General features: G+C 43.7%; 1 pseudogene; it reads left to right on the top strand.

The window, feature by feature from the left end:
* The first annotated feature begins 52,269 nt into the window (after positions 1-52,269).
* On the top strand, positions 52,270-58,089 carry LOC123093364 (serine carboxypeptidase-like 51; annotated as a pseudogene).
* The last annotated feature ends 14,000 nt before the right edge of the window (positions 58,090-72,089 follow it).

Raw genomic sequence — 72,089 nt, 5'->3', positions numbered from 1 at the left:
CCGGCAGCGGCCACCAGGCCAGTTTGTTCCAGAGGCTTCCTTTCTTAATTGCTCAACAATGAGGTTTGTTGGAGATAGGGATGAACGAGGGAAGGCCTTGTCTGCAAATGTGGAGAGGGGTGCGGGTATCTTTTAGTTTAATTTCCATCCGTCAGATATAGATCGGACGGTCTATATTGCAAGATGGCACACGTACCATCATCACCAACTCGGTTTTTTATAAGAGAAGAAATATAAGTATGGAGATACAAACGTATTATCGATACTTGCTTCCGTAAACTAGCATCTACATTCTATTCAACGCCTCGGCATGTGGGGCCTTAGCACAATGACTTCTCGACTGTGTAAAACAAAGATTTTCCCGTCGCCGACAAGGAGGGGGTGACGGCGGCGCGCTTTTTGGCTTGCTCTAGTCCTAGTAGTCATACTAGGTGGTCTAAGCACGTGTAGATTTATTCTTTTTCATGTCTCGTGTTCGCCGTACTGCCACGACTGTTGATGAATAGACGGTAAGTTATTCACGGGGAAACCCTTGATGAGCGTGTTTGCGAGAGAGAGAGAGAGAGAGAGAGAGACAGTGTGCGTGTGTGATATGTTAGAGACTGAGGCAATGATAACAGATTCTTTGTGTCTATGTGTGTGGAGGATAGAGAGAGACATGTACATGGGGCTTTGTGTTGTGTAACGTGGAGACACATATACATAATTAGAGAGTGAGTGTGTGAGATACACATGCGGACATGGGGAGAGATGAGGATCCAGATAAATGGGTGTTTGTGCGTGTTTGTGTGTGTTTGTGCACGCGTTTGTGTGTGAGAGGGAGAGAGTGTACGTGGAGTAGAGAGACCACTGATGATGTAAACCTAGTATAAGGGAAGGGGGAATGGTGTGACATGTGTAGTAGTGGGATAGCACGGGTGCGGGCTGGGGGAGCAGACTATTTGGAAGAGACATCGAGTGTGTGTGTGGGAGAGGGGTGTGAGAGCGAGAGAAAGAGAGAGCTAGCGACGGAGAGAGAGAGAGAGGAAGAGAGGGGGCGAGAGGGGTCGTTTGTGTCCATAAATGGCGTATAGATAGGGAGACAATGTTGATGTTGTCCGAAATTGGCCTATGAACGGAGACGCAAGGGAAGCGAGTCATCGTGTGTGTGATAGGGACTTCATGAGAGATCTAGAATAGATGGTGTAGAGAACAATGTGCGAAATCGAGAACGATTATACATTAGGGAGCTATGCAAAGAGTCACGACATATATGTATGCAGGGAAGGAGCTGGGGCGGGTCCGCATGTGGGAGAGATAGAAAGAGGAGAGTGGTGCACAAGGAGACAAAGTGTGCTTGTTTGCAGTGGGGGTGGTGTGTGAGGTGAGTGCGCGAGAACCACATAACTAGGGAGATAGACGTTTGGGGGCGACGTTTTGTGTGTATGGGAAATATACACTCTACATAGTGCGTGTGCTTGGGTAAGAGAGATAGCGGGAGACCTAGAGAGTGAGGGAAGAGATGTGTGCATGCCCGAGAGACAAAGTGATAGAGACCTATGTTGGGGTCCGGACTTTACAAGAGAGAGGGGTGTTAATGTGCTCGTGTGTTGGTGTTTGGGGGAGAGAACGACTTCTCTATGTGTGTGTGTGTGTGGTGGTGGTGGGGGGGGGTTGACTTCAGATAAAGAGTGAGGTGTCTATATTTGAGGGACTTTAGCGTAATTGAGATATTGTGCACTCATGGTTGATCCATTTGTTTCACAGTTTGTACTATGAGATAACGATACTTTTGAACATGCGTGATATACCTTGATGTACCAGAATTACAAACCTAAGATTGGAATTTTGGAATTCGACTCCATCATTAGCTTTTGTAATTCATTTAAACGGAGGTACATTTTTTAAGCCGGGATTTCGTGATTTCAAATTCATATATCAAACCTAGAGATATACACATACGGGCATGTTCAAACTTTATAATCATCCACTTTATTCATACACATACACATTTTTGCTTTTGTCATCATATTTAGGATAAACACATTTGGAATTTCATTTGAATTGGACCGTATGATGGTATTTGCTTGTAGTAGCTCAATGATCCATATTTGAATTGAATGGACAATCTAAGTTTCGAGTTGGAGACATTGATTTTCAAAACTTGCACATTTTTTTGCGTGCAAAACAAACAAATTGTCGGCCATGATATCATAGTCGGCCGTACGAGAGCAGAATACTTATAATTTTAGGCGCCAAAAGCTTTCAAACTTCCCGCTCACATCGAAATATCACGCGCCCGAAAGTTTAGCCCTGCGATATTCCTGTTTTACCCCTGCCACATGAACGGAAAAGGGCTGCTTTGGTAACTCCATTGTTTTCCCCTCTTTGCCCCCAACATTCTTCCCCAGAGCCCCTCCCCTTCCCCTCCCCGACCCCCCCAACCACGGCAAGCCGCCGAATCTAGTCCTCCGCCGCAGCGGTGGACCTCACACCCCGCCGGATCTACCTTCCGCACCTTGGAACCCCCAACTGCCAACTCACCACTTCACCGGAGCCGCTTCAGCGACTGGCTTGTCCACCGCTCCAGATCTCCTTGACCGCCATCATGGTCCACCGCACCGGATCTGCTTAACCGGCGCCCTCCACCACAGCGTAGGCCCTTCACTGACTCCCTCGTCCGCCCCTTCGCTGGCCCTTCATACAAGCCCTCGTCCGACGCAACAGATCCGCCTCACCGAAAGCACTATACAACGCGCCCGCCGAAGCCTTCGTCCACTGCACCGGACCCGCTCCACGGACGCCATATTCAACTCCACCGGCCCTGCTTTACCGACGCCGCAGCCTCATCAGGTTATTTCGATTTGTACTCCTTCGGTTTTTCTCTTTATCGTGCAACTGTTCACTTACCACAGATGAGCTTTCTTGTATGTCGACAGGCGCCGCAACCGTAGCACCGGAGCAGCTTCAGCGACGGCGACAGCCGGCCCAAACTCAACCGCAACACGAGCACCATCGACGATCCTTAGCTATCAAGTATGACAACGATACCCATACGCCGCCGAGAATCAGGTACTATTATCCAACGGCCGGCGCCTACGTTCACTTTCCTAGCATAAGCACCGCACCTTTGAATTTCTTCAGGGCATCATTCAGTTTTTCATGAGACGCGTTATTCTGCTTGCACCTGTAGGGCCATACTTCTGGCAGTGAACATGTTACATGTGTTAAATTACATACCAGTGCACATATAGTTAATATGCTTTAGTTTTGTTCTGATGCCACCTGTTGGTTCCATCAGACTGCTTAATGTTCTCTATGCTTAATTACACATCAGCAAACTAGCATGTGGTTCCGCTGCTTTTTGTTCGTTTTACCCTACATTTTCTGATGCTAGCTATTACATCACTGCTCCGAGCCTCTGTTCATTACTTGTTTGTGTGTTCTTGATCTTCCCAAGTTGCATGACTAATTTGATGCTTCTATTAATTATGGAGCTGCCAACCCCATCAAGCAAAATATTTGTTCTTTTGGTGCTGGCACCTCGAACAAGCATAAAAATAGAGGGAAGCAGATATATTGTCGTGTATGCACACACCCTTCTTTCATTAGTTTAGATGAACCATTGATGATCAATTCGGACCAGTGCATGCGATTAAAATTAATTTTACCTAAATAGATGGTGCAGAATAAACTACAACAACTAGATTTGCAACCACGGGATGCTGACGATATCTTCAAAGAACATTGCAACAGCAGCTAGGCTTCACAGCAACATATGGTAAGCCAGTGTGTTTTAGTACATGTTAAATGTAATGCGAGTGGGCTGCTTTCTTGGCTTGTGCCCTCAACGTGTAATCCTACCGAATTACAAATAGTTCAGTTGTCTGCTTTGCTGTATTGCTTGATTCGAATGCTTGTTTGTTGTTACGTTATACCTGAGTTGGCCAATATGTCAGCAGTGCCTGCTGTACTATCGTAAAGAAATGCATGCCTATTTCATTTGAGTCCTTAACTTTTCCTCTCAACTTCATCACAAGACTGTCTTCGTAGTTTATATGAGGCCACACTGTTAAGTGCTTTCTCAGATTATTTCAACTGCTTAGATGCCTTGGCAACTTAAATATAGCGGTTGTACACTCCCTTTCAACTTTCATCTTACCATTTTAATTTCTTTTCGGCTGATGCTGCTTCGAACCATTTAAATATAGTTTGCCATGCTCGGCAATAATTCGTCCGTCGTTTACCATGTAAGCTTACTGCCTGGATCATACGATAACTATCTCTTACTTATGTCCAGCGGAAACCTTTCAGGATGCCGTTCACACTAGGACACAATGTACAACCCCAGAATCTATTTGTGGAAGCAGTGCGCCATCCATGTTACCAGATGGTAGCAGTTCAGAGGCAACACCGCCGGAGAGCAGTCTGAGCACAGATATTATAGTGCTTGAGGCTCTACTAGAGGCAGAAAGAGATGGTGTGGCTGCCATGAATGAGGTAATCTTTATCTTGAGGCTGGAAATTACGGAATTAGCGGCACGCATTATGCAAGCAACCCAAGAATTGGAGGAAGTAAGAATGTTGCATTTGAAGACGGAGGAGGTCCTGCTGTTTCTGCTATCTGAAGCCCAAGGTAATCCCGGTTCTTCTTTAGATACCAGTTGAAATTGTCATTAGATTATTGTACTTGCATGTTGTGTCATGTCTCTGAATGGATTATGTTGCAAGACCCCCTATGTTGTCCGGAATTCCATGTTGTCCATGTGTTGTAATGATCCGAATTTTTTAGGCGAGGTAATCCTCAGTACTTGTATGATTGACATAAGGTGAACTGTTTTTCGTGTGAGCATATTGTATTGGATGAAATAACTGTTTGAATCAGAGTGTATCCAACCTACTGAATTCGAAGATCACGGCATTTCTAAATCATAATCATATATAAAGGTGGAATAAATCTTTGTTGTGGTTTTGAAGAAATAAATAACAAAACGTATAATTATCTGTGGATATTCGTAATCGAATACAAACTGGATTTGAATTTAGTTTGCCAGGTCCCAGGGCAAACGTGAATGCTAATTCTCCCAAGTTTTGAACGAAGCGGCTAAACACCCACTATAATTTGTGGGCTGCCCGAAGCAAGTGTTTGCGAGATGGAAATTACTGTCTACCCCTGACACTTGACATCCTTATCGACCGGATTTACACTGCTGTCGATAGGGGTAGACTAGTAACTTCAATCAGACGTGACACGACGGCCTCTGAGCCCATTCAGACACGGTGGGCGCCAAACGTGGGCGGCAAAACACATTTGATTCAAGCTCGTCCGAAAGACATGTGTCTCTTCCTCCATTTCCCCATTCATACACGGTGGGCGGCAAAACAAACTCTCCTCGTCCGAAATCGATGTAGGCTAATATTTTAAATAGGGGCAGATGTGTAACTTCCATCAGACGTGACACAACCGCCCTACCTGTCAGCCCCGTTCATACACCGTGGGCGCCAACCGTGGGCGGCAAAACACCCTCTCCTCGCCCGAAATAGTTACCGGCAAATATTTGGGAGATGCGAGATTACCGTCCTATCCCCAACCGACGCGATGTCCGAAATTTTAAACGGGGGATAAGTTCGTAACTTTCCCCCATTTCAGAGAAGCGCGTCCCAAAGTTTGAGATCCCCCCCTCCCCTCCATTTCCCCATTCATACACCGTCGGCGGCACGACAACCTCCGCACTGCGGCCAGCCTCCTCCGTCCGCCACCCCATCCTCCACCTTGCCGGAGCCGCTACCCCTACCCCGTCGTCCACTGCAAGAGATGGACGTCTCTCATCCACGGCGCTGGACCAGGATCCTTTCATCGCCTCCTCTCGCTTCATCGGCGCCGTCGTCCACCTTGCCGTTGCCGCTCCTACGACCGCCTCGTCCACGGCAACAGGATATATCCCCCGACCCGGCCGTCTGCCGTCTAAAGTCTTCTTCCCCGCCGCCGACAGCCATCGCACCCGCAGCACCCTCAACGTATCAGCATAGGCCTACACGGCGTCGCAAGAGAGGTGGTACTCTTCCATATGTGCTTAAGTTATTGATCTCACCCAGAAAATAGATCGTAATTTGTTTACTGTACTTTTCTTGTCCGTACCAAATCGTAGTGGCTAGTTGAAAGCAAACATTGGTTGCGAAGTAGCTTTGTCCGGTTTGCACCTTCAGATCCGCCATGGCACGGGCACTATACTCGTAAAGCTTATGGTTTCCCCCCTTTATATTCACTACCATCATCGTAGGTGCTTCGTGTCGTGCTAGCACTGCTCCTCAAGACCTCAACCCAAAGCTTACGTGTTCAAATACGAATCTGATATGATGCTCATATCACTAAAACAGAGAACGTTTAATTGGTCACCTAATGTTCCTATATTCGTTTCGAAAAGCATGTGCGCCACCCACTGTTCCAGCTAGTTCCACTTTCCTGATTTTTCTCTTGATGCTTAGGGTTTTCCCCTTTTATCTACTCTACTATGATCTCCGTAGGTGCTTTCTGTCGTACTAGCATTACTCCACCCTTCAAGCTAAACAACACAACACTCAGAATTCGAAAGCTTAGTTGTTCAAATATGATTGTGATATGATACTGATATTAGTTAACCGACACATTTAATTGGTTAGCTAAAGGTCCCACTTGAGTTTCCAAATGCATGTCGCGACATATAGAGAGACAGCATAATTGCATTTCTTTGTCACTTGTTGACCGTACTTTCTTGTCCATACCAAATCTTAGTTGTTATTTCAAAGCAAACATCGGTTGCTAACTACCCTTTGCGCGGTTTGCAGCTTCAGATCTGCCATCCCACTGCCACGGTCAACACTGTACTGATCATGCTTATGTTTTCCCCATTTTATGATGACCACAATCAGCCTACGTGGTTCGTGTCGTAATAGCACTGCTCCACCCATCGAGCTAAACAAGCTTAGTTGTACAAATTCATATCTGATATTATTGCTGATATTAGTAAAACTGAGAGATGTTTAATTGGTTAGCTAAATGTTCCTACTTTAGTTTCGAAATGCATGTGAGCCACATATGGAGAGACCGGAAAGAATAGTATTTCTCTGTGCGCTCTGGTTCATCATGGGTGGCCAACCGACATTGTATTGAAACACTTGTAATATCTTCAATCTGCTTGCTCTTCTGCTCTTCTTTAAGATGATACTCTTCTCTTGCGGTCGACTGGTCAGGTCGAGTTGTTCTCCCTTAGTATATTTTGAATCTGTCAGGTCAGGTCGACTTGTTCTTCTTTACTATATGTTGAAGCTATCATCTGCGAAGTGTCATCACTTCTGGAGCTCTCATATTTTGAGTAGTAGGCCACATTATATTAATGCACACAACAAATTACAGCATGCATGGCATCTTTTAAAAGAATTGCAGAGATAGCACAAAGGGGTTTACAGGGAGGCAGTATTGGATTAGAATCACTTCTGCATTACAAAGAAAATCTCACTTGTTTTTATGTTTTCATGCATGTCAGATATTGAACATTATCAAAATGAATATGAGAATGGGCGCACGAGAGGAATATTGCGGAACGATCCACTGGCTAACAAACTTGGCATGGTGGAGGATGGCCTATCTTATTCACCCATCAAGGTGCTTGCTCTAACTTTGCAAAGTTGTATTGGTCGCACATATTTTGCATCTGACCTCTTGCATTTCTTCTACTTTGTTACACCATCTGCTTAGTTTAAGCATCATATATGAGTATATGCCATAACTATCCATTTTCTGTACCTATTCCATGTGTCGTCACACTATGTTTTTCCAGTCAAATGTTGTTCTTTCGTGATAGATGTCCAAAAGGAAGAGGGTGAGTGCAGATCCTCAAGGAGTACAAACTAGGTATTTGGAAAAGGTAGTGGTACCTGTTAAATCAGATAGATCAGCAGCCACAGAAAACACAGGCCCAACTGTACCACACTTTACCCCTACTCCAGTGGCCAAACCCCTATTAGAACTGCTGGGAGCCCAGCGTCAGGTACTGTCTATGATATCAATTCAAAATTTGAACTCCTAAATTTCTGCTTGTGCCTTACCTTCTCTCTTGTATGAAAACTAATTTCAGATGAATCTCCTTGCTCAAAGGATCATACGATCTCAAAACAATAATGGGCTCTGCATTGCTCTTGTCAGTACCTCTCTCCCTTTTGCCTTGTAACGTTGTACTTAATTAATTGCTATTTGATTATGTATCATCAGTCTGCACCTGAGCTTCATTATCCTCTGTTTCTTCCAATATTATTTGATCTATATTTACTCTTTGCAAAATGTAGAATAATGGCAACGCTTATAAAGAATTTTCTTTGGGGAATTTATTGAATTATCCTTCCATCAACATGGAGAAGGGCTTTGTCCAGCCCGTGTTAACATGTAATGTAAGTTCATCCTTCTCAAGCCTTCAAACTTTGTTCTAGTATAGATTTGGATAGGCATCATTGCCTCCACTGCTGTTTGCTTTGCTGTTTACATCTGATTGGATGTTTGCAACAACTACCAGTTTCAAATTGTAGTTGTAAAAACATGTTCCTTATGCAGAACAGATCCATTTATTTGCTTATATAATTGTGAAACCTGTTACGTGTCTCCTTGTTTCTCTTTCAGAGTCGTATCTCTTACGCCAGGCAGAACTTTAGGGAAGATAGTGAGCCAAACCATCTTGAGGACAGCGAGATGACCCCAAGGTCCTGTCTTGATGAAGACAGTGAGTTGAAGCTACTCACCAGCAGGTGTGAGACAACCTCTGTGCAGTCGCTGCCTCAATCAGTTCGACTTCTTCAGTCTCAACTTAAAGCGGAAAGGCTTGCTTCAGCTCAGCTCCGACTTGAAGTCAAAGATGCAATGAAGATGTCAGAGGACTGCCGTGCGCACCATCATGCCTTAAATCTAGTGTTGATGCATCTATCGTTGACACAACTGAGGTCTACTCAGCTTCTTCAGCTGTTTGGGGGGCCCGACCTGGCCAGGCCTAGTGCCTTCTGAAGTGCTCTCAGTTTTGTATATTCTTTTGTCGGCGCGTTTATTTGCACTGGTGGCGAACTTTGATGCCCAGTGGATGTAATATGTGTGATAGCCGTGATAGCCTAGCGTAAGTTGCTTGCTTATTTATTTCCTTGTTGTCTTGTTTATTTGTTTGCTTGTAGTCATTGCAGTTCTTTTTCCGCGGTTTGCTAGTGGCTGCAATAACCTATTTTTTAAAACTAGGCCACAATAACCATGGGCTAATATTTACTGTAGTGACACTGGGCCTCCTACGGGCCGTAGAAACAGTGGGCCTTCTACGGGCCGTAGAAACAATGGGCCTTCTACGGGCCGTATCATCAATGGGCCTTATACGGGCAGTATGATCGATTGGCCAAACATGGGCCAATAACAGGCCACATTATGGCCGTAAACGGGCTAGAGTTGGAATCATCCGTTCATGGGCCGACCATAACGGGCCATCGTTAATAGGCCGTATTTCATGACGCTATGAAAACGGCCCAACGTGTTAACGGACCACAAACGGGCCGACTGTAACCACGGGCTGAATTTGGCCCATAAGCAGAAAATGACAGTAACGGGCCGTAAGTAAACGAATGCTGGAAATGAGCCCAAGAATAAATGGGCTCTGAGAAGGCCGAAAGATAACATGGGCTGGAAACGGCCCAACGGAATAACGGGCCCTTAATGGGTATAAAGTGATACACTGTTCATTACGGGCCAGTTTCACCACGGGCTGTTAATGGGTGTAAAGTGATACACTGTTCATTACGGGCCAGTTTCACCACGGGCCGTTAATAGGCCAAGAGTTACATAGGGCCTCATATGGGCCAAAAGACATCATGGGCCATACATGGGCCAGAAGTGAAAACAGGCTGGAATCATATTGGGTGGCCCAGATGACGCTACTGGGCCTAATTCGGATAGGGCGTAACGGGCCTTGGGTTAGCGGGCTGTAAATGGGCTATATGCGAACAGGCCGTTAACAGGCTTTACATGGGCCGGCCCGCCACCTTTTGACCAAGTCAAACGGGCCGGCCTTTTCACAAGAATGGGCCTCTGTTGGGCCATGCCACGTGTCGACGTATCATAGGCGCCTTCTGTCCAATGAGTGGTTGACATTTGTCCCACCGGTGAGCCGACACGTGTTTCCTCCAGCCAATGATGATTTTACACGTGGAAAATCCCCATTGGTCGGGGCTGTTAACGGGTTATCGGATCCAAAACCTGACCCGATAGCTTAACGGCATTCCGTTACGGTGGATGCCACATGTCGGTCACCCTTGACGAAAGCACTTCTGTGACGCGTGATTTATCATCATGGAAGTGGACACTTCCGTAATGATAATTTTGGTAATGTCATGGAACACTTCTATGACAGCACAGGTATGACTATCTTGATTCTGTCATAAATTTGTCATGGATGTACATGCATGACAAAAAACGCGACCTACTATGACAAACACGTATCATCACGGAAGTGTATTTTTTTGTAGTGTATGGTGGCGTCGCCCCTTTTTGCGTGTATGATTGGGTAGTGAAAAATATTCCAGTGGCGCTTTTGATTTACCCACAGAATGGTTGAATTGCTTGTTTCTATGAACTGAGTTCGCCAATAATGTGAAGGATGCCAGTCTTTTCATCCTATTGTAGATTTCTTAGATCTCGATATGCCAAAAGTAATTGCATGAAATATACAGTAAAAGTCAGTGTGATGTGTGTGGCTACAACTAGTCTGACTACATGTCCTCATATAACATATCAAGGACGTACCATCTTACCAGATTAACCATTCAACTTACCAATGCAGTGTGGAAGAAAGAAGTATTGGGACTGCGTATCGAAGCAATTGATGCCATGGACTCCTTCGTACAACCTTGTAAGCGAAAAAGAAGTTGCAGTGTGCCTGTACAAAGAACTAGTGTAAGTTCAGTTACCTGCTTCTCGGAATTTTAGTTAGCCACTTATTGTAAAATTGTTCAATTACATTGCTTGGCTTAATTTAGTTTGCTATTGATTACATAATGCCACAACCAGTTAATCCTATTGTAGACTGCGCCTATCTATGTGTTTGATACTTACTGTTAAGAATTACATGTTTGCCTTAACTTAAATATCTACTTGTTTGTTTAACTGCTTTGCTGCTGCAACAGCGGGTTACAATGATGTTAATAACTAATTTTCAGCATCCAATTAAAACTCTTTAATTCCTTGTTTGTTTAGCTGGTTTGCTGTTACAACTCCCAGTGGAGATGTTTTGCTAACTTCAACTTTTCTGAATCCAATCGGAACTTTAATGGCAAAACAGGTTAGCCCAAGATCAAAGAGCGAGGTCCTCATGGATGTTGCATCATCCAACAGCAGTGGCACCGGCCCAATCATGCATTATGAATTGCCAACTGCTGATGCTCTAGAGGCTAAACTAGTGGTAGAAAGAGATTCTGCTTCTGCACTTAGAGATGAAGTTGACATGTTGAGGAAGTAAACAGCACAATCACAAGTAGTACTCAAGACAACCATTAAATATTTGGTGGATTTCAAAATGAAGCAAGCTGAGCCTAACCACATTGTTAAGGTCCTGAAGGAAAAAAGGAAATTAAATTGCCACTTGGTAAATAATAGGTGAAATGTTCTTTCCATCGTTGAATAACCTTTGTGTTGTTTGTTCATGTAGTCAATCAAACCATTTGTTTTAGAGATCATGTAATAATTGTTTTCTGTTTTTTGGTTTGTAATTTTATTTGAGCACAAGTTTGTATTAATTGATAAGACTCGGAGACATTTCATTTGGATTGATGTGGCAGACCTACAAATATGCCAATCGGGCTGAATGTGCATTCAGCACTAATAGAAGTATAGATGGACCATAAGTGGCACGCATCGGAAAGGGCCAAGATGCTGGCTAAAAAAAGGATGTTGTTGTAGCAAAAAAAAGTACAGCGGCTTGGCTTATGTATGTTAGTTGATATTATTGATCCATATACTCTATAAGTGTTTATATGTCTGTTAGTTCTGTACATTCTTGGTTGATTGACTCGGTATTTGAATCTTGATACATCGCTTGTGTACATATCTAAATGGGAGTACACATTATGCTGCGTATGACATTTGAGTTGGACATGAAGTGTTCCAAATATTCGAATTCACCTTAAACTTGATTCTAGCTTCTGAATTTGAGTATCGGCATTTGTAAACCATACTCATATATGACAGTGGAATACATCTTTGTCGTTCTTTTGAAGATATATAAAAACACATAGAATGATTTATAAAGATTCATATAGGAATACAAAATGGATTCGAATTTAGTTGCTAGGGTAAACATGGATGCTTATTGTCCCAAAATTCGAAAGAAGCGGCAAAATGTCCACTCCCACGTCGGCTGCCCGAAGCCAAGTGTTTGGTAGATGAAAATTATTGTCTACCCATTACGCGGACAATCCATCGGCCCGATTTCCACTGCTCTAAATAGGGGTAGGTTAGTAACTTCAATTAGACGTGACACGACCGCCTCTGAGCCCATTCCGACACGGTGGGCGTCAAACATGGGCGGCAAAACACATTTGATTCAAGCTCGTCCGAAAGACCTCTGTTTCTCCCTCGATTCCCCATTAATACATGATGGGCGGCAAAACAAACTCAACTCGGCCGAAATCGATGTAGGCAAATATTTTCAATAGGGGCAGGTTTGTAACTTCACTCAGACGTGACACAACCGCCCTACCTATTAGCCCCGTTCATACACCATGGGCACCAACCATGGGCGCCAACCTCCCTCTCCTCCCTCAAAATCGCTCTGAGCAAATATTGGTGAGATGCGAGATTACCGTCCTATCCCCAACCGACGAGACGTCCAAATTATAAACGGGGGCTAAGTTCGTAACTTTCCCATATTTCAGACAGGCGCGTCCCAAAAACATGGTTCCCCGTACCTCTCCCTCCATTTTCCCATTCATACACCGTCCGCGCTAGAACACCCCATCCCCACACCAGCCTCCATCCTCCACCCCATCCATCGCCGCCGTCCTCCACCACATCCATCGCCACCGTCCTCCACCATGCCGGAGCGCCTACCAAGACCATGTCATCCACTGCTAGAGATGGACGTTTCTCATCCACGGTGACGGACCAATAGCCTTGCATCGCGTCCTCTCGCTTCATCGGCGCCGTCGTCCTCTTTGCCGGGGCCGCTCACACGACCTTCTCTTCCACCGCAATGGGACTTATCCCCCGATGCACCCGTCTACCATCACAGATCTGCTTCAATGCCACCGACAGCCATCGCAGCCCCGATGCCTACACGGCACCGCAAGAGAGGTGGTACTTCATATCTCCTCAACTTTTTGATCTCAACCAGAAAATAGATCTTAACTTGGTTACTCTACTTTCTTTTCAGCTCTTAGAATTTACTCCCTCTGTTCCTAAATATTTGTCTTTTTAGAGATTTCAAATGAACTACCACATATGGATGTATATAGACATATTTTAGAGTGTAGATTCACTCATTTTCTCCGTATGTAGTCACTTGTTAAAATCTCTAGAAAGACAAATATTTAGGAACGGAGGGAGTAGTTCTTAGTTCGAAGAAAACAATGGATGCTAAATATCATTTCTCCGGTTTGCAGCTTCAAATCTTCCATGGCACAACCATAATACGGTTTAATTGATCATGCTTAGGGTTTAATTGATCATGTTGGTTCCGTGGTGTTTTCTTTAATAGAAATCGGAGGGGAAACCCTCTTTTGCTAAAAAAATATGCTTAGAGTTTCCCTCTTTTATGATCACTATACGATCAGAATACGTGCTTCGTGTCATAATAACACTGCTCCACCCATCAAGCTAAACAAGCTTAGTTGTTCAAATACGAATCTGATATTATTGAAACAGAGTTGTTTAATTGGTCAGCTAAATGTTCCTAAATTTGTTTTGAAAATGCATGTTCGCCGCTCGGGTGTGTATCTCTACAGGGTGCCCACGGTGGGCCGGCCCACCCTAGGATTTTGGGTCGTCCCAGGCCCCGATTCCCCTCTGTTTTGCTGCGCGCTTCTGATCTCTACTCGCCCCCAGCCGCTTGCCTCGCTAGCGACTTGCCATCCCCGGACGGCATGACTGTAGGAGGAGACGCCAGACTAATAGGAGGCCAGGAGCCGCTCGCCCAACAGCGTCACCGCTGCCCGGGCGCGCCGCCATGCCTACCTTCCCAGTCCGTTCAGGGCTCAGGCGTGCAGCACCCACCAAGCCAACCCGATTTATCCTGAGATATGTCCTCAACACTTAGCAACCACTCCTCATCACCCATTTTCTAATTGATTCATTACTCATTAGGCAGGACTGTCATTAGGGTTTGTTGTGTGCTAAGTGCTACCTATACTTAACGGTTCAGATGTATTTTGGTAATCTTTAGTACCTCTAAAGTTCATAGGGTTTTCAAAATTCTGGCCCTCGGAACAGACACTAGTCATTTTGGATTGTTGGTCGTAGTGACATTGACCCAGATTACTACTGCAAGCCAGGTTTGTTGACAATTTTACTTGTCTTTCTTACTCATTCGATATAATATCCAATTATTCACGTTGATTAGTTGCAATCAATAAGTGCTAGACAAACTTCTTCATTCAGATTTTGGACGGTCTCTTACTGCAGTTACAATTCTGCATACTTGTCCTAGTAAGCTCACAAGTAAATGATTGATTCACTACATCTATGCTTGCCTTATCATATTTGTTGTCAATATTCTTTTTGGGTGGATCACCCTGTTTCTAAATACTAGAACCGTAGACATGAGTGAATAGTATTTCTCTATGTGATCTCTTCCATCATGTGTGGGCAACGAACACTGCATTGTATAGAAAGAAAGTGTCATTTCCAGCTTTTACATAGGTTTCGATCTTTTACATGGAATACAATCTGCCTACTTGCTTTGTGTCGCACTACCAACACTCCACCCTTGAAGCTAAACATTATGCCACTCATAATTGCTTAGTTTATTTGTTCAAATACGAATTTAATATGATTCTAATGTTCCTACTTCAGTTTTGAAATGTGTGCCTGCCTGTTATAGAGACATAAGGGGTTTGTATTTCTGTGTGTGGTCTGGTTAGCATGGTTGGGGGGTGAACTTTGCATATGCAGGGGTTTATAGGGAGACACTCTTCGAGTTGAATCCGCAATGCATTCCATAGATAATCTGACTACTTTTTATGTTTTCATGAATCTCAGATTCTGGACAGCATCATAATGATTATGAGCTTGCGCGCATGAAAAGAATAAAGCAGAACAATGTCATGGCTGTCAAACTTGGCATTAAGGGACTGAAATCAAGTCTGGATGCAATGCAATGCAAACGCTCTCCACCTACAGATTCATGCTCAGAATATGATCCTAACAGTGATTCTGAGCTAGAGGGAGACCTAAGTCAATGTAGCTCCCTAGTGGAGGAGTCAGAGGAAGATGCCCTATCTTATTCACCCATCAAGGTACTTGCTCTAACTTTCCAAGGTTACATTGCTCGCACATATCTTGCAACTGATGCTTTGCGCATCTTTCCTTCATGGAAAGATTATACCGCAGACACAGAACAATTTCCAGTCTTCCTCCGCAACTTACACGTAAGTAATGTACTAATGTTATTCATGGTCATTACTGCATATGTTTCTGCTGACAGAAGACACAAGATTTCATTCTTTTAAATAGACAAGGAGCAAACTGGATTGTGATGACGAGCAAGGGTTGGTTGCGCTTTTCAAGCACTCATTGATGAAGTATCGTTCCTACCTGAGGCAAGCGCACTTCGATGGCAAGGCTGTGAACAAAATTTCTGTAAAGTCTCTGGTGCTACATTTATCCGACGGTGACTCGAATAATCTTGTTACACATTGGTCTCGGCTGCAGTGTAAGGTACTGTCTATGATATCACATCACAATTTGAACTACATTTCTGCATTTGCCTTAATGTCTCACTTGTACAAAAACTGTTAGCAGAAGAACATTCGTTCTCAAGGGACCAAAGAATCTCGCAACTATAGTGCGCACCACATTGCTCTTGTGAGTACCTCTTGCCCTGTATGACCATACTTACTTCCATAGTTGTTTGATTATGTAGCATCACTGCACATGTTAGCCTCGTAATCGTCCATTTGGTGGACATTATAAGATCCGTATGGACTCTTACATAAATTTAGAATCAACCCAATACTTTAGAAGAGGTTTAGCTCTGCAGTCCTCTTGTAAGGACTGAACGTGGTCTATCACTGTACTTACATTAACAGCTACTCCCTCCGTCCCATAATATAAGAACATTTTGTATGGTACACCAGTGTTCAAAACACTCTTGTATTATGGGAAGAGGGATTGGTTCATTTTGTAGCATTCTGCACCTTATCTCCCTCGCCCACCATTTACTAAAAAAGATCAGATCTATATTTAACCTTACCAACAAGTAGAATACACAGACAATGTCAGTGCAGAAGTGTAGCCCATTGCTCTTGTCAATACATTTTGTCATGTAACGCTTGTACTTCCAGGGATTAGTAGTTGATTATGTAGCATCAATATGGATCTTATCTTCATTATCCTCTATCCCTTCCAGTATTATCATATCTATAATTACTCTCTACAAAATGTAGAGCACAGGCAATGCTTATGAAGAAGATTCTGTGCTGAAATTCTTGAGTTATCCTTCCCTTGACATGGAGAAGGGCATTATAAAGCCGGTGTTAACTGTTAATGTAAGTCAGTCCTTCTAAAGCCTTTATCCTCAACTGTTGTTTAATTTGCTCATACTCCCTATCGTTTACTGCTGTTTTGTTTGCTGTTTCAACTAAAATGCATGTTCGCAAGAACCGTAAGTTCTAAGTTTTACTTGTAAAACCGAATTCCTTATTCATACCATGCACATTACTTAATACTCCCTATATTTATGCTTGTTTTGTGGATCTATAATCCAGTGTGTGGTGAAGCAGCCCATGTTTGCACCTTGTCATCTCCTGTTTTATCTTACTGATGTGGCTAATGATATGAACAACATGCCATGCACATTATCCAAAATAGATACAATGATTTTCTTTGCCCTTCATCTATGCTTGTTATGTTGACATGGTAATCCAGTAGTGTGGTGAAGCTCCCCGCATTATGAACAATGCCAAATTATGCTATTGATATTTTGAACTTACTCTTTATTTTCTAATTTGAAATTGGATGGAATTGACAGCACAGTTATCATCTTTGTTTATACACATGCAAAACCTATCATCTCTCTACTTTGTTTCAGGGTGATATGCCTGATGGCATGCACAAGTCTGCTGAAGGCTGTGAGACAAACCCAACATATATTGCAGCAAAGAAGGCAAAACATCTTGAAGATAGCGAGACAACCCCAAAGTCTTGTCTTGATGCAGTGTTCAAGTTACTTGAGACTAACAGTCAGACAAGCTCACAGAATTTGTTGTCTGAATCAGTTCGACTTCTTCAGTCCCAAGTTCTAGTAGAAAGGCATTCTGCAACTCAACTTTGACTTGGAGTCCTATCTCTAAGAAATATTGCGGAGAACACCAATGAGAACCTCATCGCTAAACAGCTACACCTAGAAGCTATGACCGACATGCTAGGCCGGTCTCATAGCCTTGCTCAGCAGCTTAGGCAGCAGTTCCCCCGCAAGGCTAACCTTTCTTGAACTGTCTTGGAAGTGGTCTCGGCTCAATATTATTTTTGTTACTTTGCAATGGTGCCCAGTTTTTGTAATTTGCTTCTTCGTTGCGCTTTATGATCACTGGTGGCGAACTTCGATGCCCAGTGGATGTAATATACCTTAAATCCAATATTGTATAGTGTAGGTTTATTCTTTGTTACTATGCCGTAATTTCTTTATTGTATAGAGTAGGTTTGTTCTTAATTCCTACTAGTTACTGCCATCATTCGCTATCTGAAAAAAATTAGATGTAGTCGACCGGGCCAAAACATTTGACTCTAACGGGCCTGGTTTTTAGCGGGCCACAATTGGGCCGGCCTGTGTCTTTCTTGGGCCCGAATGATTGGGGCCTTCACACATTGCGCCAGGCCCAAGCTTACACCGGCCTATATTTTAGTTGGGCCTTTTTGTCGACCCAATGCTTAGTTTGGCCCAGGTAGCGTTGGGCCATTAACACGCTGAATATTGTACTGGCCTATTACGGCCGAGATGAAACCACGGGCCTTTAGTAGGCCAAAATGCATGTTGGGCCTCAATTTTCACTAGTCGTCGACGGGCCTTCAGCAGGCCAAAATGTAGACTGGGCCTTTTTGGGCCCAGTTAGCTCACGGGCCATTACCAGGCTGAAACATATCTCGGGCCTTAGTTGGCCCACTGAGATCATGTGCCTTTAAGAGGCCGAAAGCTTAGTATAGGCATCACCGGGCCGAATTACGCGACAGGCCTTTAACAGGCCCAAAGTCACGTTGGACTTAACTGTTGCCACCTTTAGCACGAGCCGTTAGTGGGCCCGATGTCCTGTCAGACCATATATGGCCCATGGGCAGCATGGGCCATTACCAGGCCGAAAGTCACACCGGGTTGAAATGGGCCCATGTCTACATCAGGCCTCTAACAGGCCGAAAGTCACTGGGCTGTAGTTGGGCCCAAATATTCGGTGAACAATTAACGGACCAGATCTGTCTTCGGGCCGCAAATGGGCCCAAATATTGGGCGAACAATTAACGGGCCAGATCTGGCTTCGGGCCGTAAATGGGCCCAAATATTGGGCGAACAATTAACGGGCCAGATCTGGCTTCGGGTCATAAATGGGCCTTTATTAAGCAGGCCGTTATTGGGCTGGCCCACTAGTACCTGATTAAGTACTACGGGCCTTTGACTGGGCCGGCCTTTTTAACCTATATGGGCCTCTGTTGGGCCCAACCACGTGTCGACGTATCATAGGCATGTCTCCTCCAATGGACGGGCGACATCTGGTCCACTAACGAGCCGACAGGTGTTCCCTTCAGCCAATCAGAATTTTACACGTGGAAATTTCCCATTGGTCCGAGCTGTTAACGGGTTATCGGATCCAAAATCCAACCCGATAGCTTAACGGCGTTCCGTTACGGTGGATGTCATGTGTCGGTCAACCTTGACGAAAGCACTTCTGTGACGCGCGATTTATCGTCAAGGAAGTGCATGCACACTTCCGTGATGATAATTTTGGTAATTTCATGGAACACTTCTACGATAGCACAAGTATGACTATCTTGATTCTGTCATAAAATCGTCATGGATGTACATGCATGACAAAAAAAACGCGACCTACTATGACAAACACGTATCATCACGGAAGTGTATTTTTTAGTGTTGGTTATTGACCGGAGACGTGTCTCAGTCATGTCTACATAGTTCCCGAACCCATAGGGTCTGCACGCTTAAAGTACGGTGACGATCGGTATTATGAGTTTTTGTGTTTTGATGTACCGAAGTTAGTTCGGAGTCCCGGATATGATCATAGACAAGATGAGGATTCTCGAAATGGTCGAGACGTAAAGATCGATATATTGGACGACTATGTTCGGACATCGTAAGTGTTTCGGGAGGTTTCGGACATTTACCGGAGTACTGGGGGGTTACCGGAACCCCCCGGGGAGTATATTGGGACTAACGGGCCTTAGTGGGAGAAGAGGAGGGGAGGCTAGGGCAGCCGCGCACCCCCTCCCCCTCTAGTCCAAATTGGACAAGGAGGGGGCGGCGTCCCCCCTTTTTCCTTCTCCTCCTCTCTCCCTTCCTTCCCTTCTCCTACTCCTACAAGGAAAAGGAGGAGTCCTACTCCCGGTGGGAGTAGGACTCCCCCTTGGCGCGCCCTCCTTGGCCGACTGCCTCTCCCCCCTTGCTCCTTTATATACGGGGGCAGGGGCACCTCTAGACACACAAGTTGATCTATTGATCTCTCCCAACCATGTGTGGTGCCCCCCTCCACCATATTCCACCTCGGTAATATCGTAGCGGTGCTTAGGCGAAGCCCTGCGTCGATAGCATCATCAACACCGTCATCATGCCGTCGTGCTAACGGAACTCTCCCGCAAAGCTCTACTGGATCGGAGTTCGTGGGACGTCATCGAGCTGAACGTGTGGTGAACTCGGAGGTGCCGTACGTTCGGTACTTGGATCGGTCGTATCGTGAAGACGTTTGACTACATCAACCGCGTTGTCATAACGCTTCCGCTTTCAGTCTACGAGGGCACGTGGACACACTCTCCCCTCTCGTTGCTATGCATCACCATGATCTTGCGTGTGCATAGGAAATTTTTTGAAATTACTACGTTCCCCAACAGTGGCATCCAAGCCAGGTCTATGCGTAGATGTTATATGCACGAGTAGAACACAAGTGAGTTGTGGGTGATACAAGTCATACTGCTTACCAGCATGTCATACTTTGGTTTGGCGATGTTGTTGGATGAAGCGGCCGGGACCAACATTATGCATACGCTTACGCGAGACTGGTTCTACCGACGTGCTTTTGCACACAGGTGGCTGGCGGGTCTGTTTCTCCAACTTTAGTTGAACCAGTGTGGCTACGCCCGGTCCTTGTGAAGGTTAAAACAGCACTAACTTGACGAAATATCGTTGTGGTTTTGATGCGTAGGTAAGAACGGTTCTTGCTAAGCCCGTAGCAGCCATGTAAAACTTGCAAAAACAAAGTAGAGGACGTCTAACTTGTTTTTGCAGGGCATGCTGTGATGTGATATGGTCAAGACATGATGCTAAATTTTATTGTATGAGATGATCATGTTTTGTAACCGAGTTATCGGCAACTGGCAGGAGCCATATGGTTGTCGCTTTATTGTATGCAATGCAATCGCCCTGTAATTGCTTTACTTTATCACTAAGCGGTAGCGATAGTCGTAGAAGCAATAGTTGGCAAGACGACAACGATGCTACGATGGAGAGCAAGGTGACGCGCCGGTGACGATGGTGATCATGACGGTGCTTTGGAGATGGAGATCAAAGGCACAAGATGATGATGGCCATATCATATCACTTATATTGATTGCATGTGATGTTTACCTTTTATGCATCTTATTTTGCTTAGATCGGTGGTAGCATTATAAGATGATCTCTCACTAAATTTCAAGGTATAAGTGTTCTCCCTGAGTATGCACTGTTGCTACAGTTCTTCGTGCTGAGACACCACGTGATGATCGGGTGTGATAAGCTCTACGTTCACATACAACGGGTGCAAGCCAGTTTTGCACACGCAGAATACTCGGGTTAAACTTGACGAGCCTAGCATATGCAGATATGGCCTCGGAACAATGGAGACCGAAAGGTCGAGCGTGAATCATATAGTAGATATGATCAACATAGTGATGTTCACCATTGAAAACTACTCCATCTCACGTGATGATCGGACATGGTTTAGTTGATGTGGATCATGTGATCACTTAGATAATCAGAGGGATGTCTATCTAAGTGGGAGTTCTTAAGTAATATGATTAATTGAACTTTAATTTATCATGAACTTAGTACCTGATAGTATTTTGCATGTCTATGTTGTTGTAGATAGATGGCCCGTGTTGTTGTTCCGTTGAATTTTAATGCGTTCCTTGAGAAAGCAAAGTTGAAAGATGATGGTATTAATTACACGGACTGGGTCCATAACTTGAGGATTATCCTCATTGCTGCACAGAAGAATTACGTCCTGGAAGCACCGCTAGGTGTACCACCCGCGCCGGCAACTGCAGACATTGTGAATGCCTGGCAGTCGCGTGTTGATCACTACTCGATAGTTCAGTGTGCCATGCTTTACGGCTTAGAACCGGGACTTGAACGATGTTTTGAACGTCATGGAGCATATGAGATGTTCCAGGAGTTGAAGTTAATATTTCAAGCCAATGCCCGGATTGAGAGATATGAAGTCTCCAATAAGTTCTATAGGTGCAAGATGGAGGAGAATAGTTTTGTCAATGAACATATACTCAGAATGCCTGGGTACTACAATCACTTGATTCAACTGGGAGTTAATCTTCCTGATGATAGTGTCATTGACATAATTCTTCAATCACTGCCACCAAGCTACAAGAGCTTCGTGATGAACTATATATTACAAGGGATGAACAAGACAATTCCCAAGCTCTTCGCAATGCTAAAGGCAGCCAGGGTAGAAATCAAGAAGCAGCATCAAGTATTGATGGTCAACAAGACCACCAGTTTCAAGAAAAAGGGTAAAGGGAAGAAGAAGGGGAACTTCAAGAAGAATGGCAATCAAGTTGCTGCTCAAGAGAAGAAACCTAAATCTGGACCTAAGCCTGAGACTGAGTGCTTCTACTGCAAAGGGACTGGTGACTAGAAGCATAACTGCCTCAAGTATCCAGCGGATAAGAAGGATGGCAAGGTGAACAAAGGTATATGTGATATACATGTTATTATGTGTACCTTACTAATGCTCGTAGTAGCACTTGTGTATTTGATATTGGTTATGTTGCTAATATTTGCAACTCAAAACAGGGGCTACAGATTAAGCGAAGATTGGCTAAGGACGAGGTGACAATGCGTGTGGGAAATGGTTCCAGAGTCTATGTGATCGCCGTCGGCATGCTACCTCTACATCTACCTTTGGGATTAGTTTTAGACCTAAATAATTGTTATTTGGTGCCATCGTTAAGCCTGATCATTATATATGGATCTTGTTTGATGCGAGACGGTTATTCATTTAAATCAGAGAATAATGATTGTTCTATTTATATGAGTAATATCTTTTATGGTCATGCACCCTTGAAGAGTGGTCTATTTATATTGAATCTCAATAGTAGTGATACACATAATCATAATATTGAAGCCAAAAGATGCAGAGTTGATAATGATAGTGTAACTTATTTGTGGCACTGCCGTTTAGGTCATAATGGTGTAAAGCGCATGAAGAAACTCCATACTGATGGACTTTTGGAATCACTTGATTATGAATCACTTGGTACTTGCGAACCATGCCTCCTGGGCAAGATGACTAAAATGCCGTTCTCCGGAACAATGGAGCGAGCAACAAATTTGTTGGAGATCATACATACTGATGTATGTGGTCCGATGAATGTTGAAGCTCGCGGTGGGTATCGTTATTTTCTAACCTTCACACATGATTTGAGCCGATATGGGTATATCTACTTAATGAAACATAAGTCTGAAACATTTGAAAAGTTCAAAGAATTTCAGAGTGAAGTGGAAAATCATCGTAACAAGAAAATAAAGTTTCTACGATCTGATCGTGGAGGAGAATATTTGAGTTACGAGTTTGGTCTTCATTTGAAACAATGCGGAATAGTTTCAAAACTCACGCCACCCGGAACACCACAGCGTAATGGTGTGTCCGAAGGTTGTAATCGTACTTTACTAGATATGGTGCGATCTATGATGTCTCTTACTGATTTACCGCTATCGCTTTGGGGTTATGCTTTGGAGACGGTTGCATTCACGTTCAATAGGGCACCATCGAAATCCATTGAGACGACGCCTTATGAACTATGGTTTGGCAAGAAACCAAAGTTGTCATTTCTTAAAGTTTTGGGCTGTGATGCTTATGTGAATAAGCTTCAACCTGATAAGCTCGAACCCAAATCGGATAAATGTGTCTTCATAGGATACCCAAAGGAAGCTGTTGGGTACGCCTTCTATCACAGATCCGAAGGCAAGACATTTGTTGCTAAGAATGGATCCTTTCTAGAGAAGGAGTTTATCTCTAAAGAAGTGTGTGGGAGGAAGGTAGAACTTGATGAGGTAACTATACCTGCTCCCTTATTGGAAAGTAGTTCATCACAGAAACCGGTTCCTGTGACACCTACAGCAATTAGTAAGGAAGCTAATGATGTTGATCATGAAACTTCAGATCAAGTTACTACCGAACCTCGTAGGTCAAATAGAGTAAGATCCGCACCAGAGTGGTACGGTAATCCTATTCTGGAGGTCATGTTACTTGACCAAGGCGAACCTACGAACTATGAAGAAGCGATGGTGAGCCCAGATTCCGCAAAATGGCTTGAGGCCATGAAATCTGAGATGGGATCCATGTATGAGAACAAAGTGTGGACTTTGGTTGACTTGCCCGATGATCGGCAAACCATAGATAATAAATGGATCTTCAAGAAGAAGACTGACGCTGACGGTAATTGTACTGTCTATAAAGCTCGACTTGTTGCGAAAGGTTTTCGACAAGTTCAAGGGGTTGACTACGATGAGACTTTCTTACCCGTAGCGATGCTTAAGTCTGTCCGAATCATGTTAGCAATTGCCGCATTTTATGATTATGAAATTTGGCAAATGGATGTCAAAACTGCATTCCTGAATGGATTTCTGGAAGAAGAATTGCATATGATGCAACTAGAAGGTTTTGTCGATCCAAAGGGAGCTAACAAAGTGTGAAAGCTCCAGCGATCCATTTATGGACTGGTGCAAGCCTCTCGGAGTTGGAATAAATGTTTTGATAGTGTGATCAAAGCATATGGTTTTATACAGACTTTTGGAGAAGCCTGTATTTACAAGAAAGTGAGTGGGAGTTCTGTAGCATTTCTAATATTATATGTGGATGACATATTGCTGATTGGAAATGATATAGAATTTCTGGATAGCATAAAAGGATATTTGAACAAGAGTTTTTCAATGAAAGACCTCGGTGAAGCTGCTTATATATTGGGCATTAAGATCTATAGAGATAGATCAAGACGCTTAATTGGACTTTCACAAAGCACATATACCTTGACAAAGTTTTGAAGAAATTCAAAATGGATCAAGCAAAGAAAGGGTTCTTGCCTGTGTTACAAGGTGTGAAGTCGAGTCAGACTCAATGCTCGACCACTGCAGAAGATAGAGAGAAAATGAAAGATGTTCCCTATGCTTCAGCCATAGGCTCTATCATGTATGCAATGCTATGTACCAGACCTGATGTGTGCCTTGCTATTAGTTTAGTAGGGAGGTACCAAAGTAATCCAGGAGTGGATCACTAGACAGCGGTCAAGAACATCCTGAAATACCTGAAAAGGACTAAGGATATGTTTCTCGTTTATGGAGGTGACAAAGAGCTCGTCGTAAATGGTTACATCGATGCAAGCTTTGACACTGATTCGGATGATTCAAAATTGCAAAGCAGATACATGTTTATATTGAACAGTGGAGCTGTCAGTTGGTGCAGTTCTAAACAAAGCGTCGTGGCGGGATCTACGTGTGAAGCGGAGTACATAGTTGCTTCGGAAGCAGCAAATGAAGGAGTCTGGATGAAGGAGTTCATATCCGATCTAGGTGTCATACCTAGTGCATCGGATCCAATGAAAATCTTTTGTGACAATACTGGTGCAATTGCCATGGCAAAGGAATCCAGATTTCACAAGAGAACCAAGCACATCAAAAGACGCTTCAACTCCATCCGGGATCAAGTCCAGGTGGGAGACATAGAGATTTGCAAGATACATACGGATCTGAATGTTGCAGACCCGTTGACTAAGCCTCTTCCACGAGCAAAACATGATCAACACCAAGACTCCATGGGTGTTAGAATCATTACTGTGTAATCTAGAAGTGCAAGTGGGAGACTGAAGGAAATATGCCCTAGAGGCAATAATAAAGTTATTATTTATTTCCTCATGTCATGATAAATGTTTATTATTCATGCTAGAATTGTATTAACCAGAAACATAATACATGTGTGAATACATAGACAAACATAGTGTCACTAGTATGCCTCTACTTGACTAGCTCGTTGATCAAAGATGGTTGAGTTTCCTAACCATAGACATGAGTTGTCATTTGATTAACGGGGTCACATCATTAGGAGAATGATGTGATTGACTTGACCCATTCCGTTAGCTTAGCACTTGATCATTTCAGTTTACTGCTATTGCTTTCTTCATGACGTATACATGTTCCTATGACAATGAGATTATGCAACTCCCGATTACCGGAGGAACACTTTGTGTGCTAACAAACGTCACAACGTAACTGGGTGATTATAAAGGTGCTCTACAGGTGTCTCCAATGGTACTTGTTGGCTTGGCATAGATCAAGATTAGGATTTGTCACTCCGATTGTCGGAGAGGTATCTCTGGGCCCTCTCGGTAATGCACATCACTATAAGCCTTGAAAGCAATGTGACTAATGAGTTAGTTGTGGGACGATACATTACGGAACGAGTAAAGAGACTTGCCGATAACGAGATTGAGCTAGGAATTGAGATACCGACGATCGAATCTCGGGCAAGTAACATACCGATGACAAAGGGAACAACGTATGTTGTTATGCAGTTTGACCGATAAAGATCTTCGTAGAATATGTAGGAGCCAATATGAGCATCCAGGTTCCGCTATTGGTTATTGACCAGAGACGTGTCTCGGTCATGTCTACATAGTTGTCGAACCCGTAGGGTCCGCACGCTTAAAGTTCAGTGACGATCGGTATTATGAGTTTTTGTGTTTTCATGTACCGAAGGTAGTTCGGAGTCCCGGATATGATCATGGACATGACGAGGAGTCTTGACATGGTAAAGACGTAAAGATCAATATATTGGGCGACTATGTTCGGACACTAGAAGTGTTTTGGGAGGTTTCGAACATTTACCGGAGTGCCGGGGGGTTACCGGAACCCCCCGGGGAGTATATTGGGCCTAATGGGCCTTAGTGGTAGAAGAGGAGGGGCGGCTACGGCAGCCGCGCGCCCCCTCCCCCTCTAGTCCGAATTGGACAAGGAGGGGGTGCGACGCCCCCCTTTTTCCTTCTCCTCCTCTCTCCCTTCCTTCCCTTCTCCTACTCCTACAAGGAAAAGGAGGAGTCCTACTCCCGGTGGGAGTAGGACTCCCCCCTTGGCGCGCCCTCCTTGGTCGGCCGCCTCTCCCCCCTTGCTCCTTTATATATGGGGGCAGGGGCACCTCTAGACACACAAGTTGATCTGTTGATCTCTCCCAGCCATGTGTGGTGCCCCCTTGTCAGTGGGAAACGACACCTATGGGATCACAAGAATCCCTACTACGGTTGCGGGGCGCGGGGTTGTGAGAAGAGCAGGACCAATAGTCGGCACAAGGATCGTTTACAGAGGTTCGGGCCGCGGGATTGCGTAAAACCCTAGTCCTACTTGGTGGATGTATTGGGTGTTCTTGAGCTCTTGAACTAGCTATGGGCGCTGCGTGGTTCGAAAGAGCCGAATCCTTTTCTAGTACGCCATGGGCCTCCTTTTATAGGCGAAAGGGGCTGCCACAGTGGCACACAGGAGGTGGAAAGGCCTACAATGCTGCGAGTTTATTGCTCGTGTTACAGGACAAGATGCATTTAATGCGCGGCTTAGGTGTCCCCTCGCTTTATCGGGGACGGGAGCGAGGCTCGTCCCGTCCATCGCCGCTCCTCCTCGCTTCGACACGCGCCCTAGCCAGCGATGCATGCGGTGCCATGTAGGCAGGCAAGCAGCTGAGGTGGTGTGGTGCTGGAGCCTCCATGAAGATCTACATGCCGCCACGCAGGTGTGTGCTGAGTTGGCCTGGAAGCCGCATGTTGCCACGCAGGTGCCGACCCAGCTGGTTGGGCTGGCAGTTGTATGTGAACGGCGGTGGAGACTTGGTTGGTGCGGGACTGGCAGTGTCCCCGCTGATGCCCCTAGCAAGGGTCTTGTCGGGTGGCCCGGCAAGGGTCTTGCCGTGGCGCGCTGTCATCCCCGGCAAGGATCTTGCCGGGGGTCTTGTGGATTTTCCTCGGTAAGGATTTTGGCGAGGATTGTTGCCATCCAATCCTTCACGAAGATCTGCATGCCACCATGGAGGTGCCTCCCGAGCCCTGGCCCAACGTAGTTGATGGTGTTGGAGACCGTGGGTTCGAGGGTGGCTCACTCCGCTGGTGTGGGCGATCCGCCCCAGCGAGGGCCTTGTCGGGGCTGCTAAGGCTGCCCCGGCAAGGGTCTTGCCATGGAAACCTGCTTCGTCCATCTGATCTTGGTGGCCTTGGTCCTTGATGTTGCCTTGTTTGTCTCGTGCTCTCGGCTTCTCTCCAGCTCCCCTCCTTTGCCCTGCTATGTGCGGTCATGGCGCGTGGCTCCGACTCCCCGTGCACAAGTAAAGCGGTCAAAAGGAGAGCCCCTACTTTTGTACACCAACAGGAGCCCCTGGGCCTGGGCCACACATAAGCGCAAAACGTTGTTGGGCCAGGCCCAGAACGGTGCGCGGGCAGGCGGGGCGGATCTTACCATGATAACTGTTCCGTCCGATGCACTTCTCCATGACCCGCGTTAAACGCGCGTCGTGGAGGAGCGTGCGTGACATGGGAGGCATGCATGGGACGACTCCCGCACGCATGCATCGTATCGCAGTTAATGGGAAAGGAGGCGGCCCGCGCCTTCCCCATAAAAAGGAATAACCGCGGGCGTGCTGCTCACTTTACCCCCTCCTTGCGCCTTCTCCAATCTTAGAACCGCCGCCCCCTTTCTTCCTCCTGCTCAAGCCCCCTGTCCCCGTCCACCGTCACTGTCCCTTCGACATCCTCTGCTCTCTCACCTCTCACAATTGCCATGGCGCCCGAATCCACCAAAAGCAAGGGAGTGGCCAAAGATGCTGGGGCGATGGAGCAGCCGGAGGGCAAGCTGGTGGCGCGACGGGCGCAGTTCGCCTACTTCCCCTTGACGGTTGACGTGTCCGAGCTCTGGGAGTTTTTCAAAGCTCTATGGGGGGTGAAGATGGGAGGAGAGAAGATGGGGCATCCAGCCACGCGCGTCATCCTTGCCAGCGCCGGGGCCGCCCCGAATCGGTACCCCTTCTTTGTCGACTACTTCTCTTGCGGGCTCTGTCCCCCCTTCTCCGATTTCTTCAAGGACATCATGCACACCTACGGCTTCTGCCTTCTGGATTTCACTCTGAATGTCGTGGCATGCATGGCTCTCTTCGCACACCTTTGCGAGGGCTTCGCCGGGGTGCACCCCAACACGGCGCTCTTCCGCTAGTACTTCTCCCCTCGGATCCAAAAAGGGGGTGCCATCTCTGGCTGCGTCGCCTGGATTCCGAGGGCCAAGGGGGCGTACCCGGAGGGCACCACGAAGGAAAGGTGGGAAGAGTGGCGGGGTCGGTGGTGCTGGATCAAGGAGAAGAACCCACCAGCATTCTGCGAGGTTCGCCAGGAGCCGCTGGTCCGTGGAAACGACTGGGGCGACGTCGATGCCAATGACACAAAGCTCACGGTTGCCACCACCAGGATCCTTCGGCTCACCCAGGCCGGGCTCACCCTCGAAATGATTGGGGCAGACTTCATCCGCCGCCGAATCGCTCCTCTACACGACAAGGGGAGGCCGGCCTAGCTCTTCGTGAATGCTGCTGACATCATGAGGCTCCGCCCCAGCCTCAACCACAACCTGACGGTGCTGAGGCACGCCCATCTCTGCCAGCGGATTCTCGCTGTGCAACAATTCTCACTGGTCCGAGATTATCACCATGATGCCGCTCTTCAATGCGCACGGCCTTGACCCGAGCTAGGTCGAGCCGGACAAGCTCAAAGTGCAGGAATTCTTCGACACCTTGCACGAGGGGTATGTCACTGCCGAGCCACGGCTCTTTCAGGACACCTCTCCGGTGGAGCTGGACTACATTGCTGCCAGGGTGGCAGAGGCGAAGCTTGCCGAGGAGGAGGCAAAGCTCGCCAAGGAGGCCGGCAGCACCGGCGGCGTGGAGGACAAAGCCGCGGCGGAAGCGGAGGAAGAAGAGCTCTCCTAGTGGGCAGCAGCTGCTGGGGAGGCCAGCAGCACCGGCATTGGGGCTCCCCTCATCGAGGACGTGGTCGACGAGTCGTCGGAAGAGGAGGGCGAAGGGGAGGAGACCGCGACCGCCGACCCTCCAATCGCCGGAAGAGGGCGAGTCCTGCGGCGGGCCACCTCCGGCGAGCCGGTCCGCCCCGACCGGGTCACGCAGCTGCGGCAGACCCAGGAGGCGCATGGGCGCCAGACGAGGGCTGCGGCGACAAAGAGGGCGGCGAAGGCCGTGGCGGCAAAGAAGAAGGCATCCGCTTCTTCGTCGTCCAAGCGCGTCCGGACGCCATCACCTCCCCCTTCGCCGGCAAACATTGGCACGGGGATCGCGTTTGACTTTGGACCCCTCAGCCCGGCGAGGAAGAGGAAAGCAGCAGAGGAAGAGGAGGAGGAAGAGTAAGCTCTTCTTTCCCCCTGCTCTTCTTTTTTTTCCTTTTCCTCTATTTCCTCAAATGGTGTCGCCTATTCTGAATCATCTTCATTTCGCAGGGACGTGGAGACGCTGGCCCAAAGAGCGAAGAGGGACAGGATTTCGTCGAGTGGCCAGCCCCCAGCAGGCACCTCCAGCATGCCACTGGTGGTGTTGAGTAGCCCGAACAGCAGCCCCCGGCCCAGCCCCCGGCGTGATTCCATCACCCGTCCTTCATCGACGTGTGCCAGGGGCTCGATACTTTGGTACTGACCGTGTCGTGGATGTAGGAGGGGAGCAGCATCAAGAGGAGCTGCAGAGGGCTTCTCCCAGCGTGCCGCCCCCGTCGACCACGCCGCCCCGAGGGGCGTCCCCAGCAAGGGCACCAAGCGCCGAGCCCATGCACACGGAGGAGGAGGAGGAGAACGCGGGCGTCGGTGGCTTCGCCTCGACGCCGAACCTTGGCGGAGAAAGGACTTCCGCTTCCTGGCCTAGCATGGGTAAGCCACTCACTTTTTGTCTCTGCTTGCGTTCTTTCTTTCTTCTTTGCTGGCTCTTGATCTTGGCTCCGCCATGTCCCCTTCTTGGCATTCAGACTTCTCCTCGATGGACCCAGAGGATGTCGACACCGTCATCAAGGACGTCGCCGAGGATGCCACGGTGCAAGCCGAGAAGATCACCGTCGAGGAGAGCGCCAAGGGCGCTACTGAGGACGCTGCCAAGGGACCCGCCGAGGAACCCGGTAAGGGGCCTGCCGGGGAGGTCGGCAAGGCCGCTGCCAAGGAGGTGGTGTTTGACGACCAGCCCTCCTCCTCCATTGCCTCCGGCTCTAGCAGGTATCTGAGGGTGAGCGATGATCTCTTTATCCATCTCCCAGGCGCGTCGAGCACCATGGCTCCCATCGAGAGGGAGGTTTTCGACGACGAGGTGCTTGCCGCTGCTGGGCTCGAGGTCGTCGACGAGCCGAGCATTGGTGGTGACGGCTCCCAGGAGGAGCGGCTGCTCCAGGCCATGGGCACCAGCTTCCGAAAGTTCCGGGCGCTCCACCGCGCTCGGTTGGACAAGGCCAAGTCTAGGACGGCGGTGGTGGAGAAGACGGAGGCGAACTTCGAGGGGCGCGTCACCGAGGCGCAGGAGTGGTTCCGACAGGCTCAAGATGAGCTGAGGGCCGCCCAAGGCGATCTGGCCAAGCATGGTGTGGAGCTCACCATGAAGCTGGCCGATGTCGAGAAGGCCCAAGAGACGGCAAAGAACTTGGTCGCGAAGCCGTCCGGACCCAACGCGAGGCCGCACTGAACTCCAAGGAGGAGGATCTTGCCGCGCGCGAGGAGAAGCTTGCCGCCATGCTCCGCGGCAAGGATGAAGAGGTGGACAAGCTTGTCGTACAGCGGACCCAAGAGCTGGAGCAGAGGCATTAGGAGGCACTCGATGCCTAGGCTTTGGTTCACGCCGGCAAGGTGAAGGAGCTGGAGGCGGAGCGGGATGAGCTCTGAAGCTGTCCAAGGAGAAGGACACGCTCAACGGCGCCCTGGCGGAGGCACATGATGCGGCCATCAGCAGGGTCGGGGATCTCTCCGAGGCCAACAACTCCATCAGAGACCTCAAGCTGAAGTTGGAGGATCTCGAGAAGATGCTGTCGGAGGACAAGGCCCGGGAGGGGATCCTGACCAAGGACTTGGAGATCGAGAAGCAGCTATGGCGGAACGAGGCCGCCAACCTTAACGACCATGTGGAGGTCGAGAAGCGTTGGCCCGAACACCTTGCCGTCATTGCAAACTCGGCCGCCATGCAGCTGGCCACCATGGGCATGCCGAACATGGGGTACGCCCCAGAGGTGAGCCTGAGCCCCAACGCCAACCTGACCCTATACTTTGAGAGGGTCATCGGCGCCCTGGAGCGGCTTCACTCCGACCGGGCGGCCTCCCTGGCCGAGGAGTCCCGGGATGCTCTACCGGGGTGCCATGACCAGGGTGCTTGCCAAGATAGCGCACTGGCATCCTAACCTCGACTTCGAAGCTGCACTGAAGAGCTTGCCGGAGGATGCTAACATTGCGGCTCTCAAGGAGCATATCAAGCCCATCCTCAGCCGCATTGACAAAATCAAGAGGTTGGAGGGCTAGCGTCGGGACTAGGCAGCTCGTTCCTTATCGCCGCTGCAGGTTCATGACCAAGCCAATTGCTATCTTTAGTTAGAACCGTAGCGGCAATTTATGTAATATAACTCTGCAGTACTTCTGACATTATGCATGTTATTTTCCTGTTCGATTTTCCTTTGTATGTCCACCCTACGTTAACCGGGTAGGCTTGCTGGCACGTAAACCCAAGGCGGCGTCTGGAGGATGGATCCCCATTAGCCTGCCGGGTGCGCTTGCTGCCAGACGAACCACCTTACCGCCCTTAACATGGCCGCTCAATCTGTCGAGCTTGACTCGAGTCAGAGTCGAGAGCGTTGCTGATGGCGGAAGGCTACCCTGCCGCTCTCGACACGGCCGCTTGAACCGTTGAGTGGACTCTAAATAGAACAAGGGTGTTGCCAATCGCGGGAGGGCCCCTCTACGTACAGGTTTTCCATACATAGGCAGAATCTCCGAGGACGATAACCTTATATTAAGGAGAAAAGTTTAAAGTTTGGCATGACTTAGCTTTTTTGTCACCGCCCTGGCATCCTCCGTGCTCGCAGGTGGCGCCGCCCCCTTGGACGCCTTCTCTGCAGGAGCCGTGGCGATGAAGAACTGCTAGGCCAACTACTGGACCAGATTCTCACAATTGCGCCCCCTACTTGGTGCGCCAAAGATGTCGGTGCGAAACGACACCTATGGGATCACAAGAATCCCTACTACGGTTGCGGGGCGCGGGGTTGTCAGAAGAGCAGGACCAACAGTCGGCACAAGGATTGTTTACCCAGGTTCGGGCCGCGGGGATGCGTAAAACACTAGTCCTGCTTGGTGGATGTATTGGGTGTTCTTGAGCTCTTGAACTAGCTACGGGCGCTGTGTGGTTCGAAAGAGCCGAATCCTTTTCCAATACGCTATGGGCCTCCTTTTATAGGCGAAAGGGGCTGCCACAGTGGCACACAGGAGGTGGAAAGGCCTAAAGTGCTACGAGTTTATCGCTCGTGTTATAGCACAAGACGCATTTAATGCGCGGCTTAGGTGTCCCCTCGCTTTATCGGGGACGGGAGCGAGGCCCGTCCCGTCCGTCGCCGCTCCTCCTCGCTTCGACACGCGCCCTAGCCAGTGATGCATGCGGTGCCATGTAGGAAGGCAAGCAGCTGAGGTGGCGTGGTGGTGGAGCCTCCACAAATATCTGCATGCCGCCACGCAGGTGTGTGCTGAGTTGGCTTGGAAGTCGCATGTTGCCACGCAGACGCCTGCCCAGCTGGTTGGGCTGGCAGCTGTATGTGAACAGCGGTGGAGACTCGGTTGGTGCGGGCCTGGGAGTGGCCCCGCTGATGCCCCTAGCAAGGGTCTTGCCGGGTGGCCCGACAAGGGTCTTGCCATGGCGCGCTGTCATCCCCGGCAAGGATCTTGTCGGGGGTCTTGTGGATTTTCCTCGGTAAGGATCTTGGCGAGGATTGTTTCCCTCCAATCCTTATCTAATCTTGAGTATTCTTCGTCTTCACCAAGATCTGCATGCCACCATGGAGGTGCCTCTCGAGCCCTAGCCCAATGTAGTTGATGGTGTTGGAGACCGTGGATTCAAGGGTCGCTCACTCCGCTGGTGTGGGCGAGCCGTCCCGGCAAGGGCCTTGCCGGGGCTGCTGAGGCTGTCCCGGCAAGGTCTTGCCGGGGAAACCTGCTTCGTCCATCTGATCTTGGTGGCCTTGGTCCTTGATGTCGCCTTGTTTGTCTCGTGCTCTCGGCTTCTCTCCAGCTCCCCTCCTTTGCCCTGCTATGTGCGATCATGGCGCCTGGCTCCAACTGCCCGTGCACAAGTAAAGGGGTCAAAAGGAGAGCCCCTACTTTTGTACACCTACACCCCCTCCACCATATTCCACCTTGGTAATACCGTAGCGGTGCTTAGGCAAAGCCCTGTGTCGGTAGCATCATCAACACCGTCATCACGTTGTTGTGCTGACGGAACTCTCCCACAAAGCTTTGCTGGATCGGAGTTCGTGGGACGTCATCGAGCTAAACGTGTGCTGAACTCGGAGGTGTCGTACGTTCGTTACTTGGATCGATCGGATCATGAAGACGTTCGACTACATCAACTGTGTTGTCATAACGCTTCCGCTTTCGGTCTATGAGGGTACGTGGACACACTCTCCCCTCTCGTTGCTATGCATCACCATGATCTTGCGTGTGCGTAGGAAATTTTTTCAAATTGCTATGTTCCCCATCATACTATTGGTGCTATCCACACTATTAATGATGAGAGTGATTATGCTTATGATATGAAAAGGCCCAAGCTTGGGGATGCTATGTTTGATGAGAATGACATGTTTGAGAATATATTTGCTGCAATTAATGTTTGTCCCAAGCTTGGGGATGCTATGTTTAATGAAGATGATATTTTTAGCCTCCCAAGTTTTGATGAGCAAATTTATTATTATGATAGCATGCCTCCTATTTATGATGGTTATATTGATGAAAGTGGGTTTGGAAGAGTGTCAACTTTAGGAAGTAATGGTCCCAATATTTTGGAGAGTGTTGAATCTTATAATGAAAGTGGATTTGGAGAGGTCATGACTTTATTTAGTGATGAATCCACTATTTTGGAAGAGGTTTCAATTGATTATGATGAGAACAAAGTTGCTACTTATGATGATTATTGTGATGAAACTTATGCTATAAAATGTAGTGATGATTATATCTATAAAACTTGTCATGATTATGATTACCCTTTTCTGAACATTACTCTTTTAATTTGGAAACAATTTATAGTATTCGAGTCTCTTATGATACTCCCACTATTCCGAACGAGAAGAATTTTGCTTATGTGGAGAGTAATAAAATTTCTATGCAAGTAGATCATGAAAACAATGCTTTAGGTGCTGGTTATATTGTTTAATTCAATCATGATGCTACTGAAAATTATTATGAGGGAGGAACATATTCTTGTAGGAATTGCAATAATATCAAGTTTCCTCTCTATGTGCTTAACGTTTTGAAGTTATGCTTGCTTTGCCTTCCTATGCTAGTTGATTATTGTTCCCATAAGTTGTTTGCTAAAAAAATCCCTATGCATAGGAAGTGGGTTAGACTTAAATGTGCTATTCATATTCTTCATGATGCTCTCTTTATGTTTCAATTCTTATCTTTTATGTGAGCATCATTGAAATCATCATGACTAGCTAGGGGCGTTAAACAATAGCGCTTGTTGGGAGGCAACCCAATTTTATTTTTGTTATTTTCTTTTGATCCTGTTTAGTAATAAATAATTCATATAGCCTCTGTTTAGATGTGTTTTTATGTTTTAATTAGTGTTTGTGCCAAGTAGAACCTTTGGGAAGACTTGGGTGAAGTCTCTGTGATCTTGCTATAAAAAACAGAAACTTTTGCGCTCACGAGATTAGCTGCCGTTTTTTACTGGAGAGCGATTTTATGTTGATTCTTTTTGCAGATGATTAATAGACAAATTCCTCAGGTTCACCAATTTATGTCAGAATTTTTGGAGTTACAGAAGTATACGTTTGATACATATTACTACAGTCTGTTCTGTTTTTGACAGATTATGTTTCCTATGTGTTTTTTGCTTATTTTGATGAATCCATGAGTAGTGTTGGAGGGTATGAACCATAGAGAAGTTGGAATACAGTAGATATTACACTAATATGAATTTAGAATGAGTTCAAAACAGTACATAAGTGGTGATTTATTTTCTTGTACTAACGGAGCTTACGAGTTTTCTGTTGAGTTTTGTGTTGTGAAGTTTTCAAGTTTTGGGTAAAGATTCGATGGACAATGGAATAAAAAGAGGCAAGAGCCTAAGCTTGTGGATGCCCAAGGCACCCCAAGGTAATATTCAAGGACAACCAAGAGCCTAAGCTTGGGGATGCCCCGGAAGGCATCCCCTCTTTCGTCTTCGTTCATCGGTAACTTTACTTGGAGCTATATTTTTATTCACCACATGATATGTGTTTTGCTTGGAGTGTCATTTTATTTTATTTAGTTTTGCTTGCTGTTTGAATAATATCCCAACATCTGAAATTCTTAAATGTTAGAGAGTATTCACATAGTTACATAATTATTTGAGTACTCATTGATCTTTACTTATATCTTTTGGAGTAGTTTGCCATTTGCTCTAGTGCTTCACTTATATCTTTTTAGAGCACGACGGTGGTATTATTTTGAAGAAATAGATGAACTCTCATGCTTCACTTATATTATTTTGAGAGTCTTAAATAGCATGGTAATTTGCTTTGGTTATGAATTTAGTCCTAATATGATGGGCATCCAAGAGGGATATAATAAAAACTTTCATATAAAGTGCATTCAATACTATGAGAAGTTTGATTCCTTATGATTGTTTTGAGATATGAAGATGGTGATATTAGAATAATTCTAGTTGAGTAGTTGTGAATTTGAGAGACACTTGTGTTAAAGTTTGTGATTCCCGTAGCACGCACGTATGGTGAACTGTTATGTGATGAAGTCGGAGCATGATTTATTTATTGATTGTCTTCCTTATGAGTGGCGGTCGGGCACGAGCGATGGTCTTTTCCTACCAATATATCCCCCTAGGAGCATGCACGTAGTAATTTGTTTCGATAACTAATAGATTTTTGCAATAAGTATGTGAGTTCTTTATGACAAATGTTGAGTCCATGGATTATACGCACTCTCACCCTTCCACCATTGCTAGCCTCTCTAATACCGCGCACCTTTTGCCGGTATCATATACCCACCATATATCTTCCTCAAAATAGCCACCATACCTACCTATTATGGCATTTCCATAGCCATTCCGAGATATATTGCCATGCAACTTTCCACCGTTCCGTTTATTATGACACACTCCATCATTGTCATATTGCTTCGCATGATCATGTAGTTGACATCATATTTGTGGCAAGGCCACCTTCATAATTCTTTCATACATGTCACTCTTGATTCATTGCACATCCCGGTAGACCGCCGGAGGCATTCATATAGAGTCATATCTTGTTCTAAGTATCGAGTTGTAATTCATGAGTTGTAAGTAAATAAAAGTGTGATGATCATCATTATTAGAGCATTGTCCCAGTAAGGAAAGGATGATGGAGACTATGATTCCCCCACAAGTCGGGATGAGACTCCGAACGAAAAATTAAAAAAAAAAGAAAAAGAAAGAAAAAGAAAGGCCCAAAAAAAAAAGGGGACAATGCTACTATCCTTTTACCACACTTGTGCTTCAAAGTAGCATCATGATCTTCATGATAGAGAGTCTCCTATGTTGTCACTTTCATATACTAGTGGGAATTTTACATTATAGAACTTGGCTTGTATATTCCAATGATGGGATTCCTCAAAATGCCCTAGGTCTTCGTGAGCAAGCGAGTTGGATGCACACCCACTTAGTTTGTTTTGTTGAGCTTTCATACACTTATAGCTCTAGTGCATCCGTTGCATGGCAATCCCTACTCACTTACATTGATATATATTGATGGGCATCTCCATAGCCCGTTGATACACCTAGTTGATGTTAGACTATCTTCTCCCTTTTTGTCTTCTCCACAACCACCATTCTATTCCACCTATAGTGCTATGTCCATGGCTCACGCTCATGTATTGTGTGAAGATTGGAAAAGTTTGAGAACATCAAAAGTATGAAACAATTGCTTGGCTTGTCATCGGGGTTGTGCACAATTTAAATATTTTGTGTGATGAAGATAGAGCATAGCCAGACTATATGATTTTGTAGGGATAGCTTTCTTTGGCCATGTTATTTTGAGAAGACATGATTACTTTCTTAGTATGCTTGAAGTATTATTACTCTTATGTCAATATGAACTTTTATCTTGAATCATTTGGATCTGAACATTCATGCCACAATAAAGAAAATTACATTGAGAAATATGCTAGGTAGCATTCCACATCAAAAATTCTGTTTTTATCATTTACCTACTCGAGGACGAGCAGGAATTAAGCTTGGGGATTCTTGATACGTCTCCAACGTATCTATAATTTTTTATTGTTCCATGCTATTATATTACCTGTTTTGGATGTTTATGGGCTTTACTTTACACTTTTATATCATTTTTGGGACTAACCTAATAACCGAAGGCCCAGCCCAAATTGCTATTTTTTTGCCTATTTCAGTGTTTCACAGAAAAGGAATATCAAACAGAGTCCAAACGGAATGAAACCTTCGGGAGAGTTATTTTTGGAACGGAAGCAATCCAGGAGACTTGGAGTATACATGAGGGAAGCAACGAGGAAGCCATGAGGCAGGGAGGCGCGCCCTACCCCCCTGGGCGCGCCCCCCACCCTCGTGGGCCCCTCATGGCTCCCCTGACCGACTTCTTTCTCCTATATATGTCCATATACCCTAAAAACATCAGGGAGAACAATAGATCGGGAGTTCCGCCGCTGCAAGCCTGTGTAGCCACCAAAAACCTCTCGGGACCCTGTTCCGGCACCCTGCCGGACGGGGGGTCCCTCACCGGTGGCCATCTTCATCATCACGGTGCTCTCCATGACGAGGAGGGAGTAGTTCACCCTCGGGGATGAGGGTATGTACCAGTAGCTATGTGTTTGATCTCTCTCTCTCTCTCTCGTGTTCTTGAGATGGTATGATCTTGATGTACCGCGAGCTTTGCTATTATAGTTGGATCTTATGATGTTTCTCCCCCTCTACTCTCTTGTGATGAATTGAGTTTTCCCTTTGAAGTTATCTTATCGGATTGAGTCTTTAAGGATTTGAGAACACTTGATGTATGTCTTCCTGTGCTTATCTGTGGTGACAATGGGATATTCATGTGATCTACTTGATGTATGTTTTGGTGATCAACTTGCGGGTTCAATGAACTTATGCATAGGGGTTGGCACACATTTTCGTCTTGACTCTCCGTAGAAACTTTGGGGCACTCTTTGAAGTACTTTTGTGTTGGTTGAATAGATGAATCCGAGATTGTGTGATGCATATCGTATAATCATACCCACGGATACTTGAGGTGACAATGGAGTATCTAGGTGACATTAGGGTTTTGGTTGATTTGTGTCTTAAGGTGTTATTCTAGTACGAACTCTATGATAGATTGAATGGAAAGAATAGCTTCGTGTTATTTTACTACGGAATCTTGAATAGATCGAGCAGAAAGAATAACTTTGAGGTGGTTTCGTACCCTACCATAATCTCTTCGTTTGTTCTCCACTATTAGTGACTTTGGAGTGACTCTTTCTTGCATGTTGAGGGATAGTTATATGATCCAATTATGTTATTATTGTTGAGAGAACTTGCACTAGTGAAAGTATGAACCCTAGGCCTTGTTTCAACGCATTGCAATACCGTTTACGCTCACTTTTATCACTTGTTACCTTGCTGTTTTTATATTTTCAGATTACAAAAACCTATATCTACTATCCATATTGCACTTGTATCACCATCTCTTTGTCGAACTAGTGCACCTATACAATTTACCATTATATTGGGTGTGTTGGGGATACAAGAGACTCTTTGTTATTTGGTTGCAGGGTTGTTTGAGAGAGACCATCTTCATCCTACACCTCTCACGAATTGATAAACCTTAGGTCATCCACTAGAGGGAAATTTGCTACTGTCCTACAAACCTCTACATTTGGAGGCCCAACAACGTCTACAAGAAGAAGGTTGTGTAGTAGACATCAGTGGCCCCGCTGACGACCCCCCTGATACTATAAATTCACATTATTCCAGAAAAAATCAGGGAGAAAGAATTATCACGATCCACGAGACGAAGCCGCCGCCAAGCCCTATTCTTCCACGGGAGGGCAGATCTGGAGTCCGTTTGGGGCTCCGGAGAGGGGGATCTTCGTTCTTCGTCATCACCAACCAATCTCCATTGCCAGTTCCATGATGCTCCCCACCGAGAGTAAGTAATTCCTTCGTAGGCTCGCTGGTCAGTGAGGAGTTGGATGAGATTCATCATGTAATCGAGTTAGTTTTGTTAGGGCCTGATCCCTAGTATCCACTGTGTTCTTAGATTGATGTTGTTATGACTTTGCTATGCTTAATGCTTGTCACTTTGGGCCTGGGTGCCATGAACTCAGCTCTGAACCGTTTATGAATTCATCATTATATCCATGTGTTAGATCCGATCTTGCAAGTTATAGTCACCTACTACGTGTTATGATCCGGTAACCCCGGAGTGACAACAACCGGGCCCACTCCCGGTGATGACCGTAGTTTGAGGATTTCATGTATTCACTATGTGTTAATGCTTTGTTCTGGTTCTCTATTAAAAGGAGGCCTTAATATCCCTTCGTTTCCAATATGGACCCCGCTGCCACAGGAGGGTAGGATAAAAGATGGCATGCAAGTTCTTTTAATAAAGCATGTATGACTATTTACGGAATACATGCCTACATTATATCGATGAACTGGAGCTAGTGCCGTATCGCCCTAGGTTATAACTGTCACATGATGAATATCATCCAACAAGTCACCGATCCAATGCCTATGAATTTATATATATTGATCTTGTTGCATTACTATTGATATCATCACTGTTACACTTGCTACAAATTACTGCTATCACAGTTACTGTTACTGTTGCTACTATCACTACTATCAAAACTATCAAACTACTTTGCTACAAATCACTTTTCTGCAGATAATTAATCTCCAGGTGTGGTTGAATTGACAACTCACCTGCTAATACCTTCAAATATTCTTTGACTCCCCTTGTGTCGAATCTATAAATTTGGGTTAAATACTTTACCCTCAAAAATTGTTGCGATCCCCTATACTTGTGGGTTATCAGTCTACCAAGGATAATCGACATGTTGTTGTCCTCAGGCATCTCAAGAATAACAAAGTCCGTTAAGATAGTAACATTTGCAACAACAACGGGCACATCCTCACAAATACCGATAGGTGTGGCAGTTGATTTGTCACCCATTTGCGAAGATATTTCAGTAGGTATGAGTTTATTTAAATCAAGTCTTTTTATATAAGGAGAAAGGCATGACACTAACACCAGCTCCTAAATCACATAAAACAGTTTTGACATAATTTCTTTTGATGGAGCAAGGTATAGTTGGTATTCCTGGATCTCCAGGTTTCTTAGGTACTCCATTCCTAAAATAGTAATTAGCAAGCATGGTGGAGATTTCAGCTTCAGGTATTTTCCTCTTATTAGTGATGATGTCTTTCATGTACTTTGCATAAGGGGCCATTTTTAGAATATCAGTGAAGCGAGTACGCAAAAAGACTGGCCTAAGCATTTCAGCAGAGCGTTCAAATTCTTCATCATATTTTTTCTTAGATGGCTTAGGAGGAAAGGACATGGGTTTCTGAACCCATGGTTCTCTTTCCTTTTCGTGTTTCCTGGCCACAAAGTCTCTTTTATCCTATCTTTTATGTTTAGTTTGTGGGTTATCAAGATCAACAGCAGGTTCTATTTCAACTTCATTATCTGGTTCTTTATCATTGTTTGGTTGGGTATCTTCATGAACATTATCATTATTTTCATTATCACTAGGTGGATGTTCATTACCAGATTGAGTTTCAGCATGAGAAATAGAAACATCATTGTCATCTTCAGATAGTTTTTCTTTCTCAGGTTCACTGGAGGTATGCAAGGTCCTATCATTTTTCTTCTTCTTTTTATTTTTAGAAGGACTAGGTGCATCAGTATTAATTCTTTGAGAGTCTTGTTCGATTCTTTTAGGGTGGCCCTTAGGATAAAGTGGTTCCTGGGTCATTCTGCCGCCTCTAGTCACTACTCTAATAACCTGATCATTCATATTATTATTCATTTCATCGAGCAATTCTCTTTGAGATTTAGCAACTTGTCTAACTGGGTTTGGATCATAGAGGCATGTTTCCCTACACCTATAACATCATTGGTGATTCTAAATAACAAGTCACTCAAGCGAGCAATCATATCAGAATTATATTTTAATTTTTCATAACATTGTCATTGAAGTGATCTTGTTTTCTAATGTAGTTATCAAACTCATAAAGGCATTGTCTAGGATGTTTATTGTAAGAGATGTCACTTTCATCAAATTTTATTAAAGAGTTTACCTCTATCACTTGTGGGGATGGTGTATCAAGTCCATGTATTTCTTGAATAGGTGGTAAATTCTTAACATCCTCTGCTTTAATACCTTTTTCCTTCATGCTTTTCTTTGCCTCTTGCATATCTTCAGGACTGAGATATAAGATACCCCTCTTCTTCAAAGTGGGTTTAGGCAGTGGTTCAGGAAGAGTCCAATCATCATAATTTTTCAATATATTATTCAATAATTCCTCAGCTTGTTCAATGGTTCGTTCCCTGAAAACACAACCAGCACAACTATCTAGGAAGTCCCTAGAAGAATTTGTTAGTCCATTACAGAAGATATCAAGTATTTCATTTTTCTAAAGTGGATGATCAGGGAAAGCATTAAGCAATTGGAGAAGCCCCCCCCCCAAGCTTGTGGGAGACTCTCTTCTTCAATTGGCACAAAGTTAAATATTTCCTGTAAGGTAGCTTATTTCTTCTGAGCAGGAAAATATTTTTCAAAGAAGTAGTAAATCATATCCTGGGGACTACACACACTACCAGGAGCAAGAGTATTGAACCATATCTTAGCATCACCCTTTAGTGAGAATGTAAATAACTTGAGAATATTATAGTAGCGAATTTTCTCATCATGAGCAAAAAGGGTGGCTATATTATTTAACTTGGTAAGATGTGCCACGACAGTTTTAGTTTCATAACCCTGGAAAGGATTAGATTCAACCAGAGTAATTAAATCTATGTCGACAGAGAATTCCTTATCAGTAACGGAGATAGGTGAAGTAGCAAACTTAGGATCACATTTCATTCTAGCATTAAAGGATTTTTCTTTCAGTTTGCATAATAATTTCTTAAGATCATCTCTATCATTGCAAGCAAGAAAGTGTCTAGTTGTCTCCTCATCCATAACATAACCTTCTGGTATCTTAGGCAGTTCATATCTAGGAGAGCTAGGTCTAACAGGTGTTTCAAGATTTTCAGTTTCAAGTACTTCATCAATTTTAGTGATCTCATCAGTTTCAATAATTTCATTCTCTTTAGCTCTAGCAATTTATTTATCAAGAAATTCACCTAGTGGCACATTATCCTCAAGCAAGGTACTAGCATCATCATAAGTATCATTCAGAGCAGAAGTAGCATAAATACCACCATGAATTTTGCCCTTAGTCCTGTTGAGGTGCAAACGACGTGCAATAATAGCCCCTAGACTAAAGGTGCGATCATTCTGTAGTGCATGGTGTAAAATGGCGAAGTCGGGAGCATTGAGTGCACCAACCTTCTCTCTAGCAGTTAAACACTTATCGATGAATAGAGCAAGGTAATGCACAGAAGGAAACTGCAAACTAGTGGCGGTGACACTTGATACGCCTGTCTCATCTCCCACTACAGAGTACGATAAAAGTCCTCAAACTCCATAGGTCTATGCTCTCTTATTTCTCCGTCAGAAGGTATCAAGCATATATCACAAAAGTCAACGAGTGGTATCTGATGGTTTCAGCTTATAAATTAAATTGCACCTCAGGGGGATTATTCCTACTCAGCAAATGAAAATTTTGCACAGAGGAATTTGTAAGGAGATGGTGTTGGTCACACTCAGCTGTGAGGAAGTCGGTCAGCCCAGCATTTGCAAGAATTTGGCGAACTCTTGATGGAACCCGACCCCCTCCACGAAGGCATTATGTGGCCACTCGCACGGCATCCCTCATGGTTGTTTCGCTAATTATTTGGCTATGAGTGGTGTCCATCGGATCACCAACCAAGGATGGAGAGCAAGTTTTTGTGGACGTTCAGGGAGCATCCGTTTCTGATTACTCAAACGCATGGTAAGGGATTGGCTAGTAGTTACCTTTCTATCAACTTGTTCCATATTGGAGATCTTGTGTACAATACTTGGGGCATATCCCGTTTCCAAAAATAATAATACTTGGAGAATATATGGGATTAAAGGGGATTTGTTATGTAATACTATGATTGGGACTAAATAAGACTTGTTAATTAATGTTATAGTTGGGATTAAAGGGGACTAAAGGGGGGATCATATCCTATGTATCCGCTTATGTTAGTGCATCCCTGCATCCCATCATCATCACCCATCCAATCGAAATCTCGTGCCTGTTGTGGGTCCGCGCTAATTTTGCAAAAAAGTGCCCGCCTCCTCCCTTGGCAGCCGCATTAATTTTCCAAACACCCCCTCCCACAAGCCTAGGAAGGTCCAGCACGTCCTGGAGTTCCCCAAATCGCTTGGTCCTCCTAATCTCCATTCCCAGCGGCCGCCATGGCGACGGCGCCACGGTGGAATACGCATCTACAGAGACAATTGCCATGAGGGGGCAGGATTCTCATTTTTACTTCCCAATCATTTTTCAATCAGGATTCCCGCCGCATCCAGTGACGACCGGCCGCCCGGGATGGAATGCATCTGCCGATCGCCATGACAGCCACGATGGAATGCATCGCCCAAACCCCTGATTAGCACGACAGACAAATTCAAGGCACGGACGGCCGACTGGGACGGAATGAATCTGCCCAACTATTCACCATGGTTGCTAAGGTTGATAGGGATGGTGAATATGCAACCATGGATGGAATTTTTTGGGCCCCTTCCTCCATAAATCACGTGGCCGACCTGAGTCTGTGTCCTATCTATAGCTGCGTGGAAACCCATCTCACTTGCCCTGCCATGTCTTTCTATTTATATGACCTGCTGAGTGGAGTGCACCATGTAGCAGGAGCATGTTCTCATAAACCTGAACATGCTCTGACTTTTTATGTCACTAGTAGAAAAAGGGTTAAATGTGAGACACATTAGTCCCGGTTTGAATTTGAGCCGGCACTAATGTGTCCATTAGTGTCGGTTCCAACGGTTAGGCGGGAGGAGATCTTTAGTACTTGTTCGGAACAAACCTTTAGTACCGGTTCGAGCCACGAACCGGTACTAAAGAGGCTGGGGCCCGGCCAGCCCCTGTAGTACATGTTTGTGGTATGAACCGGTAGTAAAGAGGTTGTGGCAGGCTGTTTTTAGTCCCACTTTGCTCCCCTAGCAGGATTTTTACCACCTTAAATATGTTACTTTTCAAACTATCACAAGCACTTGGTTTTCATTGAACTCTATGTGTAGAATTTGTGGTCGCAATATGAGTCTTCACCGGTTTCTAAACCATTGAGGACTCATGTTGACAATTCAGATTGTACACAAAAAGATCATTGATAATCAATGTATTTTTGATGTATATTTTTACATGTTTACGCCCTCACATGTATAATCAATGTTTTTTAAACTTATTTGAACTCCAGACTTTTTGTGCATTCAATATGCAGCATTCAAAGCGACGTCATCAATTTTCAACCCGTTCTGACATCATTTGCTGTTTTTCATTCATTTACCGATTTGTTTAGAGAGCTAAATGACCGTGAAATTGAAAATCACTACAAAATGAACTCTGAAAATGTTTACACTTGGCATGATACCATCATTTCACCCACATAGCCTATGCAAGAGAGTAGAGAGGGTTACGGCAAAAACTGGACGCACTTCGTGTACAAACCGGACAATCTCTTTAGAAGTATCAGGGTTTCGGACAAGAACTCATGTGTTAAACGGACACTTCATTTTTTTAAACTTATTTGAACTCCAGACTTTTTTGCGTTCAGTATGCAGCATTCAAAGCGACGTCATCAATTTTCAGCCCTTTCTGGCATCATTTGCTGTTTTTCATTCATTTACCGATTTGTTTAGAGAGCTAAATGACCGAGAAATTGAAAATCACTACAAAATGAACTCTAAAAATGTTGACACTTGGCATGATATCATCATTTCACCCTCATAGCATGTGCAAGAGAGTACAGAGGGTTACGGCAAAAACTGGACGCACTTCGTATACAAACTGGACAATCTCTTTCGGAGTATCAGGGTTTCGGACGAGAACTCACGTGTTACACGGGCACTTCATTTTTTTAAAACTTATTTGAACTCCAAACTTTTTTTGTGTTCAATATGCAGCATTCAAAGTGACGTCATCAATTTTCAACCCTTTCTGACATCATTTGTTGTTTTTCATTCATTTACCGATTTGTTTAGAGAGCTAAATGATCGTGAAATTGAAAATCACTACAAAATGAACTCTAAAAATGTTGAAACTTGGCACGGTATCATCATTTCACCTACATAGCATGTGCAAGAGAGTAGAGAGGGTTACGGCAAAAACTGGATGCACTTCGTGAAATTGAGAATCACTACAAAATTTAAAATATTCAAATTTGAAAACTACTGGCACTAACAGAAAGTTTGTAATTTTTTGTACCTAAAGCAAAAATATTCACAAAGAAACTAAATACAGCAAAAAGACTACTCAGAAATAAATAGAAGAAAATAAATAAAGTAGAAAAGAAAAAACTATATAAAAAAATTACTCAAAAATAAATAAAAGAAAATAAATTTAGACCATTCAAAATTGAAAACTACTGGCACTAACAGAAAGTTTGTAATTTTTTGTATCTAAAGCAAAAATATTCACAAACAGATTAAATACAGCAAAAAAACTACTCAGAAATAAATAGAAGAAAATAAATAAAGCAGAAAAGAAAAAACTATATAAAAATTACTCAAAAATAAATAGAAGAAAATAAATAATGTAGAAAAGAAAAAAAAACTATATAAAAAATTATTGGGGCGCTATACAGTGGGCCTCCCAGACCTAGGGTGTGCAAATTCAGGCCCAGAAGGGCCAGCAGGCTCACAGGGCAGCGCGCCATAGTTAGGCCCAGAAGCCTGCTATACAGAGGAGTTCGAAGAAGCAGCCATGACTGGGTTTATAAACCATTGCGGCTGCCCTTCGCCCGGCAAGGTGGGACTAAACTTTGCGCCCGTTGCCTGACAGAGCACCCCTTCAGTACCGGGTGGTGGCTCCAACCGGTACTAAAGTACTAAAGGGTGGGTCTTTAGTACCGGTTGGAGCCACCACCCGGTACTAAAGGGTGTTGCTTCCCGCCGCTTCGCCTGGCCAAAATTGGCCTTTAGTACCGGTTAGTGGCTCCAACCGGTACTAAAGGCCCCTCCTATATATAGCACTTATGAAAAATTTAGTTTCCATCTCCTCACTTCTTCTTCAACTGCGTCGCGCAACATCGCCGCCGCCGCCCATCGCGTGCGCCCTCGCCGCCCCCACCGCGCGCCGTCGCCCCCGCCGCCCGTTGTCGCCGTCTCGCGCCGCCGCCCCGGCCGTATGTCGCGCACCTTCTCGCATCGCCGCCCCGTACGTTGCAGTCTCACGCCGTCGTCGCCCCCGGCCCGTCGCGCGGTCGCCCCCGGCCCGCTGCCCGTCGCGCCGTCCTCGTCGCGTCGCCGTCTCGCGCGGCCGCCCGTACGCCGCCGCCCCCTGCTCGTACACACACACACATACACACACAACACAGACACACACACACACATAAACACACACACATTTTTTTACTTATTTTTTGTTTTCTGTTGTTTAGATTAATTCATGTCAAATTGTTAATTAGATGATCGAATTAGATGAATTACGTAGATAAGAATGTTAGAATGTTAATGTTACATGAATTAGGTATATGGGATTTGAACTAATTGAATTAATATAACTAGTTTATTTTTAGTAAGAAAATTAATATAACTAGTTCATTTTTAGTAAATGCTTAGTTGAACTAGTTGAATTAACAGAACTAGTTTATTTTTAGTAAGAAAATTTAGGTCTTAGATTTGATGATCTAATTAAAATATTACTATATATAGCTACTTTATATATTTTAGTAAGAAAATTAATAGAACTAGTTTATTTTTAGTAAATTCTTAGTTGAATTAATTAGTTGAATTAATAGAACTAGTTTATTTTTAGTAAGAAAATTTAGGTATCTTAGATTTGATGATCTAACTAAAATATTACTATATAGAACTAGCTACTTTATTTTAGTAAGAAAATTAATAGAACTAGTTTATTTTTAGTAAATGCTTAATTAGTTGAATTAGAACTAGTTGAATTAATAAAAGTAGTTGAATTAATTGAATTAATAGAACTAGTAAGTGTTTAATGTTTCACCTATATGAACATAGGAAATGTCGTCTGACGACGAAAAAGATTTCATTATGTGCGAATACTGTGAAGACCAGCGCGGTCTGTGCGACAAAAATTTCCTAGCTGATGATAGGCGCTTTAGCATCAAGCTAGATTAGACCTTCAAAGTGGACATAGTAGACAAGTCTTTTTTCTTGTTTTAAACATGACTTATATATGCTTCATTTGTTTCAACTTATAATTTTAAATTTTCACTATTCTATTAGCGCATCCCTGTCATGCAAGAATTTTTGTCTTGGATAAGATAGGTTTCAGTACTATGGAAACTATGGAGGTAAAGAGAGTTTACCTGAAGACCGAGCATGGTTATACTTTCAACATCAAATTATACAATGCAGACACATACACTTATTTTGAATGCAAAACTTGGCAAGCACCATGCAAGGCTTATGCATTTGAGCCTGATATGGTTATCACCTTTGATATTCATCCCGAAGATGATATTGAAGGTAATAGAGACATCTGAGTCGATATGCAGACGCCTCCAGTTCTACCATTATGTGAGTTTCTCAACCATATTTATGTCTTTGATATTGTTTATTCAAAAATAGTTGACAACTAATTTCTATTGTCAGCTCATTTCCGTTCAAGCAAACATGTCCAGCGCTTGGTACACAGGACCTACTATTGTCCCGGGGCTGAACTAAACTACAAGGAGATAAGTCATTATGTTTCATGGCTTGAGGATCTTCATACTGTCAAGACAAATTTCTTCCTGCACTTAGAAATGTTAGTAGTCAAAACGTGCGACCAATAGTAATCATATTGAACTATGGTCACATCTATTTAGGAAAGATGATAAGATTTTTACTATTTGTCCTCAGTGCAACTTTTGTATACATTATTTTTGAAGCTAAACATTCATTGCTAAGTATATTAATTACTATACGATGTTTTTCAACAGGGACTCCCGATGACAGTTGTGCCTCAGTGGATCGAGACTAAAAGTCGCATGTCAATGGTTAGCTTACGGCCAAGATATCCTACATTGCACATAAGTGCATTCATGATTTCTAAAAGCGATGAATGCTTAATAGTGAAAGATTGGAGCAAAATTGTTAACGATCCCAAAGAAGTACTAGGGGGCAGCAATCAAAGCGCAACCCACAATTAGGAAACAGGTTCATCTTCATGCTCCAGTATGATGAATCAGGAGAGCTATACATGTTCTATGCTATTTTACCTGAGAGAGAGCAGCATGAGTGATTTAGCTAGTTCATTCTCTTAGTACTTGTCCTCTCATGTCCGTGTTCTTCGTCCTGAACTTAATCTCAAAGAGTGATTTGCTTTTGTGGTGTTATGAATGAACTCGATGATATCTTTGCTTCTGGTACAAGTGAATGTTTCTTCTTTAAGCTATTGTTGGTGGTGATTAGATAGCGGTAATGACTATGATGATTAAATAGTGGTAATGATGACTATGATGATTTTTAGTTAGCTAGTATATTGTTGTTGGTGATGATATCATGCAAGAGTTTTTTTATATTAATATGATGATGATGATGATGAGTAGTTATTATATCATTTATGAAAGATACCGCAAAATAGTTTCGGCTGGATGGATCCTATAGCTATAAGTGATCAAGTATATGCCATATCCATATTATACACTTAGGTGATCAAGTATAATATGGATATGACATATATTTGATCACTTAGCTAAGATCCACACGCATCCAGTCGAAACTAATCTGCGGTACTTTCACCTAATGATTTAACAACTCATTATAATGTAAAACAATCACTAAATTAAATTGAAAACACAAAATTAAAGGAAGATAAAAAATAAAACCAAAACACCCCCAAACATTTAGTACCGGTTGGTGTTACCAACCGGTACTAATGTCCTACACGCACCTGGGCCTGGCTCGTGCCACGTGGTGGCATGTTAGCGCCGGTTTGGGCCGAACCGGTACTAAAGGGGGGGGGACCTTTAGTCTCCACTCTTTAGTGCCGGTTGCGGAACCGGCACTAAAGCCCTTTACGAATCGGGACTAAAGCCCGGTTCTGCACTAGTGTATGAAGGAGCAAGTGATATCACCTAGCAAAATTCATGTACAAGGTATTTGGTGAGACTGTTAACTCATCCGTTTATTCTATTGTATAAGCAGTGATCAGTTCATTGATTCAGCAACTGTTTGTGATGTTAGTTACTTCCGGGTCAGTAATAGAAGTAGCATGGCGGCATGCATGAGGTGTAAAAGTTTCTTTGACGGCGCACGAGACTTGTGAACCAAATTATAGTATGAATCACGCAAGGAACAACTCAGCTTACAAATTCACACCAACCTCAACAATGGCATTCACCAAAAGAAAGTAAAACACTCTTTTCTCGAGAGGAAATGAGAGTTTTCATTCAATCATAGAAAACTGGTTTACATTGTCATTTTTAGTCACAGGATCAATAAACTTGGGTGTAGGCACAACCAAGATTCATTTATCCCTTAAGTTGTAGCCCAAGGCCAAGCAGCCAACACATCTGCTTCCCTGTTGCTCTCTCTCTCAACTACTATTCCGTCTCATAATGTAAGACATTTTTGACACTAGTGTAGTGTCAAATAAACGTCTTACATTATAGGACGGAGGGAGTATCTGAAAACAGATTCAAAGAACTGACATTCACTTCTTTTTTGAATTTTGAATTCAGTAACACATGTTACTACAATTCTGAAGCTTGATTGGCACGTTCAGAAGGATCATTGCTACTGCAATAAGCCAGAGTCATCTAAAAGAACTAGTGTGGTCACCACAATTGGCGGCAGTGGTCATCGGGATGTAGTGGACTCGTGGTCGCCGTTGCAGTCGAAATGAAGTGGTCGCCTACCGCTATCTCCATCAGGTCATCACCGTCGGGATGCAGCCGCCGCAGGCCACCGACGTGGCAGCCATCGACATGGATCTCCGTCCGAGGGTGTTGACCTGACAGCCACCTACACGGCCTTTCCCTGGGACTCGTCACAGGTTGTCTTGCCCCGTCGTGGCAATCGTCCCCCTAGATGCGTATTTCGGCGTGGCGCCGTAGTCGTGGCGGCCGCTAGTAAGCGGGATTGGAAGGACCAAGCGATTTGGGGAGCTCTAGGAATTGGTGCACCTGCCTTGGCTTGGTGGAGGGGGTGTTTAGAAAATTGATGCAGCTAGCAAGGGAGTAGGCGGGCGGTTTTCTGCAAAATTAGCGTGGACGCACAACAAGCACCAGATTTTGATCGGACGGATGATGATGATGGGATGTAGGGATGCACAAACATAAGTGGATTAATAGGACATGACACCTTTTTTTATACACATTTAACATTTTTTAAATACTTGTTCAACATTTTTTCAAATGCTTGATTAACATTTTTAGATACATGATCAAAAAAATGTCATCATTTTTTAATACATAGTCAACATTTTTTCTACACACATTTAACATTTTTCAAATGCTTGTTCAACACTTTTTCAAATACTTGATTAACATATTTATATACATGGTCAATAAAAATTCATTATTTTCTAATACATGGCCAACATTTTTTCGATACACATTTAAATTTTTTCAAATGCTTCCTTAACATTTGTCAAACAATTTTTCAGAATTTTTTCAAATGCTTGATTAATGTTTTTAAATACATGATCAAATTATTTCATACACATTTTTGGTGCACATGATAAACATTTTCTCCATACACATTCAACATTTTTCAAATGCTTGGTCAACATTTTTCAAATGTTTTATGTAGATTAACTTTTGTAATATATCTATTTAGAATATTTTGAAGTACAAATAAAAGTAAAAAAAGGAATAAAGAAACGAAACAAAAAAGGTGAAAATAAAACAAAGCAGAAAACGAGGTTACTTTTTCCCTCGCGCCTGGCCGGCCCAACTCGGGGCACCCAACAACCTTCAGCTCCGCAGCCACAGCAACTCCCTTCTCTCTCTCTCAAAAAAAAAAAAGCCACACCAACTCCCTCGCACGAGCAGAACACTCTTTGCCCTCGCACAGCAACTCCCGACCCCGAAACCCAGCCGGCCAGCCTCCTCGCCGTCGCGGCGTCGCCGGTCGCCGGCCGGAGCCCGGAGCCCGGAGCCCAGTTGCCCAGGAGGCTCCCTCCAACCCTTCCCGGCTTCCCGCCCGGCCAACCTCCCGGTCCAGCCGCGCCCCTGCCCTGCGCGCGGCTGCGCCCCTGCGGTGCGCTCCCGCGGTCCCGGCGTCCCGCCTCCCCTTCCCGGCTTCCCGCCGTCCCGGTCACCCCCCTGCAAAGCCCCACCACGGGGGCAACAAGTTACAAGCGAGCAAACTGATCAATTTAAGGTACCCAAATGCCTGACTTAGGGTTTGGTTTTTTGCCCCAATTTCCTGTACATGAACACGTACTGCACAAGTCATATTGCTATCAATTTTTGAGATAGTGGGGACTCACTGACATATATGTAAGATTATAATATGTGCAACAAAGAAACATGTCATTGTCAACCTCAAGCTATAAAAGAATTTATCAGCGCTATAAAGTCATTGTCAGCCTCAAATGAATTTGCAAAATTAAACATCACCATCCTTTGGCCTATAATTTATACAATGTCTCTAGTCCAGAATAAAGATAATTTTTTCTCGACCATGAAAGGAATAGAACCACATGCACAAACAAGAAATATTAAAGGTTTAGCAGATTCTTTTAGTACTGTAACCTTTTACCAAATGCAAATGCATGCTGAATTTAATCTCCCTACTCCATGCATGTCCTGGGTAGAGAGCTGTTACCCATACCAAGACAATAAAAAAAAATGAACAGTATTTTCTATTTTGTGCATGGGGACAGCATTCGAGATGTCCAATGCAACATCACTATTTTATTGCCTATATGGTGTGAGCATCAAGTAGGGTTATTTGGCAATGGAGGGGCTCATAACCATCACTAAACTACTTGTGCCATGCATGACTGCTCCCGGCCTCCCGCCATCTCCCCAAACAGTTCGCGCCATGCATTGTTTAATACACTGTGCACAGATCCCCATGAGTGATATCCAGAGATCAATGGTGTTGAGCGTAGGTTTGGGTGAACCATGGTCCCGTTCAACATTTTCATAGACTTAAATTCAGTTATCTACATTTTGGTTCAGATGTGGCGAGCCGCTGTTCTGCTATGCTTCATTCTTCAAGGTGCCACTGTTGCGGCTGATAACGAGACATGGGGCTACGTTGAAATTCGTCACAGTAAGTATCCACTAATAATAGCAATCTTTACATCATGTTGGGTCCTCTCATCCTTTCGTTTTGCCATTTACTACTATGACCAAATTTTTATTCCATTTGTCTGTTTTTGTGCATGAGTTTAACCGTAAGTTTTTGTTGCAGAGGCGCACCTATTTTGGTGGTACTACAAGAGCCCACATCGGGTGTCTTCGCCAGTAAAGCCATGGCCAACCATCCTCTGGTTGGAGGGCGGTCCGGTATGTAACTGGTCTCCTCTCACTGCCATTTTTTTCCTTGGTTGAATACAAAGCATTAGTTGACCGTCGTCGTGTTCTTTCAGGGAGGGTCAGGCGTCGGGGGTGGCAACTTCCAGGGGATCGGGCCACTGGATGTCAATCTGAAGCCACGCAACTCGACGTGGCTGCAGAAGGCTGATCTCATCTTCGTGGTAAAAGAGTTGTTCTAATTGCACGTACTATTTAAGGACATTGGCAGTTTAAGTAATGAGTATGTTGGTTTGCAGGACTTACCAGTGGGTGTCGGGTATAGCTACGTGGAGGACCCAACCGTGCTAGCTACGACGGACGTGCAAGTCGCTGCTGATGCCATCGAGCTCCTCAAGGCACTTACCAAGGAGATACCCACCTTGTGCAGCAGCCCGCTGTTCCTTGTCGGTGAGTCCTATGGTGGCAAGCTTGAGCCAAGATTGGAATCTCTGTGGCAAAGGCCATCCACGCCGGGGCCCTCAAGCTCACACTAGGGGGTGTGGTGCTTGGGGATAGCTGGATCTCACCAGATGATTTTGCGGTAATTAAATCATTTTAATCTGTTTGAGTCTCTCAATGACCAAAGCAGTTCCATTTTTTACGCAAAAAAGCTTGGTTTTCCCAACCAATGCTTTGATCCTTTCAGCTGTCATATGCGCAACTGTTGCGTGATGTGTCGAGGCTGAGCGATGAAGCTGTTGCCCCTCTCAACAGGTAAAAATCTGCAACATGTTATTTGCCTCGATCTCCAATGGCATGCCCTGATTTGATATGTTGTTTGCAGAATGGCGGCAATAGTAAAAGAGCAGATAGCAGCTGGGCAATTCACCACGGCAAAGATGACGTGGACGAATCTTGTTGATTTGATTGACCAGCAGAGTGATGGCGTGGTAAGTGCATAGTAATCAGTAACATAGGGTTTGTTTGGTTTGAATCTAGAGTTGCCCCATAAAATATTTGGCTAGCCAAAATATTGGTCAAGGTTTTGTGTGCCTATGAGTTGGCCAACTTTGACTAAAAAATGAAGTAGAGTTGGTAAGGAGCCATTGGCATGCCAAACAGTTGCAACCAACCAAACGAAAACCAAAGTTGTGGTCATAACCAAAAATTTGGTAAGGTACATATTGGCTACAAAGCATGCCAAAACAGTACACAAGGTTCTCATTCCACCGTTTATTGCCCGCCAATAGAAGATCAGACACTTCGCCAATGTTAGTTTTCTTTTGCCTTCCCAAAGGGTGCCTGCAACTATTCTGAGGTAACCAATCATCTTGCTAGATATCGACTTTTTCTCCATTGACAATTCTTCAGATGATTCCCTGTTTAAGCAACTTCCTTCCAGGTAAAATACTGTGCCATGTCAGGGAAGCACCACGAGGGGAACTATAAGCATTCAGAAAATCAGTGTGCCTAAAATAGCAGGCTCTTAAAACTTGCAGAGAGTGACCCAGGACAACCTAGGATCCGCCAACCTCGCCGAGCCAAAAATGTTTGGTTGAAAGCCTCCATATCCCTGAAGCCTACACCTCCCCATTTCTTTGGCACAAAGAACTTCTCCTAGCTGGCCCAATGCACCTTGCGCTGTCCATTGCATAAGTCCCACCAGAATTTTTCCATAACATAAATACAGAAGTAAGCTGCTTGAGGAACTTAGTAAAAGAAACACAGCTCATGGTGTAGGCCAGAACGGCTTGTATTACAGATTTTACTAGGATCTCCTTTCCTTCCTTTGATAGCCTCTGACCCTTCCACCCTTGTATATCCCCCCAATCTCTTTCAGCAATATGCTTGAAAGCAATATCCTTGGACCTACCCACCATTGTTGGGAGGCCCAGATATCCTTTATTCACTGCTTCTATCAATACTGATAACAACTTTCAGATCCTCGTTGGAGTCTTCTTGCACCCCAGGCCTTGCAAGTTGACCTTTTGACCTGAGCTCATTTCATATCTGGTAAAACAGAGCCAGGAGATCATCTGGACCAGTAGACACAACTATGGATAGCATGTTGATGGCATGTTTGGTAGACATTTATTAGACTGTTCTCACAACAAAATATTAATACCATTCAGCTCAAATTGATAAAACATGCATGACTTTCTGCAGGATATGCTAAATTTCTTGCTTGACAAAGGCGAAGGCTCATCGACGAGCCAGGTGTTTCCGTCGACCCCCAACACCATTGACGGTCTCATGAATGGGGTCATTAAAGAAAAGTTGAAGGTTATTCCTAAGAACATAATGTGAGCATACTTTTCTTCTATATATTTTTTCTTTTCCGCCCAAAATATCATCTTACTCAAATTACCGTAATCTGATATCTGATTAAACTGCAGTTGGCAAGGAGTGGCTATTCAAGTTTTCGAAGCAATGAATGCTACCTACATGAAGCCAGCAATCAATGAGGTAAACAAAGCTCTAATGGATCTAATTTGTTGGCTGATGAAATTTTGTGGCGTTTGAGATGTTATGCATGTTTACTTGGTTAGGTTGATCAATTGCTAGCATATGGAGTAAATGTGTCGGTTTACAATGGGCAATTCGATGTGATATGCTCGACAATCGGTGTAGAAGCTTGGGTCAAAAAACTCAAGTAAGGTTCCTATGTTTACCTTCCTCCCTGATGTTACTTTGATGTTTTCATTCCACCATTGCCAATGTAGCATACATACCGTGGGCTTCAAGGCAGAGTTACAGGGGCACGACAAGCTGTGCAGAGAGGGTAGTCGCGCCAAGACATAGCGGACACCTTGTCGAGCGGGTCCTTAAATCTTACAGTCATAAGTTCAAAATCTTCACAAATATTAGAAATAGTAGTCACGGCAGTGTGATCCTCATGGAGAACCACGACAGCATTCCGGGAGTCCCAAATCTAACAAAGAATGGACAAGAGAACCCCAGGCCACACATCGCCATCAGGAGTCACAGGGGTAGCCATGGACCAAAGATCTTGGAAGCTTGGAGGGGTAAATGCCGAGGGTGTTCCGAACTAGGGTGGCCTTCGGGCAGTGGAGGAACAAATGGTTTGTGGCTTTAGATACACAGGAGCACAAACCATTTCCAGCTGGAAACCCAAGGAAGGGGGGTGGGGGAGGCTAAACATTGCAAAACAAATTTCATAAGCAAGTAATTATTCTGGGTTTGAAGATCTTTGATGCCTAGACCACTGTATTTTTTTGGTTTGCAAACATCCCGCTACACTATAAGACATTTCGCCCCCGTACAGGTCTCCTCCATGGTCCAGAAGAAAGCACGTCGGATTGCGTCGAGCGCCTCAAAACTTTTTTGGGGAGTTGGAAAACTGACATGAAGTAGGTGGCGAGGGAGTCGAAAACGAAGGAGGTGAGGGTTAGCCTAGCTGGCGGTGCAGAAGAGGAGCTTAGCCCTCCACCCTGTTTGATATTTGAAGCTGTTAAAGAGAGAGGGAGTGTGTAGGCAGAGAGAGGGAGGGAGGTACGTTTGTGGGAAGGAGGACACAGACCAGCGCTTCCACATAATGGCGTCATCCACGAGTCACACTCAGTAGTGAATGATGGACACTGTAACAGCACAAAGACGGGTCGATTAGTACCATAATCCATGTACGTAATATCTTAATTCAAAATCGTAGTGCACACTTGTAGCATCGAAATACTCGCATATAGAGGTGCTTGTTTTCTAACCTTTTAACATGATCATGTTTTTCAGATGGGCTGGTCTGAAGAGTTTCTTGAGCACGCCAAGGCAGGCTTTGCGATACTGTGATTCTCCAGCGCGCTGCCTCAACCCCGTGAAGGCATACGCTAGATCATACCAGAACCTGAACTTCTACTGGATCCTCGGAGCTGGACACAAGGTACGTGCCAACGTATACAACATTTCACTATTTGAAAGGTTGGTACATCTTATGTGCAAACTGAAGCGTAAGCTTGCGTCAATGCAAATCTTCTATACAGGTGCCTGTCGACAAGCCCGACGTTCAGTCACCTGACAGCTAGGAAGATATCCTCTGTATGTGGTATGTGCAGGTGAATTAGAGCAAGTCGCACTGTCAGCACAACTTGAGCAGTGAGAACTACCAGGTCATCGAACTTAATTGTTAGTCTAACTATTATCTAGCACATTCCCTAAACCCTGTATAGTGTGGGATGGGGCTAACCAGAGCCTGAAATGTGACTCTCGTAAGAGTGCCTCCCTTCAACGTATGCTTGCTGTGACAAGGTTATTTGGCCCTCCTAGCGTGAGGAGACCTCCTTGCTTTGCTGCTGTTGTGTCGATCCATTTGATTGGTTGCATGTTGGGTAAAGGAAGATCGAATGCCTGTGTGTTTATATGGTTTCTGAACCAAGAAGTAGATGGCTTGTTGTATCAGCCTTCTTTTCGTTGTTGTTGAGGCGAGTCACGTGTCTTGTGTTATAAGGCCCTATTTGGATTATCGTTTTCCTCTTAATTACCCCCGTAAAAAATACTCCCTCAGTTTCTAAATACAAGCCCTTTTAGAGATTTCAATACGGACTACATACATCTGTATGTAGACATATTTAAGAGTGTAGATTCACTTATTTTGCCATATGTAGTGCATATTGGAATCTCTAAAAGGTCTAGTATATAGGAATGGAGGGAGTACACGTCTCAGCCCATCGTTTTGTTTCCGGCTGGAAATTACTTAGTTGGCTGGTAAGATCGTAGTTCAAAAAAGTGCTAGACGTTAATTGTGTGTTTTGCCACCGCTTTGTGCTTTTTTGATCAAAGCGTATGCTTATGCGCAGTTATGCGCTAGGCATTTTGCTATCACCTAAAGCCTGGGCGCACTTAAGTGCTTGCTTAGGCGCGTCTTTTTAACTATAAAGTAAGATACACCTTTTCGCTAAGTTAAACACCTCCGTATTAAATTACACAGATCCTAAGCGCGCCCTAACTTGAGTTTTGAAGCAGCTGATCGCTAGTGTGCTCATCATGGCTGCATTTTCTGTAATTGGCGATGCTTAGCTATTCGAATTTATTTGCAGTAAAAAAAAAACAATTGGCAGTTTGCTTTGGTCAGAGAACATCTTCTGGACCATCCATATGTTGCATGTGTATGAAAAGCTGCTTCTTTTTTCTTTAACCAGGAATATTTACCTCTATTTACAAGGAAAGTGTTTCGCTTTTAGACTTTATAGTACAGTAATAGACTGATGTTTAACATAGTTCAGTTCAAACGATGAGGATGTTTCATTTATATGCAGACATATTTCAGCTCTATTGAGCTTGTATGCTTGCATGTAACGAGCTTTTGCTTGATGTACACTACTTGGATCCGAATGATCCCCATGTCAAAGGGTTTAAACGAATGAACCAAAATGGCAGGCATCGGAAGGGAATTAAAGGGATTAGAAGGGAAGGGGAGTGGATGGGCATCTAGCCCAGTGAGAAGACCGCGGCCTTTGGTAGAGCCAAGTTCGAATCATGTGGGTGGAATTTATTTTGCAGATTTAAAACTTTATGTCCCACATCTTCCTTCTTAATTAAAACTAGCGGATTAAAAACTTGATGTCCCACATCTTTCTTCTTAATTAAAACTAGCTATGGTAGGACGTGGGACATCACTTCCTAGGAGTTAAGTTTGAAACTAGCTACCTCCGTCTAGGTGAATAAGTCATTCGCGTAGTTCTAGGTCATCGATTTGAGAAATTAAATATGTGTTATATGTCATGAAAAATATATCACTAGATTTCTACACGAATGTAGTTTCTAAATATATATTTTTTGTCACATATAATACATATTTAGATAGTTAAATCTTCGACCTAGAACTACGCAAATGACTTATTCACTGAGACGGAGGTTTTACGGTAGGACGTGGGTCACACAGCTTACTATATCTGGGAACTCTTTTTTACCAAGCTATAAGTAATCACTGTTGCTGCTACACACGCATAGCAACCTTTGATCAAGCAATATGGTAGGATCGACGTGACTAGTAAAACCGCGACATGGCTTATTAGGAGTTAAGTTTGAAATGTATGATTAAGGAATGTAATGTTTATCAATGGTATCATCGTGCCACATGTTTACCATACTTAAATTTAGAAAAAATAAATCATGTTATGTTGGCCACCCGTTCCAGAGATCAGTTAGCGTGTGTTTGGTAGGCTCCGAATCTCCGGCACTGTGAGCTCCCAATGTTTCTCCATGGATTATATATTTTTGTATGGATAGTTGTTGCCTCTACGGTTAGTGATTGTATGCTTATATCTTTTTTCTATGATTAGTTGCTGCTTATATGAAGGTTTTAGTTGATGAGATTTCTAAGATTGTCCACGTAAACCGAAAAGGAGGGAGTATAGTTAAGTCTTTTTTTAGGGAAAAGCCATCATGGCGGTTTATATTTCATGTGAAAACAGCGATACATCGTTTGCCAATACATCTAGCAGAAAATCCGGAGGCACTGATTTCCACATAATAGTTCTAGAAACCTCAGAATTCCTAGCCAACAAATCTGCCGCCATATTAGCTTCCCTAGGACAATGAGAAAAAATTTATAGAAATAAAATTACGAGATAAGAAAGTTAAGTCTTTGTTTTACAATGATAAACCGGTAACCTTTACTTGTATCATAGGCGTGGCTACCTTTGACATTTTGTGTATTGAAGAATAAACAAAATTCTTTAACTCATGCTTGTCAAAGCAGTTACACCTTTAATGTAAAATATTAAGGTTAATTACATTATCTGAGGTCTGAATCTTTGTCTCTCTTCCTTCAAGATTATATACCTATGTGTTGACCTCCCAACAAACTTATGTCAAATATAACCCAATAAGATCTAATTTTTTTTGCATGCGGTTTTTATTTATTTTAGTTGCATTGCACAAGAAAATTTAAGAGAAGTGGAAGGTGGAGGGGCAGGCACCTGGTCCTCCACACTCTTCATTCTGGATATTGGTTCCGAGCCTCTCTAACGGTCTCAGAGTTCATGCTAAAACATTCCAGAATCTTTGACCGAGATGTTATGTATGAGTCTGTGCTAGCCTGAGTAGGCATCCTGAAAGAGATGATGTGCACAATGGGGAGATAATCATTCTGTTGCACCGCATACTGATGTAAAACTCAAGTATATCTAAATGAAATATATTTTTCTTGCGGGTGTTTTATGTTTTAGTTGCACTGCACAAAATTTTGAAGAGAAGAGAAGCCTCGTCCGTACCCAAGCCAACATAAAGGATCAAACTGTTAAGGACGTTAACGTTTTCCCATGACCCCTTTTTAGGTTTTTGCATATGTTTCATATGTTGGTTGCGAAGTGCCTAAATGTATTTTGCTATGAAATTTCAATTCTATATGCATGTCTGTTATGAGATGCAAAGCTTTGTGTAATTGAATGATGTATGGAATATGTCTGTTTATTTGAATGTTTACTTCCAGCTTGGAGTGTTTCATCTAACTATCATTGACTATCACTAGCAGGGGCGAGTACCTAAAAGGAAACATTTATGACCCTAACATACAAAATGAAGACGATTATTTGTACGAAACTGCATGTGGCAAGAAGGGTATTGTTGTCCATGATATTGGAGGCAGTTTCCACAACCATCTGCCCTGTGCGGAGCATTAGCGACGTAGCCTTTGAGGCGGAACTGAAAACTAGCGCCGGTTTGTGTATGAGAACCACCTTCAATGCTCGATTCTGTATACTAGTGAAACTAGATGATACCACATGCATTGCTTGGATAATATCTTGTAACACATTTCAATAAGATTTGGTTGTAAGAAACATTTAAATTAGCAGTATATGAAAAAAACTTAAAACATATATTATATATTGTATAGTTGAAAATATTTGTTGAATATAGGTAGTAAAATAATATAATGGATTTTTTTGCCATGCATGTTGGGTGGGCCTTTGATAAGGTTTGTTTGTTGTATTGTGCAAAACTATGTTGCAAAACTATGTGCATGGCTTATGTGTGTATGTTGAAATAAATAGAATTAGCAAGGATCAATTGGAGCATCTCCAATAGAAGATGCAAATTTGGAGATATAAAAACGAGATGTAAAAATATACATCTCCAAAAAATGCTTTTTACATCTCCAAAAAAGAGGCAACTTCAATAGATGATGCATATTGAAGATGTAAAAGAGCAACTCCAAGAGAAGATGCAAACTAGAGATGTAAAAGCTGTTGACGGCCGCACGGCTACTGTTCAGCCTCACAAATTGAAATAAAACGTCCGAAAATCAAAGAAAAAATTTCACATGTCCACAATATCAAATTATTACATATTCATCAAATCCCCAAGATCAAATGGAACAGAAATACAACATAGTTTTGCATAATACAACAAACAAAAAATGAAACTAGGCGTCTCTTTCGTCGTGCCATTTCCAATACCCTTCCATCAAATCCTTCCGAAGTTGATCGTGCGCATCAGAGTCTCTAATTTCATTGTACACCTTCATGAAATGTTTGATTTGCTCCTCTTTTCTCATTGGCATAACACTTATGCCCATCAAATGATAGAAGGTGTAATCCAAAATTTGTCCACACCCATTCTCAATGAGCATGTTATGCATGATCACGCAAGCGGTCATGGTATACCAAAGTGTGTTTTGATCCCAGAATCTAGATGGTCCTTGCACAATAGTAAATTGGGAATGCAAACTCCCAAAAGCCCTCTCAACATCTTTCCTAGCCACCGCTTGCGCATTGTGAAAGATGAGTTCTTTCTTACCTTGGGGTTTAGCAATTGGCTTGACAAAAGTACTCTACCTCAGGTAGATCCCATCCTCAAGATAGTACCCATAGTTGTATGTGCGGCCATTTGCTTTGAAGGTCACCGGTGGTGCTTCTCCATTTGCTAACTTGGCAAAAAGAGGTGATCGGTCGAGCACGTCGATGTCATTGCAAGATCCAGGCATCCCAAAGTATGAATGCCAAAACCATGTTTCTTGATCGGAAACGGCCTCAAGAATGATAGTGGCATCCTTCCCATGACCCTTGAACTATCCATGCCATGCTTTTGGGCATTTTTTCCATTTCCAATGCATGCAAACGATGGATCCTAGCATACCAGGAAACCCATGAGCTTTGTTCATCTCCAAAAGCCTCTAAGTGTCCCGAGCATTGGGTGCTCTCAAGTACTCTGCACCAAACACTTCTACCATAGTCTTTGCAAATTGTTTGACATAGAAGATAGAAGTGCTCTCCGAAAAACGGGTGGTGAAGCCAAATAGTTGCGCATCAACCTCTTGTGCGCCTCAACCCGTTCTCTCCGAATGAATGCATGACCATACATGAAACCGTCGTACTTCGTCGCCTTCCTCTTGTGCATCGCCACTAGCATAGCAATGTCCTCTTCTTCACTCAAATCAAATTACTCATCCGACGGGAAATTGAAGGAAATATGCCCTAGAGGCAATAATAAAGTTGTTATTTTATACTTCCTTATATCATGATAAATGTTTATTATTCATGCTAGAATTGTATTAACCGGAAACTTGATACATGTGTGGATACATAGACAAAACACCGTGTCCCTAGTAAGCCTCTACTAGACTAGCTCGTTAATCAAAGATGGTTAAGTTTTCTAACTATAGACATGAGTTGTCATTTGATGAACGAGATCACATCATTAGGAGGATGATGTGATGGACAAGACCCATCCATTAGCTTAGCATATTGATCATTCAGTTTTATTGCTATTGCTTTCTTCATGTCATATACATATTCCTTTGACTATGACATTATGCAACTCCTGAATACCGGAGGAATACCTTTTGTGCTATCAAACGTCACAACATAAATGGGTGATTATAAAGATGCTCTACAGGTATCTCCGAAGGTGTTTGTTGGGTTTGCATAGATCGAGATTAGAATTTGTCACTCCGAGTATCGGAGAGGTATCTCTGGGCCCTCTCAGTAATGCACATCATAAGAAGCCTTGCAAGAAAAGTGAATAATGAGTTAGTTGCGGGATGATGCATTACAGAACGAGTAAAGAGACTTGCTGGTAACGAGATTGAACTAGGTATGAAGATACCGACGATCAAATCTCGGGCAAGTAACATATCGATGACAAAGGGAATAACGTATGTTGTCATAACGGTTCGACCGATAAAGATCTTCGTAAAATATGTAGGAGCCAATATGAGCATCCAGGTTCTGCTATTGGTTATTGACCGGAGAGGTGTCTCGGTCATGTCTACCTAGTTCTCGAACCTGTAGGGTCCGCACGCTTAACGTTCGACGATGATTTTGTATTATATGAGTTTATGTGAGGGTGAGATTACGGAAATGATGAGGAGTCTTGAAATGGTCAAGAGGTAAAGATTCATATATAGGAGGATGATATTTGTACACCGGAAGTGTTCTGGGAGTACCGAGTACATATCGGGTCACCTGAAGGGGTTCCAGGCACCCCCCCGGCAACTATATGGGCCTAATGGACCAAGAAGGGGACAGACCAGTGCCAAGAAAAGAGGGGGAAGAGAGAAGGAAGGGGAGGGATTCGGCCTCCCCTTCCTTCCCTCCTCCCTACTCCTTCCTCCCCCCTCCGGAAGTTATGGAAGGGGGGAGCCCGAATTGGGAGGCGCCCAAGTAGGATTCCTCCTACTTGGGGCGCCCCCTTGGCTGCCTCTCCTACCCTCCAACCTATATATATATATATATATATATATATATGTGTGTGTGTGTGGGGGGGGGGAGGGCACCGCTAGAACACACACCAACAGTGGTTAGCCATGTGCGGCGCCCCCCTCTACAGTTTACGCCTGCGGTCGTATTCACATAGTGCTTAGGCGAAGCACTGCGCGGATCACTTCACCATCACCGTCACCACGCCGTCGTGCTGACAGAACTCTCCCTCGACACTTTGCTGGATCAAGAGTTCGAGGGACGTCATCGAGCTGAACGTGTGCAGAACTCGGAGGTGCCGTATGTTTGGTGCTTGATCGGTCGGAACGAGAAGAAGTTCGACTACATCAACCGCGTTGTCAAACACTTCCGCTTTTGGTCTACGAGGGTATGTAGATACACTCTCCCCCTCTCGTTGCTATGCATCTCCTAGATAGATCTTGCGTGAGCGTAGGAAATTTTTGAAATTATATGCTACATTTCCCAACAGTGGCATCCGAGCCAGGTCTATGCGTAGATGATATGCACGAGTAGAACACAAAGAATTGTGGGCGGTGATCTTCATACTGCTTACCACCAATGTCTTATTTTGATTCGGCGGTATTGTTGGATGAAGCAGCCCAGACCAACTTTACATGACCACGTTCATGAGACCGGTTCCACCGACAGACATGCAACTAGCTTTGCATAAAGGTGGCTGGCGGGTGTCTGTTTCTCCGACTTTAGTTGAATCGAATTTGACTGTGGCCGGTCCTTGTTGAAGGTTAAAACAACAAACTTGTTAAGTCACCGTTGTGGTTTTGATGTGTAGGTAAGAACGGTTCTTGCTAGAAGCCCGTAGCAGCCATGTAAAACTTGCAACAACAAAGTAGAGGACGTCTAAGTTGTTGTTGCAGGGCATGTTGTGATGTGATATGGTCAAGACATGATGTGATATACGTTATTGTATGAGATGATCATGTTTTGTAGAAGTTATCGGCAACTGGCAGGAGCCTTATGGTTGTTGCTTTATTGTATGAAATGAAAACGCCATGTAATTACTTTACTTTATCACTATGTGTTAGCGATAGTTGTAGAAGCAATAGTTGGTGAGGCGACCACGCCGCTATGATGGAGATCAAGGTGTCAAGCCGGTGACAATGGAGATCACGACAATGCTTCGGAGATGGAGATCAAAGGCACAAGATGATGATGGCCATATCATGTCACATATTTTGATTGCATGTGATGTTTCTCTTTTATGCATCTTATTTTGCTTAGTACGACAGTAGCATTATAAGATGATCCCTTACTAAAATTTCAAGGTATAAGTGTTCTCCCTGAGTATGCAGCATTGCAACAGTTCGTCGTGCCGAGACACCACGTGATGATTGGGTGTGAAAGGCTCTACATTCACATATGGGTGCAAGACAATTTTGCACATGCGGAATACTCGGGTTAAACTTGACGAGCCTAGCATGTACAGACATGGCCTTGGAACACTGGATACCGAAAGGTCGAACGTGAATCATACAGTAGATATGATCAACATAGAGATGTTCACCATTGATGACTACTCCATCTCACATGATGATCGGACATGGTTTAGTTGATTTGGATCACATATCATTTAGATGACTTGAGGGATGTCTATCTAAGTGGGAGTTCTTAAGTAATTTGATTAATTGAACTTAATTTATCATGAACTTAGTCCTGATAGTATTTTCGTATCTATGTTGTAGATCAATAGCTCGCGATTTAGCTCCCTTAGTTTTGATATGTTCCTAGAGAAAACTAAGTTGAAAGACGATAGTAGAAATGATGCGGACTGGGTCTGTGATCCGAGGATTATCCTCATTGTTGCACAGGATGTCCTTGATGCACCGCTAGGTAACAAACCTATTGCAGGAGCAGATAGAAACGTTATGAACGTTTTGCAAGCTCCATATGGTAACTACTTGATAGTTTAGTGCGACATACTTTGCAGCTTAGAACCGGGACTTCAAAAACATTTTGAACGCCACAGAGCATATGAGATGTTCCAAGAGCTGAAATTGGTATTTCAGACTCATCCCCGTGTTGAGAGGTATGAGACCTCTGACAAGTAATTTGCCTACAGGATGGAGGAGAATAGCTCAACCAATGAGCATGTGCTTAGAATGTCTGGGTACTACAATCACTTGAATCAAGTGGGAGTTAATCTTCCAGATAATATAGTGATTGACAGAGTTCTCTAGTCACCATCACCAAGGTACTAGAACTTCATGATGAACTATAATATGCAAGGGATAACGGAAAAGATTCCCGAGCTCTTCGCGATGCTGAAATCGGTGAAGGTAGAAATCAAGAAAGAGCATCAAGTGTTGATGGTTAACAAGACCACTAGTTTAAAGAAAAAGGGCAAAGGAAAAGAAAGGGAACTTCAAGAAGAATGACAAGCAAGTTGCCACTCCCGTGAACAAGCCCAAAGCTACACCTAAGCATGAAACCGAGTGCTTCTACTACAAAGGGAATGGTCACTGGAAGCGGAACTACCCCAAATATTTGGCGGATAAGAAGGATGGCAATGTGAACAAAGGTATATATGATATACATGTTATTGATGTGTACTTTACTAGTGTTCATAGTAGCCCTGATACGTCTCCAACGTATCTATAATTTTGATTGTTCCATGCTATTATATTATCTGTTTTGGATGTTTTATATGCATTAATATGCTATTTTATATTATTTTTGGGACTAACCTATTAACCTAGAGCCCAGTGCCAGTTCCTGTTTTTTCCTTGTTTTAGTTTCGTAGAAAAGGAATACCAAACAGAGTCCAAACGGAATGAAACTTCCGCGACGATTTTTCTTGGACTAGAAGACATCTAGAGGGCTTGGAGTGCACGTAAGGAAAACCACAAGGCGGCCACAAGGTCGGGAGGCGCGCCCAGGGGGGTAGGGCGTGCCCCCCACCCTTGTGGGCCCCTCGTGACTCCACCGACCTATTTCTTCCGCCTACATATTCTCAAATATCCCAAAACCTTCCAGGGGAGCCATGAAACCACTTTTCCACTGCCACAACCTTCTGTACCCATGAGATCCCATCTAGGGTCCTTTTTCGGCGTCCCGTGGGAGGGGGATTCGATCATGGAGGGCTTCTACATCAACACCATTGCCTCTCCGATGAAGCGTGAGTAGTTTACCACAGACCTACGGGTCCATAGCTAGTAGCTAGATGGCTTCTTCTCTCTCTTGATTCTCAATACCATGTTCTCCTCGATGTTCTTAGAGATCTATTCGATGTAATACTTTTTTGCGGTTTGTTTGCCGAGATCCGATGAATTGTGGATTTATGACCAGCTTATCTATGAATATTATTTGAATCTCCTCTGAATTCTTATATGCATGATTTGATATCTTTGCAAGTCTCTTCGAATTATCGATTTGGTTTGGCCAACTAGATTGGCTTTTCTTGCAATGGGAGAAGTGCTTAGCTTTGGGTTCAATCTTGCGATGCTCGATCCTAGTGACAGAAGGGGAACCGACACGTATTGTATTGTTGCCATTGAGGATAACAAGACGGGTTTTCATCATATTGCTTGAGTTTATCCCGCTACATTATGTCATCGTACTTAATGAGTTACTCTGTTCTATGAACTTAATACTCTAGATGCAGGCAGGAGTCGGTCGATGTGTGGAGTAATAGTAGTAGATGCAGGAAGGAGTCGGTCTATTTGATACGAATGTGATGCCTATATTCATGATCATTGCCTTAGATATCGTCATAACTTTGTGCTTTTCTATCAATTGCTCGGCAGTAATTTGTTCACCCACCGTAATATTTTCTATCTTGAGAGAAGCCTCTAGTGAAACCTATGGCCCCCAGGTTTATTTTCCATCATATAATCTTCTATTTTCCATCATATAAGTTTCCGATCTACAATTTTAGTTTCCTATTTACTTTCTTTGCAATCTTTTACTGTCAAAAATTACTTTACTGTTTATCCATCTATATTAGATCTCACTTTGCAAATAACCGTGAAGGGATTGACAACCCGTTTGTCGCGTTGGGTGCAAGTTGGTGTTTGTTTGTGCAGGTATTCAGTGGCTTGTGCGTTATCTCCGACTGGATTGATACCTTGGTTCTCAAAAGCTGAGGGAAATACGTACTCTACTTTGCTGCATCACCCTTTCCTCTTCAAGAGAAAAACCAACGGAAGTTCAAGAGGTAGCAGGAAGAATTTCTAGCGCCGTTGCCGGGGAGATCTACGCCAAGCCGAGACATACCAAGTACCCATCATAAACTCTCATCCCTCGCATTACATTATTTGCCATTTGCCTCTCGTTTTCCTCTTCCCCACGTCTAAAACAATTTTCGAAAAGATTTGCCTTTTCTTCGCCCCTCTTCCGTTCGTCTTCTCCACTTGATTTTTGTGTGCTTGTTTGTTGGATTGCTTGCTTTGTCACGATGGCTCAAGACAATACCAAATTGTGTGACTTTTCCAATACGTACAACAATGATTTTATTAGTACTCCGATTGCTCCCGCTACTAATGCGGAATCTTGTGAAATTAATACCACTTTGCTGAATCTTGTTATGAAAGATCAAATTTCCGGCCTTCCCAATGAAGATGCCGCATCCCATCTTAATAATTTTGTTGATTTGTGTGATATGAAAAATAAAAAAGATGTGGATAATGATATTGTTAAATTGAAGCTATTTCTGTTCTCACTTCAAGATCGTGCTAAAACTTGGTTTTCATCTTTGCCTAAAAATAATATTGATTCATGGAATAAGTGCAAAGATGCTTTTGTTTCCAAGTATTTCCCTCCCGCTAAGATCATCTCCCTTAGGAACGATATTATGAATTTTAAGCAACTTGATCATGAACATGTTGCACAATCTTGGGAGAGTATGGAATTGATGATACAAAATTTCCCTACTCATGGTTTGTATTTGTGGATGATTATACAATATTTTTATGCCGGATTGAATTTTGCTTCTAGCAATCTTTTAGATTCAGCCGCGGGAGGTACTTTTATGGAAATTACTTTAGGATAAGCTACTAAACTCCTAGATAATATTATGGTTAATTATTCTCAATGGCATGCCGAAAGATCTTCCACTAGTAAAAAAGTGCATTCCATTGAAGAGATTAATGTTTTGAGTGGAAAGATGGACGATCTTATGAAATTATTTGCTAGCAAGAGTGCTCCTACTGATCCTAATGATATGCCTTTGTCTACTTTTATTGAGAATAATAATGAATCTATGGATGTAAATTTTGTTGGTAGGAACAATTTTGGTAATAACGCGTATAGAGGTAATTTTAATCCTAGGCCGTTTCCTGGTAATTCCTCTAATAATTATGGTAATTCCTACAACAACTCTTATGGAAATTATAATAAGATGCCCTATAATTTTGAGAATAGTGTTAAAAAATTTATAAGTTCGCAAAAGAATTTCAATGCTTTGATTGAAGAAAAATTGCTTAAGATTGATGATTTGGCTAGCAACGTGGATAAAATTTCTCTTGATGTTGATTATTTGAAACTTAGATCTATTCCACCTAAGATTGATATCAATGAGTCTCTCAAAGCCATGAGATTTTCCATTGATGAGTGCAAGAAAGAGCCGCTAAGATGCGCGCAAAAAAAGACTGGTTTATAAAAGCGTGTTCTCTAGTTTCCGTGAGAATAATGGTGAAGATCTTAAAGTGATTGATGTGACTCCTATTAAATCTTTGTTTTCCAATGTAAATCTTGATAAATATGGGATTGGAGATGAGTCAACTTTAGTTAAAAGGCGTCCCTATGATTCAGAGTTTTTAGATCTTGATGCAAAAATTGATAAAAGTGGGATTAGAGAGGTCAAAACTTTATATAGCAATGAGCCCACTCTTTTGGATTTCAAGGAATTTAATTATGATAATTGTTCTTTAATAGATTGAATTTCCTTGTTGCAATCCATGTTGAATTCTCCTCATGCTTATAATCAAAACAAAGCTTTCACTAAACATATCGTTGATGCTATGATGCAATATTTTGAAGAAAATATTGAATTGGAAGTTTCTATCCCTAGAAAACTTTATGATTACTGGGAATCTACTATTTGGATTAAGATTAAAGATTATGAATGCCATGCTTTGTGTGATTTGAGTGCTAGTGTTTCCACGATTCCAAAAACTTTATGTGATGTGTTAGGTTTCCGTGAATTTGATGGTTGCTCCTTAAATTTGCATCTTGCGGATTCCACTATTAAGAAACCTATGGGAAGGATTAATGGTTTTCTTATTGTTGCAAATAGTAATTATGTGCCCATAGATTTCATTGTTCTTGATATAGATTGCAATCCTACATGTCCTATTATTCTTGGTTTACCTTTCCTTAGAACGATTGGTGCAATTATTGATATGAAAGAAGGAAACATTAGATTTCAATTTCCATTAAGGAAAGACATGGAACATTTCCCTAGAAAGAAAATTAAATTACCTTATAAATCTATTATGAGAGCCACTTATGGATTGCATGCCAAAGATGATAACACTTAGATCTATTCATGTTTTTAGCCTAGCTAATGGCGTTAAACAATAGCGCTTGTTGGGAGGCAACCCAATTTTATTTTAGTTTTTTCTTTTTAGGTTCTGTTTTGCAATAAATATTTCATCTAGCCTCTGGTTATATGTGGTTTTATGTCTTAATTAGTTTTTGTGTGCCAAGTAAGACCTTTGGGATAGCTTACGGTGATAGTTGATTTGATCTTGCTGAAAAACAGAAACTTTTACCCCCAGGAGATTAATTTTAATTTTTAGCAGAAGTGCGATAAAATACTAATTCTTTTTGAAGAAGATTAATGACAAATTTCTTAGATCGTCCTAATTTCTTAGGATATTTGGAGTTACAGAAGTATTTGTAATCTCCAGATTGCTACAGACTTTTCTGTTTTTGACAGATTCTGTTTTTCGCGTGTTGTTTGCTTATTTTGATGCATCTATGGCTGGTATCGGGGGGTATGAACCATGGGAAAGTTGGAATACAGTAGATATTACACCAATATAAATAAAGAATGAGTTCACAATAGTACCAAAAGTGGTGATTTATTATCTTATACTAACGGAGCTTATGAGATTTTCTGTTGAGTTTTGTGTTGTGAAGTTTTCAAGTTTTGGGTAAGGATTTGATGGACTATGGAATAAGGAGTGCAAGAGCCTAAGCTTGGGAATGCCCAAGGCACTCCAAGGTAATATTGAAGGACAACCAAGATCCTAAGCTTGGGGATGCCCGGAAGGCATCCCTCTTTCGTCTTCGTCTATCGGTAACTTTACTTGAGGCTATATTTTTATTCACCACATGATATGTGTTTTGCTTGGAGCGTCTTGTATGAGTTGAGTCTTTGATTTTTAGTTTTCCACAATCATACTTGCCGTACACACCTTTTGAGAGAGACACACATGAATCATGATTTATTTGAATACTCTATGTGCTTCACTTATATCTTTTGAGCTAGGCAAATTTGCTCTAGTGCTTCACTTATATCTTTTTAGAGCACGGCGGTGGTTTTATTTTATAGAAATTGATGAACTCTCGCACTTCACTTATATATTTTGAGAGTCTTTAAAACAGCATGGTAATTTGCTTGGGTTATAAAACTAGTCCTAATATGAGAGGCACCCAAGAGGGATATAATAAAAACTTTCATATAAAGTGCATTGAATACTATGCGAAGTTTGATTCCTTATGATTGTTTTGAGATATGAAGATGG

This window comes from Triticum aestivum, chromosome 4B (genome assembly GCF_018294505.1).
Source record: "Triticum aestivum cultivar Chinese Spring chromosome 4B, IWGSC CS RefSeq v2.1, whole genome shotgun sequence".
Taxonomy (NCBI): domain Eukaryota; kingdom Viridiplantae; phylum Streptophyta; class Magnoliopsida; order Poales; family Poaceae; genus Triticum; species Triticum aestivum.
This window is presented reverse-complemented; position numbering and strand designations above follow the sequence as displayed.